The sequence below is a fragment of the Papaver somniferum genome, chromosome 7, assembly GCF_003573695.1.
Source record: "Papaver somniferum cultivar HN1 chromosome 7, ASM357369v1, whole genome shotgun sequence".
Taxonomy (NCBI): domain Eukaryota; kingdom Viridiplantae; phylum Streptophyta; class Magnoliopsida; order Ranunculales; family Papaveraceae; genus Papaver; species Papaver somniferum.
Window position 1 is genome coordinate 8,996,952 of NC_039364.1, and position 60,948 is coordinate 9,057,899.

A 60,948-nucleotide genomic window follows, 5' to 3' on the forward strand; every position below is an offset into this window, starting at 1 on the left:
AAGTAAGGCTAGTTGCAAAAGGATATTCCCAGCAACCAGGAATTGACTACAACGAGACATTCGCCCCAGTCGCTCGCATGGAAACAATTCGGATGGTGTTAGCTTTGGCAGCTCAACTCAAAATGAAAGTCTACCAATTAGACGTAAAGTCGGCGTTCCTAAACGGAGAACTAGAAGAAGAGGTGTACGTTGAACAACCTCAAGGATATATCCGAAAAGGAAAAGAAAAAATGGTATATCGTCTCCGCAAAGCACTATACGGTCTTAAGCAAGCACCGCGTGCATGGAACAGCAAAATCGACAAGTATTTCCGAGATAATGGATTTGAGAAAAGTCCAAGTGAGCCATCCCTCTACATAAGAAAACAAGGTACGGATTTCCTAATCGTCTGTCTCTACGTTGATGATTTAATTTACGCCAGCACAAAACAAGACATGGCAGAAAAATTTAAGAAGGAGATGATGAAAGAATATGAGATGACAGACTTAGGACTTATGCGATATTTTCTTGGGATTCAAGTAAAACAATCTCCAGAAGAAATATTCATTTCTCAAGAAAAATATGCGGAAGACTTACTGAAAAGGTTCAACATGATGGATTGCAAACCAATTGCAACTCCAATGGGTACCAATGAGAAATTGGTAAGAAATGATGGAGCGACAAAAGTTGATCCAACCTTATTCAGAAGTCTAGTCGGCTCACTGATCTACTTAACAAATACAAGACCAGACATCGTCAATGCAACCAGTATTGTTTCTCGGTTTATGAGCGAGCCAAGCAAGTTACACTATGCAGCCGCAAAGAGAATTCTTCGGTATATAAAGGGAACGAAGGATTTTGGCATCAAGTATACAAGAGAAAAAGATAATGATTTAATTGGCTTCACAGATAGCGATTGGGCAGGTTCTATTGAAGACCGAAAGAGCACATCAGGCTATGTTTTCTGTATGGGAACAAAAGTTATCTCTTGGAGTTCTAAAAAGCAAAGCACGGTGGCATTATCGTCAGCCGAAGCAGAGTACATAGCATCAACAAGTGCAACATGTGAAGCGGTATGGTTAAGAAGAATAATGACCGACCTACAACAAAAGCAAAAAGAACCAACAACTATCTACTGTGACAATATGTCTACAATTGCAATGACAAAAAATCCAGTGTTCCACGGACGGACGAAGCATATAGAGCTACGACATCACTTCATCAGAGAGTTAGTAGAGAACAAGGAAATCGAGGTCCAATTCTGTCCGACGCAAGAACAAAATGCAGACATTTTCACAAAAGCAGTCACGGTGGATAAATTCAATCATTTTAGAGATAAGCTCAACATCACAATTAAGAGGGGGTGTTAAAAACATTTGATAATTGTGATGGGTAAATCTAGAATTATCTAGATAGCTAACTATAACTCCCATGGGCTTATCTCAATGCATAGGCCCAGTCTAGAGATATCTAGACTCTTCTAAGATAAAAAGAGTGCAAGCCCATTCCAGAGTCTTCTAAGACATTTTCCATCATGTGTATCTAGAGAATTCTTTCTCTAGAATGATCTAGGTCAATTAGCTCTAGAGATTTCCAAGTCTAGAGTATTCTTAGTAGTTGGTCATGAAATAGTATAAATAGAAGCAAATGTTGGCCTTTGTGGTCATCCACAACTCAAGTGAGTGAGTAAGTAGTAAGAGTGAGAGCTAGAGTTTAGAGTAAGAGCCAAAGTGCCTCTTTGTAAACAACTAGTGTAAGCCAAAGTTGCTACACAAGCCTCTTGTAATATTTTCATTTTCATATTAATATAAGCCTCACCTTTCAATTAACCAACCTCTCTTCCTAAATTCATTTCCATAAACCCATCACATTTCCGCATTGCGCCAACAAAAAGATCATTCAAAAACACAAAATTGGTTAAAAAGACCAAAATCAACAATTCCTGGATGTAAAAGACAGTTAGGTTTTGATACTGTTTAAATGGACAAAAATATAAAAATAGCGAGGATGTAAACAGATTCATCCTACCCATTTTCAAATATTTTTTCTTATTTTTAATTTACATCAAGATGCATCCAGTTTCATCCTTGCTATTTTTTAAGTTTAAGTCAGGATGAATCCAACTTCATCCTTGCTATTTTTTTTGTGTCCATTTCACCCAAACTATTTTGTACTCGTCTATTTAAACCGTGTTTTAAAAATATTTGGACAAATGACCCATTTTCCGATTCAAAAACACGTTGTCCATGAATTTTTCTCCTCAGTGCTCAAGTCTAATAATGTTTTGGAGTTTTTTTCTTGTTTTCTTAATCGAAGGAGCATAGCATCATCAGGAGGAATCGTCAATGGTCTGCCCGTCCATGTTGACAAATTTTGTACTCTGACCCAAAACTCTAATTTCTGCAAGAGTGTTCTAGGAAGAATTCCCGATATATCGCATGCAAATATTACTGTGGACTGTGGTTGCAGATGCTATAAGTGATGGTGCAAAAAGAAATGCCACAGCTATATATGATCTTACAACTGATTTGATTTCAAAATCAACTGATGTCGCCGAGGAGTATCACCTTCAGCAGTGTCATAAACTTTATTGGTCTTGCCTCGGTGATTTTAATGATTTCTATAGTTATTATAAGGCGTATAATCTCGATGCAATGACTGAATTAGCAGGTAGAACTCAAAGGTATGCAACGGCTTGTGAAAAATCCTTCGATACATATAGGCCGACTCCATCTCTCTTAACAAAGGAAAATAGTGAATTCTTTAATCATGCAAATATTCTCAAAGCAGTTTGTTATGCTCTTAATCATCCGCAATGATGGTATGTTCTTAATTGAGATTTGTATTTTTTGATGTTCAATGTATGAGAAACTATTCGAGAAAAGTTAGTAAATTATTATTTTGTTTATGCAACATATTCATCCAAAGAACACGTTTTTGGATCGAGGCATGTTGGCAAAATAAATTTGGGGTTGAAAATGGTCTTGCTCAAGGATACATCTGGTCTGCCTATGCGGGGCGTCAGTTCAGTGTTTCATTGTGCAGCACAATGCGAGTGAGATTTAGGCATGCTAATGAACATTCGACGTTAACTTGTAGTGCCTAGTTAGCTTAGAATTTCCGTCAAGCAGACAAGTGCAACAATTCACAGGAAGTAATCCATGGCAAGAAACGAATCCAAATTACATTACCTTGTTAAAGAATGTGCCGAAAGGAAAACAATAAAGGACTACGAAAAATACCCAAGTTTGGTAACATGATAAGACTTCTGCTTACTGATTATTAACGGAAGAAAAGCATGCTGCGAAGAAATAAGTTCGGTAAAATCACCTTTTTACCGATCAAAAAAATAAAATAAAAAACAAGCTCGTAAGACTCAAATTTGCTTGATTTTCTTCTTTGCATTCCCGGTACCCTCTACTTCTTCTTCTTCATTTTCTTCACCATTTCCTTCCTGAAAGTGGTAGTTAGAGTTGTGGGCACGTTCTTCATCTGGGTTTTCCATCATTATGTCCCTTAGATAAGTGCCTTTGTCAAGTGATACTTCGCACTCCACATAGATAGAAGCATGGTGAGGGTAGAAGCCTTTCAAACCCTCATCCACGTCGATAAGAATTCTAATGGTGTCGTGCTTTGGGTCATATACAGCTATTTGAGAACCAGTCTCGATATCAAATCCGAACAAAATCTCACCATTCTTCAAAGACAGTAACGGCATCAAATCTGTAAGCAACCCACCAAAATGTTTTTGCAAGTCTATGGTAAAAAGCTTGGTCCATGATTTTTTCACTCCATTGAGCTTCCACTCCCACACAGCTGCAGAACCAATGTCAGTATTGAAGCCAAGTAAGCAAAGAGATCCTCCTAAAACACACAAATTCGTGTCATAACTTTCATCGAACAAGTCAGGGAACGGCATTTCATCAAACTGCTCTGTCTCAATATTAAAATAAATAATTACTTCATAGTCTTTGGATGGCGAAGTCTTAGTTTCAGTTTCTGCTATCCAGTAAATAGCTCCATCAACAGGCAGTCGAGACATATCCGGTGTGCCTCTATTAATAAGTTGATCAACACAATACAACAAGTTCGAATTCTCAACCCGCCTCCATGAATTGGATTTCAATGTATAGACCTGAACCTCAATGTGATCTTCATCAGCAGACGCAATACTTACCACTTTATAATCCTCAAGCCGGTTATCATAACCAAATCCATACTCGATGTAATCATTTCGGTCCTCAAATTCATATGTCGGATGCGGTAAATTCCTATATTCGTCAGTAGCTGGATTCCAAAGGGTAATGATGTGCGAGCGATCCCTATCAACAAGCCTTAGCAGTACCAGGCCATGACAACATCCAAAAAAATCAATTCCATCCTGGTAAAATTTACCTTGATCTTTCACCATGCAAATAGATGATGATGGATCATAACTTAAAATACAAATTTCATTGTAATGATGAAGCATGAGACCAACTTCCCCATTCATTTCTATAGCATGTTTCTGATGCATTTTAAGAAAATTAGGACATCTTAGTAATTTGCACCATGCTTTGTCCACGCACCTGAATCGTGAAACCGACTTGATTGGAAGCCGAACAAGGATGTCTGATGTGATTTCCTTTGGTAAGTTCACCATCCTGTTGTAGAACAACAAAATTAAACAAATAAATTTAGCAATCAGATAAAAACAAACTTCACACAATATATTACTCATTCGAAATGTTAGCTTGAAAAAGATATAATGAATACCTGCAAGAATGATGAAGTGATATGAATGAATCTTTGGAGACAATATGTGAAATATGAAAAAGAAGTGGAAGGGTTTCTGAGGCTTGATGTTCAGCTGATCGTGTCTATTTAGTAAAAGATTGTAGTATGGAAATGAATGTCAGATTTGGTCAGTTATTAATGTAGCTGAGAAAATGACGGGTTTTACTTTTAGTGGCCATGAAATGAGCTGTATTTTGATTTAATTCGTCATTATCACCATCCCATGCAAGTTGCGGAGTACAGACTGCAACCGTGCAGATATACCAAGGGCATGAGCAGGCAAAACGTTTTAGGAAACATATTTACTTGCGCAATCTTGAGATTTTCTTAAAACAAAACTTTTTAGACAAGGTGAGGTTCAATGTTGGTGGCAAAATCTTTGAAACGATCGCAACAACATTGGAAACGCGTGCGAAATTCCATGTTTGGAGCTATTTCTGATGATCAATGGAACCTTCTACCACGAGATATTAGGGAAGAGATTTTCATTTTTCGAGACCCTGATTGCCTGTCTGTTCTTCTTAATCTTTTAAGAACAGGTGAGCTTCATGTTATCGACATCCAAAAAGTATCCTAAACCCTAAGGGGAGCCTTTGCATGTTAAGGCATCTTTGAACCCTATCGACTCGTTTTCTGCTTTTGATAAGCAAAAGGTTGTCCGCCTTGCTCAATTATATCCGAATGACTTTTCTGCTGTTGAAGTTGAAGTTGGGATTCTTGAAGATCAACTTGAAACCTATATAATGGACATGTGACCAAGTAATGAGTTTTTGGGGTTGAAAAGTATTGGTGATCTTGCTAAAAGAATGGTTGAGAAAAAAAAAAAAGATCAAGTGTACCCATTGGTTTATTTGCTTTTGACTCCAGCGTTGCTTTTACCAGTTGCTACTGCTACCGTAGAAAGAGTATTTTCTGGTATGAAAATTGTGAAGACTCGGCTATGCAATCGAATGGCAGATGAGTGGATGAATGATAATTTGCTTTGTTATATTGGAAAAGACATTTTTGATGCTATTGATAACTAGGCTATCATATGACGGTTCCATTATATGAAAAATCGTCATGGACAGTTACCAGATGTATTAATTTAATAATGAAATTATTAAATAAAAGGAAAATAAAATAGTGATTTTTTTATACAGTGTCTCTATCAATATAAAGTTCTGGATCCGCCACTAGACATTACTAAGAATCCAACACGTGATTAGAAACTGTAAAACATCCATACACTGTCTACATTTGAAAAAGCACAAAAAGAAACGATGGACGCAGTGGAAAAACAATTATACAAACAAAAATTTTAAGTATACCAAGCATGATACCTTGACATGTACATGTTCAAAATTTCCTCGAAGTCAAGGATATCAGCAATATCTGACCCTGCCATCCATTTTCCTACAAGAAACTTCATTTGCGACCCTCTTAAAGATAATTTCTTTTATTCCACACTTAAGATCCGTGTCCCAAACTCCGCCAACTTCTTCATCCAACTCTCCATCTCATCTTCTGCTTTTCTCTTCCATCTTTCAAATATCCTGTTCTCAGTCTCTCTTGTATCACTTTCGATTTCCTTATGCTTTTCAATGCCGCCTTCTCCCTTTCAGACATAGCATTTCGTCCATGCGTTAAACCTTATAATTTGCTCTTGCATTCCAGATCCATACACTTCTCTTTTCCTAGACTTCAAACTCCTGAATCTCCTTAATAAGGTTTACACACTTCTCCATCTTTCTGTTCACTCCTCTAGATTTTTAGTCGTCTCTCAATTTAACCTCTAACCCGACTCTCTTGTTAAGCTGCGCCGACAAATGATGATGATAGTGGTTCCTTCTCCACCAGATTCCCGACCAAAAAAAGTAGGACCCCGTTGTTGTTTTTCAATTTCAGAACCTACCGCCAATATATTTTAGTTTAGGGTTTTGAATTTGGGGGAAATCGAAATGAGGCACATTAGAGTGGTTTTAGCATGGTGGATATTTAAAAACCGAGAAGGGTATTTCTGTAATCTAAGCAAGAGATGAGATATTTTTGCCAATCTACTCTGAATTGAAGGTTTGACTCATATTCAGCCAGGGAAGCGACATCTTCTGTCTGGAGTGACAATTCTCGTCTAACATAGCTGCGACTAAGACCAACACTAAGCAATCCTATACAGGCAAGATGGGTGCTGCAGTTAAATCATAAATGTATATGTAACCCGTGAGACTTGAAGAGTGCGATGAAGAGTGTTTGATCATTTTGTGCGAACACATTTCTTGAAATATAGCCATATTATATTGTCATTAATTGTGAATTACTTTGGGTTTGTGTGAGGGTGAAATATTGCACAATATGATAAACTGAGATAGAATCCCTCAGTCAAAGATCTTGCACGTGAATACACTTGTCTTCTACTGATATATTTGCCTAGAGAGAAACAAGTATTATTATCTACTTTCATCTTGTATCTAGGGCTGCACAACGGGTAGGGTGGGTAGGATATGGCCTATACCCGCCACCCTACCCGTTTACTGGCGGGTAAGAAAATTTTTACCCGCCACCCTACCCGCCATTAAACGGGTAAGATCCAACCCAACCCATTCTCTGGCGGGTCGGGTAGGGTAGGGTGGCGGGTATAACCGTCTATATCACCTGCAATACAAAATTTCAGCTCCTTTTGTAACCACCATCTTCTGCTTCTTCTTTACAGTGCCCATTTCAGATCCATCTAAGATGCTTCCATAATTCCTTACCTGTAACCAATGGCAGAAACCACTTCAAGGACCAACATTACCATTGCAGCAGCTCAAGCCTGCTCCTGCCATCTCAACAGAGCCTCAACCACAAGTATAAACATGTCTAACAATGGACATGCGAAACACAACAATGATGGTCCATGGTACTGCTAATAGACCAACGATGAATTTAGAAACAAAAGCATAACCATAAAAAATGTACAAACAAAAGTATTCTCAAGAAAATAGTTGTATTCTTTTTGAAATAGATGATGAATCCCATCCCAATTCCATGTTCTTCACGTGACCTTGTTCTTCATATAACAGTATCATCACCAAAAGCTCTTCATATTGACCTTCTTCTTCAATCATCATCTACGATGATGGAATAAGTACTAAGATCACCAAATAAATCTGCATACAAGTTATCTCTTGTTAGATTCAGTCATAATAGTGAATGATTTGATTCAAAGTTCAGTCATAATACCAACATCAAGTAATATCACAACAAGTTCTGTATCTGTTAGAAGAGAGATATCACAACATCCTACTATGGAATACAATATCACAACAAGTTCAGACTTTTGGTTCAGTCACAATATCAAGTAATATCACAACATAACTCAGTCATAATACCAACATCAAGTAATAATACCAACATCCTACTATGGAATACAATATGGGTAAAGAAAAATTGTATTCCATAGTTCTATCACAATATCTCCAAAATGCAATATGGGTAAAGAAAGAAGAGAGAGGGAAGAGGAGCACTCAGGTTTCATACTTTTGGTTGGTTCACTATTTCAACATGCAATCGCAACAGTGGACAGTCTCATTAGAATTAATTATACTGGCATAAAGAAAAGCTAACATAATGCTTAAGATATTTTAAATCTTCAGAACAAGAGTTTTAGATAACAAAGTTGCATTGCTTAAATGAGGAAAATGTAATTCCCTGTTAAGTTTTTTCTGAATAGAGTACAAAACCTTGTTTAGAAAAAAAATAAAAAATAAAATAAACACGCAAGGTGTTACAAGAAGATAATGCTATCTGACTAGTGATTGCGGAAAATTCCACAAATTACTCTCATTTAAAGATTCTTCAGCTTGCTGAGTAGCTACAACCATTTAACAAGTTCTTTGGCTAAGAATGGATAGAGTTCTAAACAGCATTCGTGCTTTCAGTTTGCTAAGTAGCTACAACCGTTTAACATGCAAGTTCCTTGACTAGAAATGGAAAGTTCTAAACAACATTCAAACTTCCACCAGTACTTCCCATAAAGAAGCACAAATGGATACAGAAAGATAAATAAAATGCCAACTAAGTCGTTTCGCAAACATAGTGAAGACAGATTAAAAAAAGCAAACAAAAGAGTAAGGAAACCCAAATGTAGGAAAGTTGTATACCTGACTCTAAGACGTCATCCTCCTTCTCTTCAGATCCAAATGTAGATGGATCCATATCAATCGGTGTCCTTAACCAGTTTTGTAGGAGAATCAATGCTTCCACAGTTCGGGGTTTTAAAGAACTTCGGAAATGACCAAGTATTCGCTTTCTAGTACTGGAAGCAGATTCACTTGCAACTGAAGAGACGGGAATAACAAGTATATCTCTTGCTATAAGTGATAGAATATCAAATCTTGCAGCATTGCTTTTCCACCAAGTGAGTATATCAAACTTCGAACCATTTTTGTTGTCTTTTGTTGGTGAGTAAATCTGTTCCGATAAGTATCTTTCCACCTCTGATTTGTCAACATCCTCCGTTATAGATAACTGGGTTTTACGTTCTTCTCTATGGGCCTTATGTCTTCTCTTTCTATGTGACGTAGAACTAGAACTACAACTCTCTTGACTAGGACTACCACCAGTATCACCTACGGGCTCCGACGAGGCTAACACACTTCCTACACCTATATATTCTGCCTTATAAGCTGTGAATAATTCATTAAAATCCTTTTTCACTTCATCTAACCAATTGTTTACCAATCTTTGTTTCATCCAAGGAATATCATGCACAATCAGGTCTTCTAGTATTACTTGCAGTCCACGTTATTTTTCTCTTGGGTCAAGAAGCACAACAATAAACAATAAAGGATTCATGTTCTTATGCTCACCCCAATACTTGTTGTATTTAAGTAACATCTTCTCACCCATATGTCTTAAGTGAGGATCATGATGAGCATTTTTCCATTCTTTTAACTCTCCACGTACATCACAAATTTCCCCCAAAAATGTATGCGAAGTGACATACGTAGAACCAGAAAACTCAACAGTGGCTTCAAAACATACCTGTAGAAACAGTTTTAATTGTTATAGAAACTTCATATACAGATCATATTAACTCGTAAGCAAAGACCAAAACATCTAGACACCTCAACAGTGGCTTCAAAAATGTTTACAGATGGCTAAATATTATGAACTAAGAAATATAAAAATGTTTACAGATGGCTAAATATTAACGAGTGCAAAATTTTGATCTTTGGCTTCATTTTGCCAAACGTGCTTAACGAGTGCTAAACATGAATCAATCTGGACACTTAAAGGTAACCTGGATTTGAATCCATTCATAATTGATCAGTTGAAAATATTATACCCCAGTATCATTTTTCTTTCCCAAGCGCAAAACGGTATACATGTAACAGTAGCAAATAGAAAGCGATGTTAAAATACTGAACTGTTAACAAATTATAGGGATCAAAGCCTACAACAGAAGGATTACTTCAACAACTTACTGGAGTTTTAAGTTGACAGGGGTAACTGAAAGTCAGTTCCATAACCACAAATAACAAGAAGATATGTACTACAGCATTACATGTATGAAAAGAGTAATCGAAGAACTCATGCTGATAATTAAAATAAGGAATATAATTAAAGTAATAATGTTTAGGGATTACTAAAGTAATAATGTTTTAAGATTACTAAAACTAATCAGTGGTGAAATGTGTTAGGCAATATCAAGTTTAGGGATATTAGATCAAATGGATATAATCATGCTGATAATTAAAGAGAATGAAATTTAAAATACCTGTAGAAACTGAACTACGACTCGAGCATTAGCCCAGTCATACTTTTCAGGAGCATGCACGCGAGGCTTTTTCTTCTTGGCTTTTCTTCGACCAGATAAGGGAACTTCATCAGCATCAGAATCAGAAGAACTGGATTACATTTCATCAAGAAAATCAGTATTGTCAATATCATCAACATTAACACCCATTACTGATTCATCGGGAATATCGAAGATAAACCTCTCACGAAATGATTTATCAGATCGTCCTAGCCTTATAAAGACTTTTTCGTATTTTTCTGCTGCATCCAACATCAAGTAAATGGAGTTCCATCTTGTTTTCACGTCTAACACTAATCCCTTTTTGTATTCCATTCTTTCAAGAAATAAGGCATCTAAGAATTTCTTCATTCTAGCAGGAGAGGCCGTGACGTATTTAACCACCGACCTGATTCTGCTCACTGAAGTATGATATTTCTTCAACCCATCCTTAACAACTAAAGCTAATACGTGGGCAGCACACCTTACATGTAAATGTTTACCTCCTACAATTGACGATCCCCAACTTACAACTTTCTCTTGGACATATTCAATTGCTTTTTTATTTGCAGATGCATTATCGAGCATGATGGTGAACACTCTCTCAAGACCCCACTCTATCAAACATTTCTCCAATGCTCTTCCAATATGCTCACCTCCATGACTAGTAATTTGACAGAAACATATTATTCTTTTGTGTAACTTCCAGTGGTCATCGATGAAGTGGGCAGTAACCACCATGAAGTTGTAGTTCTGAATGGATGTCCATGTATCGGTTGTGAGACAAACTCTAACCTTGTTCGACTTGAAATAGTTCACCAAATTATCTTTTTCACTCAAAAACAGTCCACAGATATCACGATAGACGGTCATCCGCGATGTAAGTTTGAACCTCGGCTCAAGATATCTACAAAATGCTATAAATCCTTCTCCTTCAACCATTCGGAAAGATTGTTCATCTGTGATAATGAACTTTATCAAGGCTCTCCTACATCCATCTTGACAGAACGTAACCCCAACTGTTTGCTGCTGATCTCCCAGATTGCTAGGCTGACCGAGAGAGTCCAACTGCGCAGCTTCTAGTGACTCCATATACTTCCGACACTTGGTCAAATGCCAGTTCAAATTTGATGTGCCATACTTCTTACCACCAACCCTATTTTTACCACCTTCACAGTAGTTACATTTCCCCCATTTAATACCTGCTTCATCAACACTCTTTTGGAAATGCTCCCACACCGAAGATGTTCTGTTCCGCTTCATACTTTCCCTGACCTCAGGTTGAGAAGATGGTGGAGGTGGAGGTGGCGGAGATATAACAACACTGACCCTTTGTTGCACAGATTGATATGAATCTTGAGAGGGAATATGAGGTCTCGTTGACATCAATTCTGTAATATCAACCATGCTTCCTCACTAGTCACTTCTGCAACCAGTAAAGAATACTGCAACCAGTAATGCTACTGCAACAGTTACTAAGCCTGAGAACAAAGTAGAACTTCTACTGTAGAAGAATACTGCATCTAGAGAAAAGGTTCCCAATACAAATAGAGGTTATAAGGCAAAGAACAAGTGATATGAATAGAAAGCAGAGGCTAAGTGTGAGAATTAATGTGAAACATTTCCCTGATGGGACATGTTGTTGCCTAGCATAAGTTATAACACCTACTACATGCAACATGTTCTTACAATATGATGTTAACAGATTATGAAAAGAGACGATCAATAAAGCATGTTATTTATCATGCTGCATAGGAAGTTGAAAAATAAGAAGCATGTTATTTGTCATGCTTCATTGTTTTGGCAATTCTTGCGTTGGTTGTGTTTTCAACTGCACTGGCACTGACAACCCATAAGAGTCTTATGATAAGACCATAAATAAAACTCAGGGAATGGTTTCAAGTATTAAGTAAATAAAATTTAGCAAGAGGCCTGTAGGAGGAATCAAACCAAGAGGCCTTTAGATACAATTACAGGAACTAAAGGTTGATGATATAGCACAAACTTGTAGCAGCATTTTGCGCAAAAATTTAAGATAAAATAAGCCTTCCGTCATTCAACTAATTGATGTTATAATCTTTATTTCTGTCTAACATGAGACACTCCTTCTTACTGTTTTCTTTGACAAACACAATCATCTAAAATTTGTAATTGTTTCATAGATCTGGGTGGACTGCACATTCATCTAACAAACTAAACCTCTAAATTAGAAGTTCTGAACAGCAATCTACCTAAATCTCATTCTATTCTATAAAACTCTATTAACAGCCACAAAGGATATCATTTAGTTTTACTACAGAATCCAAATTGTCTCAAACAAACTAAAACATCGAATCAAAAATCTACATATCTCGTCTATCACCTTAATTTTTTCTTCTAAGTGAATCAGTGAACGATTAACAATACAAGAAACACAATCATTAAAAAGAATTCTAAAAAAAACAACTAATTAATCATAAAATTTCCCCAAATTGACCAATCAGTTAACATGCATTTCCCCATCCCACGTTTGAGTGAATTTCTATGAGAAATTCATCAATCAGTTAACATGCATGTTAATTTCTCAGCTAAATTCCTAGATCTTATTACTCAACTGATTACTCATATGAATACGGAGATGATTACTCAGATCGAAACCCAAATCAAAACACAAATTGAAATCTATAAACACTTACATCTTCATATCGAAACCCTCAAAACCTCAAACTGCACTTGCATCTCGAAATCCTAAATTTTCTTCTGCAGAGATAAAGAAAGTGGATTGAGATGAGCAAAAAATAGATACAAACACATAAGACACAAATCGAACACATAAATCGCTTACATCTTCAGCTTCAGATCGAAACCCAGACTTCACTTCTTCTGCAGAAAATCACCACCACTTCGCTACTCCGAATGAAAACAGAGAAAAATGGTTCAAATGAAAAGCGATGAAATGGTTCCATAGAGAAAATCCATTTACTTTGTAATTTACCCCTATTATGTTTTAAAATAACAAAAAAATAGGCAGGAGGAGAAAACAATACAAGGGTTACTTTGTCTTTTCAGTATTAGACGGGTAGGCGGGTAGGGTAGGATAATTTCGAGCTTTATCCGTCACCCTACCCATCTAACGGCGGTTAAGAAAATATTTACCCGTTACCCTACCCGCCAAATAGTGGGTAGGATAGGATACGGTTAAAACACGGGCGGGTAGGGTAGGGTTGGCGGATATGGGTAGGGTATGTGCACCCCTACTTGTATCTCTCCAATGTTGTATGAAAACTCACCTTGATTCTCTTGTAAGAACATCATACATTCAATAGAAAGTGTTTGTGAAGATCATATTAATGTCAAAGTGGTGAATAATGTTATTAACGTTTGAGTTGATCCAAATGACTCAGGCTTTATGTTATTATCATTACAACGGGTGTAGTTATGGGATTTCTACAGTTTCATTTCAAAGTCAAAATTTAAATTCACCAAAAAATTGCAGCATTTGGGATTGTTTTACGAGCCTTTTAATGAAGCTAAATAGAGAGAGCCTCAAGGTGATAGAAATACTGTACATGAAGTTGAGACATATTTTGCAACGAGGCATATATAATTGACTTGATTTTGATGTCTAAATTATTTGTAAATAAAATCCCAAAGCAATGAGATTACCTCTACTAATTTAACGAAACTGTAAATTTTACACATTTATGTGGCAAGTGCCTGGCACACCTAGCCTCCTAAAAAGTTTCATTACCACTACCACCTTAATGCAAAAAAAACGCCTTCCTCTATAATAGATACATGATTAATTCCTCAACATACAAGGATCAACAAAAACTAGGTGGCCGGAAAATCTAACAAACCCGATACAATTCGATAATGTTGTCTCCTACAAGGACAGAGACTACAATTGTAGTCTGTAGAAGCGTCCGATAAATGCAGCGCAAAGCTGGTAGTAATCTTTCTTAACTTATGTAGCATACAAAAAGCTATATGCACAAAATATCTGAGGTGGCGCCTGTATCACTATCTGCGATAACAGTGATAGAAGGTCCCATGCAATACAAATACCAAGATATTCACAACTTTAATAGCTCAGCGAAAATAGAACATATCAGAATGTGAATATTGAATATATCAAACACGCGTTTGCCTTTCCTTTCATTGATTTGATAAAAATTGAACAACAGAAACCTATAAAAACGTATCAAGTTTCTGGCGAAGTCTGCTTCCAAACAGACAAAAGGTGCTCGAACGAAGTCTGCTTCCAAACAGGCAAAAGGTGCTCGAATGAAGTCTGCTACCGAAGAGGCAAAAGGTGCTCGAAGAAAATTGCAACGCTTGATTCCGAGGTAAAAAATGGAACCGAGGAGGGGATCCCACTGATCTCAATCTCATTGAAGCTCTTTGTTTTCCAATTATATGAGTGATAAGCAGTGTCAAATATTTTCCAATCAGCTGTTTTAACATAAGAGCTTAGGATTATTTGGTTTGTTCCTGGAATTGGATTTATACGAAATTCACTGTGATGTTCATCCAGAGTGTAAGGTAGCTCCATAGTTACTCGAGTCCAAGAACTTGTTGAGTGTTTCTTGTTTCTATCATCATCATCTAATAACCATAACTTAGGGATATCATTAGTATATCTAAGTTTGATTAGTAAACCTATCCAATTCTAAAAATTTAACATTATAAGAGACAAAAGTACTATCATAGTCAGGAGGCTGATCAAAGATGTAACTTGGGACCGTAATTGTTCTGAACTTCTCACTTCCAACATCAAATGCCACAATGATCTTTTGTCTATCCTTATCATTAGCATCACCTTCCGAAAGCAAATAAGTGCTATAATAGACAGTACCATTTATATAAACATTAAATCCATGCATTTGCAAATTATGTGGTGGTACCTCATCAATTTGTCTCCATTCATCGTCTCCCACAGTCAAGACCTCACAAACTGTACCCATATGCCAACCACCTTATGTTCCTTAGTGGCAGGATCATATCCCAATGTACAATTAGCATTTGGGGAACCCATATACCTTTTGTGACTTATGTTAGTTTTAACGCGTAACAATTTTGATTCAATCCATGGTGTAACTTCTCCGGTACTCGGGTTGCATATACAGACACCAGGGTCGTCTCTTGTATTGCTGAAGAAACCTATTAAACCATTTACAGGTTTCAACATCATATCATATTTAGTAAAGTCCATCTCTTGTATGGTGTTTAACGTTAAAGTTGATACACCTCCAACAGTGCCTCCAAGCAATATGTCAAACGTCATTAAATTATACTTCTTCTGATACTCAATTTGATTGGTGACGAAGAGACGAGGTCGTGATTTTGACCGCTCAAAATGCAGATTGATAAATGTTGTATCTTTTTGAATTAAGTGAAACCAATTCTTGCAAACACACTTAAATCTCAGTAGTGACTTCGGTGGGAGCCTGCTCAATATCTCAACAGTGACATGGTTATTCAGATTTAAAACCACACCACTATTCTTACTGCTAACGGTGTTTGATATAGCATTTACTTCATTGTGATCACAACAAACTTTACTTCTTTTCTTCGTCTTCTCCCGAGTCTCTCCCTCCATTTGCTTCCTTTTCTGGCCACGAGGTTTCAGTCCGGAACGAGAACCAAATTTTTTGGGTGTGTGGTTTAATACGTTATTATACTTAATATTAGCTTTCGCAACCCTGCTTTGTTGACGGCGATGATGCCGACCACCAGATAGTCGTGGTCCCTGTATGCCAATTCAGTTCACGATGAGACCAAAAAAAATTAAGAACCAAAATACTTTATTGCAAAAGAAACTTGTCCTGATATCAATTCTAAATACAAACTACTTGCAAAAGAAACTTGTCCTGATATCAATTCTAAATACAAACTACAAGATGTCAAACACACAACATATACGCAAGAAAAAAGAGAAAACAAAAAAAAGGAGATTTGAGAACACTTACGAAACCAAGCAGTGGAGAAAGAAACGCCATTCCAGTAAGGACCCTTATATTAATACCTATTGTCAAATCCGAATTTACGAATGACAAAGGGATGAGAGATCAATCAGTAAGGATCCTGACGTAGATACAGAGGCTAGGGTTTGGTGCACAGAGACGAAATTTACTTCAGCTGTATATGTCCCGGGGTTGTAGCGATGAGGTTTACTAACCGGACCTGTGAGGCTTGGACCGGGTTAGTCTTGAGTTTTGGTGTACCTAAATCGTTTAATCAACAATTTACAGATTTCGCCAATTTGGTGTCAACTATTTGTAGCTAGGGTTACAAGGAAACAAGAAATTATCCAAAGACAAGGTCCATAGAAGCTGCTGCCCACGCCAGAATTAAAGTCTTTGCCTCCAAACCCAAATCACTATGATGCGATTGCTTCTTTCTCTACATAATGTCCAGACTACAGCTGCTGGGATATTACGCATTCTCTTACCAAAATCAGAGTGAACCTCTAATCAATGGCGCAGTAAAACATCTATCTTAAATAGCCTTGTGTAGGTTGCCTTAACCATGCATATAATAGAGTTTCTCCACCGCATTCCATTACAAATTTTTTACAGAGATAGGCTACAAAAAATTCTTTGAGATAATAAAAAGAGCTAGAATACAAATTCTTCTTAGACAGTTCGCCAGAAGATAACAGATTAACACATTAATGAGAAGAAAAAGATTAGACTCATTGAATCATGATAATCTTACAGAAGTTTGGATGTCTATACAAATAAGCAAGAATTACAATCTTACAAAGTGAATACACAACAAAATATAAGATATTGAAATGGAAGAACAAAAATGAATCTTTTGCGATCACAAAACCGAACAACCTAAATGTGATCCATCTTCTCGTTCTCCTCCTCTTCTAAACTCTTAATCTTCCCTCTCCATCTACTTTTAATACATCTATATGTTAGACTTTGTGTTGGTTTAGTAGTAAAACATGCTCTCTGTCTTAATTAATCTGGATTAGCATTGATCCTCATCGGTGACTAATGATGTATTGTTTATCTTGTTTTTAAGATAAGGAATGGCATATTGGTTGATATCTTATACTATAGGACTGTTTTTCAACTTATGAATGGTAGGTTGATTGACACATGTTCTACTTAGCATGAGGTGGACTCCACTCTAGATCTTGTTTAAAAAGAAAACTTATGCCATCATTCAAGAACAAGAAAAGATAGAAGTGGAAGTCTGTCTAACTGCAAAAATAGCTAAGGTTTATAAGCATTCATCTCTACTGTTTTGCTATAATCAAAGGTATGTACTTAAACTTCCTATCTATTGACATGAAGATATAGAATATGTGATCCTAAAGCATCAAAAGAACAGTCTATCAGCAGGAAGTGTTAACTGTGTTTACAAACAGCTTGTTTATTGATACTAAGAAACTAGTAAGCATGATTAAGGAGATGGATTATAACATTGGTATCAGAGTTTAGGTGTAACATATTCTACATAACATGTTTTAGTAATTGAGTATTACGAAATGAAAACAATTCACATATTAGCTTGAACATGAATTTCCTAAGACCCAATCACTTAGTATGTGTGTTTTGTTGTTGTTACGTTAAAAGGCTGATCTGAAGAATTATTTGAAGCCTTGTAATAGTATTGGTGTGACTTTTATCGTTTCCATGTGTCGTCAAAGTGATACTTAGGGAGCTGATAAAAGCTACATATTTTCGTTATGAAAGGACTATGTAAAGTTGCGTTTCAGATGTTGTTCGTATGACGATACCCAAAGGTTAATCATACTTGGAACATCTGTAATGGAGAAAGATATTTTGTTTATACATAGTAAATGATAGATCTTTTCGACCCAAAGGTTCAAAAGTTCCGTTGAAGACTATGCATAGGCTGATTAGTCTTGTTTCTGTGTTCAAGACTTGGTATATTACAAGTTTACCCAAAGGTGAAGTTGTGTATATCAAGTCTGAAATCAGAATATTGTTATCATGAAGTTTCAATAAAAATTGTTAGTTATGATTTGTGCTAAATGAAGTTTCATGTGCTGGTGTTATATCATTCATACATGCATTTTTTCTGTTACAACAATGAATCCTGCACAAATTCAAGGTCTTTTGGATGGTATTGAGCCTCTTAGTGGTACAAATTACCAGAAATGGAAGTCACATCTGGATATAGTTCTCGGTTATTTGGATTATGATATTTCTCTAAGAGAACCTAAACCATACATGCTTGTCGACACTTCCACTAGAAATGAGAAACTAGATTTCCAAAAATGGGAAAAGGAAAACAGAATGAGTATTAGATTATCCGTAGTGCGATTCCAGATGCCATTAGAGGTGTAATTCCATTGAAAGATACGGCTAAAGAGATAATAGAGGTTATTCATCCACAGTTTCAGAGTTCAGCGAAGTCTATGATTGGTACTCATATGGGTCAGTTAACTTCTATGCGGTATAATGGTGAAGGAAGTATCCAGGATCATATACTTCAAATGGCAGATCTGATTTTCAAGCTACGTGGGCTGAATATGAATCTTTCAGATGATTTTCTTGTGCAACATGCGGTTAATTCACTTCTAAAGCAGTTTGATATTTTTAAAGTTAATTACAATACTAGCGACAGGAAATGGGATGTAAATGAGTTAATTGCTCGCTGTGTACAAGAAGAAGAAAGGAAGTGACGTGAAACAAATGAATATGCACATTTTACTACTGTTGGTCCCAACAAGAAGAGTTTCAAGAAAACAGGAAAGGGTAAGAAACCTCAAGAGCAGCAAAAGGAAACTCCGAAAGATGAATCTGAAACTAATAAGGAGAACAAGAAGTTTCCTTTTAAATGCCATTTATGTAAGAAGACATGGCACATGAAGAAGGTTTGCTTTAAGTATAAGAATTGGCTGAAATAGAAACAACAAGGTACTGATTTTCATATGATGTGTTTTGAGATTAATCTTGTTGATACTCCTTTCAATATTTGGTGGTTAGACACCGCAACAACCATTCATGCTGCTAATTCCTTGCAGGCATTCAAAAGCCAGAGGAAACTAAGTAAAGAAGAGCGGTGTTTACATATGACAAATGCTTAAGGAGTGGAAGTTAAAGCCATTGGGAATGTCCGACTAACGCTGGATGCTGGAAATTTTATGGATCTTTTTGATGTATTTTACGTACCTACTATAAGAAGATGTCTAATATCAGTTGGTAGGCTCGACTCTAAGGGCTTTTCTTTTTCTATCGGTGGTGGTTGTTTCAGTATGTTTCATAAATCTCAGCTGGTTGGTTTGGGGCCGAATATGGATAATATTTACAAGTTAATTCAGCGTTGTGTATGAATGTTGATACTTCTAAAGGCACCAAAAGAAACTTAAATTCAAATAATTCTTCCATGTTGTGGCATCAACGTTCGGGACATATATCTAAAGAACGAACGGAAATACTTAGAATGGAAAATATTCTTCCAAAGCTGGATTTTTCTGATTTTAGCACTTGTATCACTTGTATTAAAGGAGAACTTGTGAAAACTAGAAAGAAGACAGCAATACGAATTCAAGATTTACTTGAAATCGTACATACAGACATATGTGGTCCCTTTTCTATTCCTGCTAGAGGTGAGCAGCGATACTTCATTACATTTATAGACGATTATACTCGCTATGGGTACGTCTATCTCATTAAGGAAAGGTCTGATGTTCTTGAATCTTTCAAAACTTACAAGGCAGAAGTTGAAAATCAAACTGACAAGAAGCTTAAAGTGCTCAGATGTGACAGGGGAGGTGAATACTACGGAAAGGCAGACTCTTTTGGAGAATCTCATGGAAAATTACTGGGTTTTCTTCGAGAACATGAAATTGTGCCTCAATTCACCAATTTTGGATCACCGAGGCAAAATGGGGTAGCGGAACGGCGAAACAGAACCTACAAAGACATGGTTCGTACCATGTTATGCAATTCTACTCTATCTGAGTCCTTTTGGGGAGAATCCTTACGGACAGCAGCATACATACTGAATCTTGTTCCTACTAAAGCAGTACCAAAGACTCCTTATGAACTATGGACAGGTAGAAAGCATAGTATAAATCATTTTCATATTTGGGGTTGCGCAACGAAAGCTAGCGTATATAATCCTTATGAAAAATCTCTTGATTCTCGCACTACAAGTTTTTTTCTTTGTTAGTTACCCAAACAGATCAAAAGGATACAGGTTTTATTGTTCGTCCAGACCTTTCGAAATAGCAGAAACTAATAATGCTAAGTTTCTAGAGAATGATGAAATCAGTGGGAATGAAACTCGACAAGTTGTGTTTGAAGAAGAATATTATCTTGCAGATGTTGAAACTTCAGTTCAAAAGGAATCCACTATTGATGTTTCATAATCATCTAAAGCTGCAGAAAAGAATGAAATAGTTCTTCGCAGATCTGCTAGACCAAGAAAAACCGTCGTAAAACCCGAATTTAGTACTTTCATGGTAGAATCAGATGGAATTATTGATGATTTGTAAGAACCATTAACATATGAACAAGCAGTGAATGGAAATAATTCGTACTCGTGGCTTCCTGCCATAGATGAAGAATTAGAATCAATAGACAAGAATGGAGTATGGGATATGGTGGATCTGCCAGAAGGTGCAACAACAGTTGGATGTAAATAGATTTTCAAAATCAAACGTAATGCTGATGGGAGTATCGAAATATTGAAGGCGAGACTTGTTGCGAAGGGGTATACTCAATAACCAGGTGTTGCCTATGAAGAAACCTTTTCTCCCGTTTCCAAGAAAGATTCCTTTAGAGTTATTATGGCAATGGTAGCTCATTTCGATCTGGAATTATTTCAAATGGATGTGAAAACTGTTTTTTTGAATGGTGATCTAGATAATAAAATTTATATGGTACCACCGGAAGGTTTACCATCTAAAGATCACGAGGGAAAAGTCTGTTGCTTGAAGAAATCTATATATGGGCTGAAACAAGCTTCTGGGTAATGGTATATGAGATTTGATCAAGTAATATCCTCATTTGGTTTTGTTGAAAACCTGGCAGATAGACCTGAAAACTAGTGGGAGCAAGTTTATCTTTTTGATTCTCTATGTTGATGATATCTTTCTTGCTACTAATGATCTTCACATGTTGTATGATACAAGGAATTTTCTCTCGACTAACTTTCAGATGAAAGACTTAGGAGAAGCTTCTTATGTATTAGGTATAAAGATAAACCGTGACAGAAACAGGGGTTTGTTAGGTTTATCTCAAGAAGCCTACATCAATAAAATTCTCAAGAGGTTTGAAATGCCGAATTGTGCAGCCAATGAAGCTCCTATTATTAAAGGTGATCTAATTAACAAACTGCAGTGTCCAAAATCAGATTTTGAAAGGATCCTTGTTGATTCTAAACGGTATGCATCAGCAGTTGGTAGATTAATGTTCGCCATGATTTGCACTCGCCCAGATATATGCTTTGTGGTTGGTATGTTAGGACGCTACCAGCACAATCCAGGAGAACCTCATTGGAAGGCAGTAAATAAAGTATTACGATACTTGCAGCTAACAAAGCATTTTAAGCTTGTTTACCGAAGATCAAAAGAATTGGAAGTTGAGTGTTACTCTGATTCTGATTTTCTAGGTTCGGATAGTCTAAAATCCACATCAGGTTATGTTTTTATGTTCGCTCATGGTGTTATATCATGAAGAAGTGTGAAGCAATCAATTCAGGCTCAATCTACTATGGAAGCAGAATATATTGCTTGGTATGAAGCAAATACTCAAGTTGATTGGTTAAGAAACTTCATGAGAGTTCTTCTGGTTATAGATTCAATATCTAGACCTATGAAGTTCTATTATGACAGCCAAGCTGCAATAAGATTTGCTAAAGAAAATCAAGGAACGGGAAGAGTAAGACACAAAGATATGAAGTATTTTCGGGTTCAACGAAAAATCAAGGATCGAGAAATTTTTCTTTCTCACGTTTCATCTGAACGCATGCTTGCAGATCCTCTGACTAAAGGTTTAAGCCCTAAAGTGTTTAAAGAGCATGTTGCATCTATGGGTGTTGTTAATCTCTTTTCATTATAAAAACTGAAGTATGTATGTTTTTTTTGATTGCATATATAATCAAATCAACTTCATTTTACAATAAACTTATCTTATTTCACTGATGTTATTGTGTTTTATTGTTGTAGTTTTCTGATGACATTGGCAGATATCTATTGAGATCAAAAGAATGTTGTAGTCATCTGATTACATTGGCAGATCATAAGCATGATGTAGTCTCTTGAATGAGACATTGGCAAGCCCTTTTGAAATCATAAAGAAGTCTGTTCAATGAGGCATAAAGAGATTTCTTTTGGGATACTAATCTTAATGTACTTAATATGCCAGTAGAGATTAACTCGGGATTGATAGTCCGCCTAGTCTTCTGATAATGGAAATGATCTATGTATCTTTTAAATGGTATGTAGGCCATCATTGTCAAAATCTAGCGTATTATTGGTCTTGAGGATGAGGTTATACATGAAAGTTCACTCATTGTTTAAAACTATTGTTTTCTAAATTTGGTGGCCGCCTACAGTTTTGCAACTTGCTAATCCATGTTTAGTTTTGAAATGATTTTCTTAAGAAAAAAAGCCTAAAAGGTTTTATTGCTAACCAAAGTGGGAGATGTTAGACTTTGTGTTGGTTTAGCAGTAAAACATGCTTTGTGTCTTAATTAATCTGGATTAGCATTGATCCTAATCAGTGAGTAATGTTATGTATTGTTTATCTTTTTTTTGAGATAAGGAATGTCATATTGGTTGATATCTTATATTGTAGGACTGTTTTTCAACTTATGATGGTAGGTTGATTGACACATGTTCTACATAGCATGAGGTGGACTCCACTCTAGATCTTGTTTAAAAAGAAAACTTATGCCATCATTCAAGAACAAGAAAAGATAGAAGTGGAAGTCTGTCTAACTGCAAAAACAACTAAGGTTTATAAGCATTCATCTCTACTGTTTTGCTATAATCAAAAGTATGTACTTAAACTTCCTATATATTGACATGAAGATATAGAATATGTTTGCAGGAAGTGTTAAATATGTTTACAAACAACTTGTTTATAGCTAATAAGAAACTAGTAAGCATGATTAAGGAGCTGATTTCTAACACTATACCCAAAAACCTTTACAATAATTTCAGCGAGTCCGATTTTCTGATCTATTGGACAATATCATGAGAACAAGTCGAAACATAAGTGATTGAGGAGATAGTAAGGTTGAATACTTCCACATAAGCTTTTATGCATCTTGCTTTGATGTGGAACTATATTTTAGCAACTAACATGTACTATATGTAGAGCGTCGATAAGGGATGCATGCAACAAATTGTACTAGCTACTAGTTCAGTAGTCAAATGCAACATAGGAGTCGCAAAAACGAAGTGAAATATTAAGCTTATAGATTCCAGCTGCAGAAGATTCACTAATAAAATATATATTAAGTTTCATTAAGGAACTTTCAGTTTGCCATCAAGCACGCATGCTTTGAATAGTGGCCTGTAATAAAAATACTGATTGTGCATATATATTATTATATATATGTTTTAAAATAATTTTTTTATACATTTATATCAACAATTCGAGCGTGGTCCAATGGTTAAGCATTTTGGGCTTGGAGGGTGAGGTCTCAGGATCGAATCCCTCCCCTACTGATTGTGCATATATATTATTATATATATATAACATTAGTCCGGGAGCGGGGCTTTGGGGGCTTGGGAGGTCTCTCTTGAATTTGGAAAGTATTTTTGTTGTTTTTAAAAGATTTTTTCAAACCGTTTTTTTTGCTGCACTTAATTATGCATTAATTGCGCTAATTATGGCATGATTTATTTGCCCGTTTTTTTACTGTTTCGAATGGAATTTTAATTGCAGCAATTAATCCAATGTATTCTCCATTAATCTGCATCGACTGCCTGGTTATAAAAACAGTTTTGAGAACAGAAAGAAGATACAAGTTTTTAAACTATTGTTTTTCTGAGAATCAAGAGACCAAAAATACTGAGCAAGAATAGAGAGAGTAAAAGTGATTGATTTCTCATTGTGTGCTTGAGAGATCGAAAGAGAGTTTTTCTCGGTTGTTTTATCCTGGGGAGTTGTGACGGAAAAGAACTGCTTGCACAAAATTCAAGGCATAGCCATGAAACGTCCTAAAGAGAGCGACCTGGTCGTGACCCAACCGTCAATTTTTTGTGTCTTAATCTCTGTTTTGCAGGTGTGAAATCGGCAATTGTTCCAAAAATTTTAGGACGTATCTTTTTACCATGGAATCTGAAAAGAAAACAGTTGTTGATATCAACAAGCCGTTCAAGTTTGAAGGACTTCACTTCAGAAGATGGAAGCTAAAGTTGTTTTTCTACCTCAAACTGATGAAGTTGCACATGATGGTGACCTCCATCAAACCAGCTGATCCACAAGATGCAGAAGCTGCAGAAAACGCATCTTCAGCCGCAACAAGTGCAACTCTCAACCAACTGAAGAACCTGTTGTGACCCAAACTGTTAAGAAAAACAAAAGCCTATGAAAAATGGATTGATAATGACTTTGATTGTAAAAACTATATTCTAAATGCTTTGTTTGACGATCTATATGAATATTACTCCACATTTGATACTGCTAAAGATGTGTGGGATGCCTTACAGAAGAAATATGATACTGAGGAAGCCGGATCGAAGAAATATGTTGTAAGCCGCTACCTGAGATATCAAATGGTGGATGAAAAATCAGTCGTTGCTCAGGCTCATGAACTTCAGAATATAGATCATGAAATTATGACGGAAGGTATGAAAACTGATGAAAAATTTCAAGTATCTGTATTGATTGATAAATTACCCCCATCTTGGAAAGGTTTTCGTAATGCTTTGCGTCATAAAACTAAGGAATTTTCTCTTGAAAGTTTGATTGTTAAGCTCATGGTTGAAGAGGAAGCACGGAAACAAGATAGAAAGGAATAGATTCTTATCGTTTCCAATAATAAGAATCAGACTCAACCGAGTTTGAAACCTAAGAAAAAACCGAAGAAACCTGACCAGAACCAAAGGAAAGGAAAACCTATTCAAAACAAGAACCCACACCCATCAAGGAAATTTCAGAATTCTGATTCTGAGTATCTTTGTTATACCTGCGGTAAACCAAACCACATGGCTAGGGATTGCAGGAATAACAAAGGAAAGAATAACGCACAAGCTAATGCTGCTGAAAGCGTTATAATTGCCATGATTTCTGATCCAGATATTCACATGGTTGGTGGAACCGATGGGTGGTGGATAGACAGTGGTGCTTCGCGCCATTGTTGTTTTGATAGGTCCTTATTTAAGAGCTATGCAGAAATCAAGGATAAGAAAGTGTTGTTGGGAGACTCCCATACCACTATTGTGAAAGGTTCTGGTATGGTAGAACTGAAGTTTACCTCTGGGAAGACAATTATGCTGAAAGATGTCCTCCACACTCCATTAATGAGAAAGAATATTGTTTCCGGCTATCTTCTTAACAAGGATGGGCTGTATCAAACTATTGGATCTGATGTTTACACAATTACTAAAAACAGAGTGTTTGTAGGAAAAGGTTATGGTGCTGATGGAATGTTTAAGCTTAATATTGAAATGAATAAAATTGCATCTTCTTCTTATATGGTGTGTACTTTTAATGTTTGGCATGCTAGACTTTGTCATGTGAACAGTAGATCAGTAGATACCATGAGCAAGCAAGGTCTTATTCCAAAACTATCCATGCATGATTTTTAAAAATGTGAATCTTGTAGTCAAGCTAAGATAACCAAGAGTTCCCATAAATCTGTTATTAGAGAATCTGAACCATTGGAGTTAGTGCATTCTGATTTCTGTGAATATGAAGGTATATTCACTAGAAATGGAAAGAGATATGTCATGACTTTTATTGATGATTATTCTAATTATACATATGTCTACTTGCTAAGTCATAAGAATGAAGCTATTGAAAAATTTAAGGTTTTTATTGATGAAGTTGAAAATCAATTTGGTACGAACATTAAGAGATTTCATAGTGATAGAGGAACTGAATATGATTCTGAACCATTCACTGAAATTTATGAATCTTCTGGAATTATACATGAAAACACTGCTCTGTATAACCCTGAAATGAATGGAAAAGATGAAAGAAAGAATCGTACATTTACTACTCTTGTGACTGCATGTTTGTTGAGTTCTGGTGTTGCCCCTCATTGGTCGGGAGAAATTTTGTTGACTGTTTGCTATGTTTTGAATCGTGTGACAAATTCAAAAACTAAAATTTCACTCTATGAACTTTGGAAAAACAGAAAACCAAATGTATCTTATTTTAAAGTATGGGGTTGTTTGGCTTATGTTCGTATTCCTGATCCTAAAATATCAAAGCTAGCTAGTAAAGCTTACGAATGTGTTTTTGTTAGGTATGCTCAAAACAGTAAAGCTTATAGATTTTTTGATCTAAATAATAAAGTTATTATTGAATCTATTGATGCTGATGTCTTTGAAGATAAATTTCCTTTTAAATCTAGAAATAGTGGGGGTTCTCTACCTAGTAAAAGTTCTGAACTTAGAATAGAAGAAGCTAGAACTGCAGAGGCTGAAGTTGAACCCAAACGTATTAAAGGGCTAGGATTGTGACAGACTAAGGTTCTGACTTTGAAATTTATACCCTAGAGGAAGACCCTTCTAGTCTTCAAGAGGCACTTAATTCTCCTGAATCCGGTTTTTGTCAAGAAGCCATAGATAATGAAATGGACTCCTATAACCTTAATGGAACTTGGCACCTAGCATATTTACCCCTTGGTTGCAAAGCAATAGGTTGTAAATGGGTACTTAAAAGGAAGTTGAATCCTGATGATTCAGTAGACAAACACAAAGCTAGGTTGGTAGCTAAAGGATTTAGACAAAGAGAAGATGTAGATTTTTTTGATACTTACTCTCCCGTTACAAGATTGACTTCTATTCATGTTTTGATTGATGTTGTTGTTGTGCATAATCTTGTTGTTCATCAAATGGATGTTAAAACAACTTTTTTAAATGGTGAATTAGAAGAAGAAAATTACATGGAACAACCTGAAGGTTTTGTTGTTCCTGGCCAAGAACATAAAGGGTGTAAGTTAGATAAGTCATTGTATGGTTTGAAACAAGTTCCTAAGCAATGGCATGAAAAATTTGATAATTTGATGATTTCATATGGTTTCAGAATTAATGAAAGTGACAAATGCATATATTATAAGTTTGAAAACAATACATGCATCATGATTTGTTTATATGTGGATGATTTGATGATTTTTGGTTCAAACTTGTCTGTGGTTGAAGAAACTAAGTATATGCTTAAGTATAACTTTGAAATGAAAGATTTGGTTGAAGCTAGTGTAATTCTGGGAATTAAGATTACTAGAACTAATGATAGTATTTCTTTGGATCAGTCTCATTATATTGAAAAGATTTTAAAGAAGTACAACTATTTTGATTGTAAACCTGTGAGTACTCTTTTTGATGTTAGTTTTAAACTGTTTAAGAATACTGGTGATATCATTAGACAATCTTAATATGCTAGTATAATTGGTAGTCTTCGTTATGCAATTGATTGTAACAGACCAGACATTGCATATGCAGTGGGGGTTTTATGCAGGTTTACCAGTTGTCCTGGTTTGGAACACTGGAATGCAGTTGAGAGGGTTATGCGGTATCTTAAAAAGACCGTTAAACTAGGATTACACTATAAGAGATTTCCTGCAGTCCTTGAAGGATACAGCGATGCTGATTGGAACTCTCTTTCAGATGACTCCAAGGCCACTAGTGGATATTTGTTTAATATTGCTGGTGGCGTTATGTCTTGGAAGTCAAAGAAACAGACAATTCTGGCTCAATCTACGATGGAGTCTGAATTGATAGCACTAGCAGCAGCTAGTGAAGAAGCAGGATGGTTGAGAAACTTGCTTTCTCAAATTCATGTATGGGATAGACCGATACCAGCTATTATGATCCATTGTGATAGTACCACGGCTATTGCAAAAGTACATAACTGTTTTTATAATGGTAAGAATCGATAAATGCGTCGAAAGCACATCACAGCTAGAGAGTTTCTCACAACTAGTTCTGTACGTGTGGATCATGTTAGGTCGGAAGAGAACTTAGCTGATTCTTTGACGAAAGGATTAACTAGGGAAAAGGTATTATATACCTCTAAAGGCATGGGACTTTTTCCCACTAGAAGTTGAGTCATTTTGTGATGGATACCCACCTAGAAATAGGTTCAAAGGGAATAACGATTCACAAATGATATGGAGATAGAATCATGCACCTTTCCCATGGCATGATATCCTGAAGAGGGTTAAGGTTGAGTTTTTTAACTCTTAATGAAGTCTATAGCTCTGTGTAGAGTGGGTTACCAAGGTACAGTAGTACCTTTGATAGACTCACCTATGTGAATGAGAAAGTGTGGCCGCTTTCTATGAGAACATGGGCAGTTCTCTAGAACATTCATTGAAACTGGGATAAGCACATGGCCGTGATGTGCTGGCATTTAAGAATTTACTCTTAGTATAGTTGTGTGTGTGTGTTATGTAATTTGCTCTCTCCATAGATTTCAAAGACATGTGTTCACTCTGTGACAGAGTTCAGAGAATTTAATACTATGTAAAGGTTCAAAATCGAAAGATACCTTTGCTTATGCACATAACTATACGAATCTTGCTCAATGATTTTAAAAATATAAATGGGGGATTGTTGAGATATATGTGTAAGAATAATTCTTTTATACATTTATATCAACAATTCGAGCTTGGCCCAGTGGTTAAGAATTTTGGGCCTGGAGGGTTAGGTCTCAGGATTGAATCCCCCCCTCAACTGATTTTCCATATATATTATTATATGTATATAACATTAGTCCGGGAGAGGGGTCTTCGGAGGTCTCTTGAATTTGGAAAGTATTTTTTCTTTTTATAAAAGATTTTTTCAAACCGTTTTTTTTTACTACACTTAATTATGTTTTAATTGCGCTAATTATGGCATGATTTATTTGCCCGTTTTTTTACTGTTTCGAATGGAATTTTAATTGCAGCAAATAATCCAATGTATTCTCCATTAATCTGCATTGACTGCCTGGTTATAAAAACAGTTTTGAGAACAGAAAGAAGATACAAGTTTTTACACTATTGTTTTTCTGAGAATCAAGAGACCAAAAATACTGAGCAAGAATAGAGAGAGTAAAAGTAATCGATTTCTCATTGTGTGCTTGAGAGATCGAAAGAGATTTTTTCTCGGCTGTTTTATCCTGGGGCATTGTGACGGAAAAGAACTGCTTGCACAAAATTCAAGGTAGAGCCACGAAACGTCTTAAAGAGAGCGAACTGGTCGTGACTCAGCCGTCACTTTGTTTTGTGTCTTAATCTCTGTTTTGCAGGTGTGAAATCGGCAATTGTTCCAACAAGTTTAGGACGTATCTTTTTGCCATGGAATCTTAAAAGAAAACAGTTGCTGATATCAACAAGGCGTTCAAGTTTGAAGGACTTTACTTCAGAAGATGGAAGCTAAAGTTGTTTTTCTACCTCAAACTGATGAAGTTGCACATGATGGTGACCTCCATCAAACCAGCTGATCCACAAGATGCAGAAGCTGCAGAAAAAGCATCTCCAGCCGCAACAAGTGCAACTCTCAACCAACTCTTAATCAAGTGTTTTGTAATGACTTATATGAGGTATGTTTTGAAAACCCAGTTACGATTTGGTTTATTTTGTTCGATTTAAGTTTAATTTCTATCAAAAATTAGGGCTTTAGATGAAAATTGAAATTGAAATTTCTGGGTTTTTGTGAGTTACGGTTGATTTTAACTTAATTACGAACCGTAACTGGATATTTTTGATGTTGTTACGGTTGGTAATAGTTCAATTACCAACCGTATGTTCTTATATCTGATAATTTTCTTCAATTACGGTTGCTAACCATTTTAGTTTACGAACCGTAACTCAGTTACGGTTGGTATCGAGCATTTGGCTACGGACCGTAACTCAGTTATGGTTGGTATCGAGCATTTGGTTACCAGCCGTAACTGAGTTACGGTTGGTATCGAGCATTTAGTTACCAACCGTAACTAATTTTACGATTGGGTTTTCTTCAAATTTAACCAGTTACGGTTGGTAGTTCATCTTTTACGAACCGTAACTTCGATTTACGGTTGGTTATGAGCAAAATTACAACCGTAATTAGCTCTGAAAATGTAAAAGAATTGAATTTTTTACGTACTTTAGATAACTTTGAGGGACAAAAAGCTAGTTGGGACTAATTTAGAAGTATACCCGTTCATTTTCAGGTCATGGTTCTTCATTTTTTTGGTTAATTTCTTCAATTGATTGAGATTGACCTTCTCCTCTAAACTTTTTTTTTAACTCTAAAAATCTGATTTTGGTTTTGATTTTGAGTTAATATAAGTGAAATTAATCATTAACACTAAACTTGATTATCATCACTAAACTAGGTTATCAATTATGAGGATTAATTTATCATTTCCAGTATTTTTTTATAAGGGACACCTTGAATGATCATGTAATGACCCTTTTTGTTCTATTAGAATGCCGCCCCTCTAATAAATCATGCCGTCACTATAACGGGTTACTTTTATTTTTACTGCACAACTGAAGTTTTTCTCAGCTCAAACAAATTTAATGAGTGACTAAAACAAAACAAAAAAACTTATCCTGATTTCAATTTTTAAATACAAATTAAAAAGAAACAAAAAAGAAAAAGAATATTGAAAAAACTTACTGAACCAATTGGCGACAGAACGCCGTATTCTTGTTCTTCTACCACTTGCTCTATTGAGACGTAGAGCCAAAGGCCGCTAGGGTTTGGCCAAGAGAGACAAATCTGCAACCAAATTTACTTCAACTGATTGTATTTGTGAGCCGGCAGCATATATATGTCGTGCGGTTGTTGGGCTTACATGTACCGTGTGGGAACCTCGGAGGCTTGGGCCGGGTTACTCTTGATATGGGGGTACTTAAATCTTCCAAATCCACCAACTCAAGCCTACTGTTTCGTATGTGTATATTAATGCAGGGAAAATTAGGCTAAGGCCCCAAAAAAAAATTTATTCTTATTGTTAGGCCCAAGAATAATTTAAGTTCTATGACATCAATAATATACGAAATTTTGAAAAATGTCTGCATAAAGAGTTAAACATCCTAATTTTTCAGGGGTATAACTAGCAAACAAACTAGAATATAACATATCTAAAAAACCGTGCCTAAAATTTTACAAATTTTATATCGTTGGAAATCTTTTTAAGAGAGCTCCACAACGAGTACAAACAACAATATCAAAAAAAAATCATTAAAAAATAGGAGGTTATCATCATTTTAAGCAAAATTTTCGAAAACTTAATACATAACCATTATGCAGCCAGCAAAAAAAGATGCATAACACATTATGCAGACACAACAAAAAGATGCATAAAACGTTATGCAACCATATTTTGGTTCACGCATTTACTAATTTAGTTATGCAACCACTAAAACAATATATACGCCTACAAAAATAACATCTCAAAAACAAAAGATGCATAACGAATTATGCAATAATTTTCTCGACTACATAACAAGTTATGCATCTATTGTTTTGGTTAGTTTCAGTGCTTACAAAAAAAAGTCGATGCATAATGCGTTATGCAGCCGTAATTTTTGATGCATATCAAGTTATGCATCAATTTTTTTATTTCAGTGCTTACAAAAAAGTAGTTGTAGAATGCTTTATGCATCCATTTTCATGACTGCGTAACATGTTATGCAGATATTATTGCAGGAACATGATAAGTTATGCAGTCTTTTTTCTTTTTTTTTTCAATACTAAAAAAAAGTAGCTGCATAACGTGTTATGCAACCATTTTCTAGACTGCATCACATGTTATGCAACAACTTTTCTAAATGCATAACATGTTATGCAACCATTTTCTCGGTGCATAATAGGTTATGTAGTCACTTTTGTATCTGCATAACGGATTATGCAACAATTTCTTTAGACGCATAGAAGAATTATGATCTCTTGTATAAACCCCTAATATGATCGGTTATCACTACACTGACAATCGCAAAAAAATAAAATAATCATTATGCTAAAGAACTGCACACTTTTGTTCATGTTCTAGCATTAATCTGGAAGCCACACTTGATTTATATACTAAACAAACAAAACAAGTCGACTAAGTCATTACAGAACATGTTTCATGGGATTCCATATACTTCAATGCTGAATTACAATCATTCAATAGCGTACACATGCAGTCTCCTAAAGCTATAAAATATTCTTGTTAGGCATTGTTACGCATGCACAATACAATGCACAAACAAACCATTCAAAACAACTCTAGCCTATATCGTGATCCTAAGGTGCCGAGCGTAATAGCACCAGCCTTCAAGTAAAAACATTGCTTCTCCATAACAAAAATAAAATAGTATAAAGAGAAGAGATGCTTCACTGCCCCTTCCATCCCAGTAAGAATCACTCCCTCACAATTATATTCAATCCATTACCACCGACTCTGAAAAAAATTAAAAATTATTAGTCCAACATTAATAATAATTCACTGAATAAGACAGGAGGAATCAAAATCATTCGTAAGCTATGTTTTTTGTTCTCCACAAAATGATGTTTGTGGAAAACACTGCAGAAAGATAGACACAAAGGAACGAAAATGGAACAGTTCCAGGTTTAGTTTGACGAAAATTGTCGGTTTCTCCAATACTAATAATATTTTGGAAATGTGGATTACTAAGTTGTAACCACCATATTGTAAGCTTTGAATTTCATCCAAGACTCTTTGTAAATAGATTCTCTTTAAAACTTTATATAGATATGTGTGCAGTCTGTGTTGCAAGCAGTATGAAGTGAACTGGTTGTAAAATATAGGTGTACGTATATAGAGACTTAACAAGAACTGCTGAAAAAGGTCTACGCAGCATCAACTTAAATAGAATCCTAAAGAATCATTTATGTAGTCTCTTCAGTCATGTATTGATATTTGAACCGTACTTGCATTGCATATTGCATATCTAAAAAATGAAAAAACAAATATGTAAGCTACCGAAAATTTCAGATTTCCCGCCACTCAAGGTAAATTTTCTTTTTCGCTGACTATCACAGACAAAAGATAATCAAACGAAAAGTTAGATTGAAAATCTCAATATCTAAGTTTTTATGAGATTAAATATACAGGTTTGTAAATCTGGTTTGGCTAATAACAAATCTTTAATTGAAATTTGTTTTGATAGAAAATCAATTTTCGATGTAGAACAAGGTTTTTTTCTAAAATTAGTCTTCCAAATCACTAGGATCTCACTACTTCAAAAGCAAAATCAAGGAAAGAGAAGGGGATTCATCCTTTTAATGTCGATTGTTGATGTAACTTAATTTTGAGGCGTAAATCATATAAAAACCTCAACCCCAATTCGATACATCCATAAATCTAAAATTTACTTTTTTATCAAGAGCTCTAGATAAGAAACTTTACTAAATTCACATCTCTCCTCATTAATCCCTAATTACATCATCACTGATGAAGATTTTCATCTGATCTCTCCGATATATAGAAGTCTTCAATAATACGCTTGCGAATTCTTTCTGTATTTCACTACAGGTGAGAGGGAAGAAGAAGAATTGAATAGTAGTTCGGTTAAAACAAGGTGGCCAAAACATAATTTTATGTGGGCTTGAGGGAAATCTTTTGATAGAAAATGGGTGCGCCCATGAACTTTTGGGACGGTGGGTTTGACAATGAAAATAATTTGAAAAATGGTGTGGTCGTAGTTTTCACATTAATGTATTGGGAAAATCAGAGTTGACCACGTATCAATTTTTTTTAGAAGAACCCTTTTTTTTTGCGTAACTTATTTGTTCAGTTGTTTTGATCCCAAAATTTAAAGTGAAACAAAAAACACATAAACGCTAGCATTGAAAGGAATTTAGACAGTTCATACCACCTTACTCTGATCAGCAGTTTTCAGGTTCAATGTATGCATCATTCCCTCATACTCATATAAAATGAATTCTAGAGAACATGATAAAAACATTCCCGCAGGAAAACAATACATGCATGAATTTGGTTACGTTTATATAATATAACTCTTCAATTAGTGCTGATAGTGTCATGCACACCAATATTATACACACATATAAATAGTAACTTACACTTTCATCAATGATTATAGTTTGGGTTTTTAAACTGTGTACCATTTAGACATTATTATGTTCTTGTTTAGCTGTTCATATATACGATCGAGACATTGGTGAATACTTATAGGTTTGGAACAACCTTGAAGGCCATCATGTTGAGGAACCGAGTTTCAATGAAGTCTTATCATTAAAATTGCTTGGATAGTAAATCTCTAACTAGCATTTGAGATTTCTAACATTCTTTTATTTTCCCTTTCTATAATAAATACACAGTTTGATGCTACATTTAACAATATTTCCCACTGGTGAAAAATAAAAGGCCACAATTAAAAAAGCCGGAGAATTGTTTTTCTTAAGTTTCCTCCAAATCAACAAATAATTTTTCTTCGGTACCCGCTTACTTCAGCGTGTTAGATTTTTATTTAAATTACTCCAACAAACACTGCAAGCTTCATTTCATTCCAGGAACTATATATCTTCACCTGAATTACGTACGTGATTAAAAGATTTCTATCACTTATGCTTTTACGTCCCAGCTACTTTGAGGCGTATCACTTGAAGCAAAGTACAGTCGTTTTCGAATAAACTCTGAAACCTTTTAACAAACTATTTTCGTTAATGGATAATTTACTCTTGACCAATTAGTAAAAATTTGGTTGATTAATTGATGTTTTGTCTTGACAACCTAGAAACCAACTAATGATAATTGATCATGGAAACATGAAATCATTTTAATTTTTTTTTTGGTAAAAACTACAACCAAGAATAAGCGGATGTTCATGTACTTGTAGGCCAATTCTGGATTGATGTTCCTCATTTACGAAAAATACCTATAATTGGTGACCATTACTTACTAAATAAACTGTTTGTTAGAATCGATTATAACAGAAACGATGTATATATTAGTAGATTATAGGTTATAAAACCCACAAAAAAATTGGGCTTTTCCTTTAACCAGAATTGGTCTATACGAATGTCCACATTGGAAAATTCGGGGTTGTTGTTCTTCAACCATGAAGAACAATCGGCCGACGTATATGTGCCTATCCACTATTTGTGGATAAATATAGAGGATAAATATTCTAAAAAATTTCAGTTTTGAATATACATGCGAGAAAAATTAGAATCCTAATAAAGAGAAATTGGTTGAAAAAAAATGAGAAGGTAAAACTTAATATATTTGATTTAACTTTTAAGTTTTACTAATGAGGGTGAACTAGTACTTTCTTCTTTTTTAGACAACCCTTATCCTCTTATCTAAATGGGTGAAGAAAATTATAGGCCTCAAAGAACTGGGATCAACGTCAAACTACCCATATTTTATAGCATGGGACAAATAACATGGGTAAAATTTAGGACAATCAAATCCAACCTTTTGATCATTGTCATCTTCACACACTACCAATCCCAATACTAGAGCCACTCCCCTCTTCACCGTTTGAATACACGTCTAGTCACAAATGTGGGCCATTATCTGAGAAGTTACTTTCACTCAATTGTCGTGAACCTTTTTCCTATTGCTCACTAGTCATGTCATTTAATATTCACAACTTCCTGTCATGTTATTGTCGATTGTGCTAGTCATCAAGAGTTACATGATCCTTGACAGAGATCATCTACCAATTAACTAAGACATGAATGATAGATCAGGTAGGTGTAAAATGGTTTATGTGCATTTACAACACATATAAAAGAAAATATTATAATATCAAGTATTATTTTAAAAATGTTATAAGTTAACAATAATGTGTGTAACTTAGTGAAGGAAATAACTCGTGCAATCATGAGAAATATACATCATTGGGTCATCATTTTAACTTTTAAGGGTTGAAACTTGAGGAAAAGTCTAGCATAAATTCCCTGATTTGAGTTGTTTTCCTAGTTGTCATCGGTTCTGGAAATCAAAAAAAATTAGAAAAATATTTTCGATTTGGAAAATCAAGTCGAAACATGTACTTTCAGCTAGGAATCTAATAACTCCCGGCTGTAAATACCTTCAGAAGCTAATATTTTTTTACTCGAAATTCATCGAATCAGATTTCCTAACCATTCAAAGGAAAAAAATAGATGATGGGTTTCTTAGTTTTTTCTTTTTATGATGATCATTTTTATCATGATGAAACTATGATCATCATATTTATCATGATCTATGAATGAGAAGCAGAATGAGAAGATAATAGTTTTGAGTTTTTTTATGATCATCATCCTCATAATGATGAAATTATGATCATCATCTTCATCATGATTTATAAATGAGAAGAAAAGGATGAGGAAAATATTTTTTTTTTATCTTCATCTTCTTGATGATGAAATCGTGATCATCTTGATTTGTCAGTGAGAAGAGAAAAAAAAAGGAGAAGAGAAAATTATAAGATTTATGATTTTTTTTCTTTTTTGATGAATAGTGAAATTCAGGTGAGGGTACTTTTGACTTTTTCATATACCTTGAGTACCTTATCCATCTCTTGCCTATACATAACATTTTAAGTCCCAAAATCCTATTGGGTTGAAGCCCTAGGATTCTTTAATTAATATCAAATTAATATCTTAAGGTGACATATATTTGAATCAGTTCTTATCCAACATTATTCCAAGCCCATTTTTCACAGTTTCTTCAAGGTAAGCAACTCTTTCGTGTGCCATGCCATCATCAGTTAAACCTATACTATGTTCTCGCACTCCATTATATAGTTTTGTAGTTCTCAAGCTCATTATTATCTTGTTGAACTTTGGGTAACATCTTGTTCCTTGATTGTTTCCACAATTTGACTCCTTCATGCTTAGCCCTCTGGTGTGCTAATTTAACATTTAAATTGGCAGCTAATTCTTATGGGCGAGATTTGGCAATTCTAATATTGAATACAAATACGCTGAATGGAACGACGAAAGGTAGATGCGGTTAATGGAACAACGAAACGCAGAATTAAGTTACACTAAATGAAACAGTGCGCTCCGTTGAATGGAACAAGATCTTACCATCTCAGCCATTAGAGATGCTTAACCATCTCAGCCATTAGATTAAAAATTAAATCAATCTGCGTTGAACCATTCCACGAAAAGATGATTTTGGTTGCACTAAACCATTCAGCAAAACTACCTCGTTACTAGTTAGAATGCCACACATATATACATATAGAAAGAGATCGTGTTAACAAATAGACAACGCATTCCTTTTAATTTGCAACACTTTTCGAGTAATCTAGAAGTTAATCTCCCCTCGGTACATTTCCACATTTTTGTCCTTGTCCTTCCAATTCCTAATCTCTCTAAATTTGCCTTCGTATATTAAAATTGAACCATCAACAACGAAGACAAGATTGAAGAGGTTGCAATAACTCCTTTCGAGATTAAAAAAAAAAAAAAACTACAAAATGAATAATTCTTCAGCAAATTCGCCAGCAGGCAACAGATGATCGACTACTGGAAAAACGAAAATATATTTTATTTCTTTAGAAGTCTACTTGGCTTTAAAAGATATTCATCAATCATTTTCCCTGTATAAACTGTTGTGATAACGGACACGATAGATACTACTTTCTTTAGAATTGTCACATAATTCGTTTTATAAACCTATAATTTAGAATTTGAAACGCTTATATGCATTCTAGTGTTAACAATTAAATGTTACCACTCGGCACTCTGCTTACTTGATATATGAACCCAAGTTCCCACACTAGGAATACCTTGATGAACAACATACAGTATGTAGTACCCGGACGGGGCAAGAATGCTAGATTTAGGAGTTCTAACTTCGGTAGTGTACGTGGATGTTCCAACCTTGAGGGAGTTTCCACCTCCCAAATACAGCAACCTTTGATTCATGGAATAAGAATGAGTCGCGAACGAAGGGGATACCATTGTCACATTCACGTCGCATGGGCTATGTGTACCTGAAATCGTATATTGAACCCTTAAAATTTCTCCATAATTTAGACTTGTTTGTGCTGTAGGAAAAACAATGGTAGGTCTGATGGTGTCGAACTCTGTATGCAAATATGCCGGTGAGAAAGCTTCTAAACTTAAGTCTGTCGGGAAATCAACTCCAGTGAATACGTAACCATCATTTGGATTACTACCTCCTATTAAAACCCTGCCATCCCTCAGTAAAACTGATGATGAGTGGTACATTCTTGGTGTTTTTGATGGATTTTGGACTTGAAATCTTGAACCGACTGGCTTATCTGGGAAATAAATTACTGGACTCAGAACCGGGTTTGTAGCTTGTTCATAGCCGGACGTTCCACTTGAAGCACCATTGACGATCAAAACGTTGCCATCAGGAAGCAAAGTCATATCATTCATGACCCTAGGTGTGGGCATATTTTCCATGACCCATTGCGGTGAAGCATCGGTGATCTTAATTCTCCCACATGTCCTCAAAGCTGTAACGAAAACTCCTTTTTTGGCCTGAGGATATGAACCTCTGGGTGCACCGCCGCAAATCAATACCTCAGCTTCAGTTCCAGATGGACTCAATGGAAGTAGTACTGATGAACCCGAACTTGGGTAATTCCTTGGGTCACCACCGGGTATTTGCGGGTATGTTCTTACGATGGAATTCTTGTTGTAGTCCAATAAGATTGATTGGTTATTGGCAAAAATGAATAAGTTTCCGTCTACGTTTAGATGAACAAAAGGGTATAAATTGTTTTCTTCACCCGGATCATTTGTTTGAGTTAGAAACGGAAAATCGATAAGTGTTTTTGATGTCGGGTAAAATTCGTAATTGAATGACCGTCGACCACCGATGACAATAATTCTTCCATCGGGCAATATATGGTTTGTGGCGTACCATCTCGGTGCATTCAGTCCATCAAATTCCTGCCAGTCACAGTCGGTACAGGGTCGAAAGACTCGATATTTCTTTTCTCCATCATTGAACCCTCCGGTTTGCACTAGACGCCCATCCGCCAAAACGGAACCCGATGAACAAAATGGATCAGTTTGAACCATCAGTGGTCGAAACGAGTTATCATTAACGTTGTATTCAAGCGAATGAGCTGTGCAATCAACTTTAAGAACCAAATCATCAGGATTATACCGACATACACCATCAGGTAACCATAAATTAGACGGACCGAAATCAGTTCTATCAAATATGATAACACGATCATTGTTAAGTAATTGCATGTGCATTGCTGAAACACCAATGTTTTCCTGTAATAGTTTCCATTCTCCTAAAGTAGCCGCACGGGCAAGATTCGGATGACTTTTTCCGGCCATGCATAAAAGTTGCCAAACAAGCAAAGAAAGAATGACATTCATAGCTCTAGCAGTAATCATGTTTCAAAGAATGAATGAAAATCAAGAGAGAAGAATTCTAGTGTTTTTTGTTAATGAGAAGAAGAAGATTTCTCTGATGAGACAGTCTCTACTATATGGTTATCTATGTGCTTATATATGCTAGTTTAGTGGTTAGAAAGTCGTAAAAGAAAAAAAGACTGAAAATGTAGCACATAAACAACAATTAGGTAAAATTTGTGGATCATCTTGATATTCTTTTCTTGGTAAAGTTCTTTTCAAACTTGCAAGTTCATTGTATGGGGTTTTGTTTATTATTAAACATTTGGTTAATGAGTTCAATCAAGTTTTCTTTCTCAGAACATATTAAAAGTCCAACAAGTCCTGTTACGTTTCTGCTTAAATATAGATATTGTTTGGTTTTGATAAAGATAGCAGCCAATTTTATAGCAGCAACTCCTGCAAGAAGCTGGTCTAGTCTTAGACGAATGGATAACTCGGATGCATTGCTGAGGAGAATCAATTTAGCAGATAAAATCAATTTCACCAAACAATGTAGTGTAACCATAAGAAACTTAAAAACTAAAAAAAAAAAAAAAAAAAAAAAAGAAGTCAGAAACACCCATCCCTAACTAGGCCTTAACCTTTAGAGAGTCACCTAACGCATAAAAAATTCTCCTCTTGTCATTTCTAAGCGTGAACAACACCCATAGCTGTAATAGTCATTCTCCTAGCATGTTCAGTATAAGTAACAGCATAACGAATATCATTCTCTAAAAAGATCTTAAGAACACCACGACTCTCTTCCCATTGGCATGTTCCACTTCACCTGTTCTTGTTAGTCTTCTAATATTATATCTCTAAACCATCCTCTGTTGCCGTCTCTCAGGTATCTTTTTATTTTTGGCTGCTTCAAAGCAATATTCAAGCATGAGCAAGTGTTTCGATATACTGAAATCCTTCTAATTCATAGATATACTGATCAATATCATACATTTCCTTAAAACTCTTGTTTTTAAGGTCAAAGGATATCACCTTGTCCCTCCTTATCCTTAATATCAACCTTGACGAATCTTTGCCTTCTTCAATAAGAAGCACATCCAAATCAAAACGATTGAATATAGAAACTCTATTTTGTTAATGGACTAAGATCAACGTAATACCTGACATTCCATCTCGTATAATCCGTACGCATCTCCCAAATGTTAACACGGGGCATGTCGCCTTTACACATCTCCATAAGATGAATATGTCCCCTACTCTCCTTAAAGTATAAAATATCTCCTTTGGAATGCGGCTGCGTTGACATTGCAACTGTCTTCATTAATTCACAACCAATATCAAAATAGTGAAGAGTTGCCGTTCGATGTTCGTTCCAGTGCACTGAACCATTCCAGTACACACCAGACTCCGATAATCTACCAGGCGGAGACAAGGGAAAAGGGAAGTGTAGTTGCAGGAAATCCTATGACCACACAAATATAAGAATCTATGAATTATTAAGTGATCATGGTAGAAATTATCTTTTTATTATATCAAGATCTCAAGATATATTACAAGAAGATATGAAACCCTAGGTTTCTTTTACACGGATTTTCTCTCTCCTAACTTCTTGACCAAAAATTCTAAAAAGAACTCTCTTTCTCACAAGGCCAATCTACCCTTTATACAGGGTGTTACATAGTGGATGACAGCTAAGATAACCCCTTATTTCGGAATGACCGTCCGTTATTATCGCACACTTATACCTGCGTACATCGCAGACCTTTCATACTTCGCACAGATCCTCACATTTTACTCGTGATTATGCTGACTTCATCTGATACGTCATCTTGACTTAACTGTGTACGATCATATTCGCTCTCATTATATCTTCTTTTCTTCGCATAACTTGTATGTGCGATACTTTATTCCTACATTTTGTCTCTTCTCATATCGTTCTTTCCGTGAAATGAGCGAAATGAGAACCTTTTAATCTTTGTTATCGCACATGTTCAACTTTTCAAATTTTATCCCACCGACACATCTCCGGATTTTAAGATTTCTTTTTTAATACGTATCTTTTTAACCATACATTTCTTGACACATCTTTTTAACCGCCTCTTTATATCCGTTTATTTCTCGCATTAATGAAATAAAGCCTCGGGAACGGTGAATAACTTCCCCTTTTAAGTGTTTCTTCTTATTTCTCTCTGCTACTACATCCTTTATGTACTATTATTTACAGTTCAGTTTCTCTTTCTTACTGTTCTTCACGTCCTGATTTAATCTTATTGCTTTCATCATTCCCATTCTGAAAATGGTTATATCAATTGCTAAGAAAAATGAATTGGCCTTCACATCTTTAAAACAAGAACTCGGCACCAGAGGTTATTCACTCACTCTTCCCCCTGGATGTAATTATTCATCCAAACTCACTCTTGATTTGATCAACTCAAAACGATGGACAAATCAAAGAATCATTGTCTCCTTAGAGCAACTTCAGAATGGTCTTCTTATTCCGTTGTATAATCCTAACATCCCTTTATTCTATGAAATCCTTGCTGACAAGCGATTTGCTCGAGTCGTTTTTCAATTGAATGGTGACGCAATTAGAATAGTTCTTGAATATGCTCGTCGCCCAGCTGGATTGGGAACTTCTTATGAATATGCAGTGCAAAACAAACTGTATCTTGATAGTGTTATTGACCCCCGTAAGTATATACTATTGATAACTTATTTCAGAATTACTACGTGGCACTTATGAAAAATGAATCTATAAAATAGGTCATTCACATAAGAAGAAATGAAAATATCGATGAGAATAAAAGAATAATGCGAGATGTTGATTGGAATAGTAACTCCCACAAGACTTGTCATAGATCCAATGATTTGGGTTGGGTGAATTGTCCTGTTAGTGTAACGGGTCCTTATGTAGCTGGCAGAGCTATCGATAACTCGGATCTTCCTATTCCTGAGAAATTTTCTCATTATCATCCTTGGGAATTCATCTTGTCCGAAGAAGAGAAAAAGGTATGTAATATATTTGCATTGCTATTTTTACCTTCGCATATTTATTATTTTCGCACTAACATTTAAATTCTCCCATATTAGACTATAAAGGGGAAAGATAAAATCAAGCAAGATAAGAAATCCGTTGAAGACTCTCCTTCGCGGAATAATAAGGTAAGGAACATTCCACCTTTCATTTTAACAATTTTGTTTCCTCTGTTACTTATCATTATTATTCGCGTAGGTGAGTTTTTCTTGTGTCAAGACTAAGAAGAGGATCAAAATCAAATCTAAAAGAACCCGATCTGCTTCTTCTCCCTCAAATCTTGAAAAGAAGCGTAAGAGGGTATATGATTCCGCTTCAAATACTGAATCCAGCGACGATGACACCCTCGCATCTGAAGAATCATCAATTGATTCTTCAATGAAAGTCTTATCTGGCGTGTTTTTGGATTCCATGACTTCTATGGGTAATGATAAGTTAACTCGTACCCTTGAAATGGTATCAAAAATTTATGATGCTCCACGCTTAGATGATTCTTCACTTCGCAGAGCTTCATCTTTATTAAGTCCCAGCTGTCAATTTTCTTTTGGTCTTCTGGTAATTTCTATCTTTTTTTAGTTTCTTAGCAAGTTTTAATCTTCGCATCATCGTATCATTTCCTCATTCTATATCATTAATTCTTTATCTTCGCAGATGTCTCGCATGTTATATGCAGTATCCTTAGATTATGAAAGAAGACTTCAATCTCTTTCAACTAAGAATTCCAAACTTGAAGTTGAAGTTTCTACTTCTGCGAATAAGATATCAGAGCTTCATAAAAGGAATTATCAACTGAATGGTATTTTATTCTATAACAACTTCAAACGTCGTTTTTGGGAATCCAAAGGTAGAATTAAAATTTTAGAAACAAAAAATAACTCCCTTATTGATGAGAAAGATAAAGCTATTCTTAAGGGTGCGAAGGGATTATAAAATTTTCAAAGACTTTTACTTGAAGTCTAAGTCGAGCGAGATTTAGCTTTACGCGATAAGGAAGCACTATGTAGGAAAGAAATATTATCCGATCTCAGCTCCTTATAGAAAGTGAAGATGAGTTAAATGGGTTGCTAGAGTTCTGAATGATGCTAGAACTGATTTAGCTATAAAAGTGAGCCTTGAATCCGAACACACTTCTTTAGTTAAAGACATTATTTCCAATAATGAAGTTCATTTACTGCTCTTTTATATTTGCTATTTCTTCTGAAAGAGAAAATATATTCTTTCCAATTCTAACCCCACTTTATATTTCGCAGAGAAAGAGAAGACTTATGTTGAAGAAATTAAAGAATTGAAGAAATAACTCGAAGAATCCAAAGGGATATCAGAAGATTCGGGTGCGAAGTATACTGCCCGTGTTTCCAAATATCGCAAGCTCAAGATGAATTATGTTGTTATTGTCTCAAATAATAACAAAGATGCCATTCATGGTCGTAACGCAGCAGTTAAGATAGTGTGCGAAGAAAATAATATTCCCCTTTCCAATTAACCTATTGAAGTGTTTCTCCCAACGAATATATTGCTTTTATTTCTGATAGTGAGGCTGAGTATGAAGAATACGAAGAGGGTGAAGAAGAAATTCACGATTCTGACGTTGAGCGAAACAATAATGATAATTCTAATGATAATCAGAATAATGAAGATAATCCACACGAAGACTGATTGCTTTTTGTCGTTGTAGATTCTTCTTTCTGCATCTTGTATATCCTTGTGTCTTTTTAAATCTTTCCCTTTTAATGCTCTTCTTGAATATACATTAGACTTCTTAAATATAATGATCATTTTCTTTCCTTTATTTTTATATTTGTATTTGTCAAATACCAACTTTTCTCATGTGATCATGAGTTTATTATATGGGGAAAGTAACATCTTTTTTGGTGCTTGCATTCCCATTCTTTCCTCTGTTAGTTGATGCAGAATGATATACTCATGATCTTGTATGTTTCGCATACCTCAGTCATGTACTTGTACGAGTTTTTTCACAACGTATGATAATAGATCATAATTCTTATGCTTCACAACATGTATCTCTAGAGGTCTTATTGTGCCTTCCTAAGTAAAGGTCTTATTTTGTCTGTCTCCATTTTTCTGTGCGATGAAATCGCAGTTGTATTGTTACTTCTTCAGGTTTCTTGTACGAAGAAATCGCAGGACGTTTTTACATTTTACTGTATCGACCCATTGATCTCGTCTTAACTTATTCTTGTATTATTACCTCTTCAGGTTTTCTCGTGCGTAAATGCAATAAGCTTTAATACTCCCGTGAGTAAAAAGCCGGATTGAAGAAATATGTTGTAAGCCGCTACCTGAGATATCAAATGGTGGATGAAAAATCAGTCGTTGCTCAGGCTCATGAACTTCAGAATATAGCTCATGAAATTATGACGGAAGGTATGAAAACTGATGAAAAATTTCAAGTATCTGTATTGATTGATAAATTACCCCCATCTTGGAAAGGTTTTCGTAATGCTTTGCGTCATAAAACTAAGGAATTTTCTCTTGAAAGTTTGATTGTTAAGCTCAGGGTTGAAGAGGAAGCACGGAAACAAGACATAAAACTAAGGAAGAGATTCTTATCGTTTCCAATAATAAGAATCAGACTCAACCGAGTTTGAAACCTAAGAAAAAACCGATGAAACCTGACCAGAACCAAAGGAAAGGAAAACCTATTCAAAACAAGAACCCACACCCATCAAGGAAATTTCAGAATTCTGATTCTGAGTTCCTTTGTTATACCTGCGGTAAACAAAACCACATGGCTTGGGATTGCAGGAATAACAAAGGAAAGAATAACGCACAAGCTAATGCTGCTGAAAGCGTTATAATTGCCATGATTTCTGATCCAGATATTCACATGGTTGGTGGAACCGATGGGTGGTGGATAGACAGTGGTGCTTCGCGCCATTGTTGTTTTGATAGGTCCTTATTTAAGAGCTATGCAGAAATCAAGGATAAGAAAGTGTTGTTGGGAGACTCCCATACCACTATTGTGAAAGGTTCTGGTACGGTAGAACTGAAGTTTACCTCTGGGAAGACAATTATGCTGAAAGATGTCCTCCACACTCCATTAATGAGAAAGAATCTTGTTTCCGGCTATCTTCTTAACAAGGATGGGCTGTATCAAACTATTGGATCTGATGTTCACACAATTACTAAAAGCAGAGTGTTTGTAGGAAAAGGTTATGGTGATGATGGAATGTTTAAGCTTAATATTGAACTGAATAAAATTGCTTCTTCTTCTTATATGGTGTGTACTTTTAATGTTTGGCATGCTAGACTTTGTCATGTGAACAGTAGATCAGTAGATACCATGAGCAAGCAAGGTCTTATTCCAAAACTATCCATGCATGATTTTTAAAAATGTGAATCTTTTAGTCCAGCTAAGATAACCAAGAGTTCCCATAAATCTGTTATTAGAGAATCTAAACCATTGGAGTTAGTGCATTCTGATTTCTGTGAATATGAAGGTATATTCACTATAAATGGAAAGAGATATGTCATGACTTTTATTGACGATTATTCTAATTATACCTATGTTTACTTGCTAAGTCATAAGAATGAATCTATTGAAAAATTTAAGGTTTTTATTGATGAAGTTGAAAATCAATTTGGTACGAACATTAAGAGATTTCATAGTGATAGAGGAACTGAATATGATTCTGAACCATTTACTGAAATTTATGAATCTTCTGGAATTATACATGAAAACACTGCTCCGTATAACCCTGAAATGAATGGAAAATCTGAAAGAAAGAATCGTACATTTACTAATCTTGTGACTGCATGTTTTCTGAGTTCTGGTGCTGCCCCTCATTGGTCGGGAGAAATTTTGTTGACTGTTTGCTATGTTTTGAATCGTGTGACAAATTCAAAAACTAAAATTTCACTCTATGAACTTTGGAAAAACAGAAAACCAAATGTATCTTATTTTAAAGTATGGGGTTGTTTGGCTTATGTTCGTATTCCTGATCCTAAAAGATCAAAGCTAGCTAGTAAAGCTTACGAATGTGTTTTTGTTAGGTATGCTCAAAACAGTAAAGCTTATATATTTTTTGATCTAAATAATAAAGTTATTATTGAATCTATTGATGTTGATTTCTTTGAAGATAAATTTCCTTTTAAATGTAGAAATAGTGGGGGTTCTTTACCTAGTACAAGTTTTGAACTTAGAATAGAAGAACCTAGAACTGCAGAGACTAAAGAGGCTGAAGTTGAACCCAAACGTATTAAAAGGGCTAGGATTGTGACAGACTAAGGTTCTGACTTTGAAATTTATACCTTAGAGGAAGACCCTTCTAGTCTTCAAGAGGCACTTAATTCTCCTGAATCCGGTTTTTGTCAAGAAGCCATAGATAATGAAATGGACTCCTATAACCTTAATGGAACTTGGCACCTAGCATATTTACCCCTTGGTTGCAAAGCAATAGGTTGTAAATGGGTACTTAAAAGGAAGTTGAATCCTGATGATTCAGTAGACAAACACAAAGCTAGGTTGGTAGCTAAAGGATTTAGACAAAGAGAAGATGTAGATTTTTTTGATACTTACTCTCCCGTTACAAGATTGACTTCTATTCATGTTTTGATTGATGTTGTTGTTGTGCATAATCTTGTTGTTCATCAAATGGATGTTAAAACAACTTTTTTAAATGGTGAATTAGAAGAAGAAAATTACATGGAACAACCTGAAGGTTTTGTTGTTCCTGACCAAGAACATAAAGTGTGTAAGTTAGATAAGTCATTGTATGGGTTTGAAACAACTTCCTAAGCAATGGCATGAAAAATTTGATAATTTGATGATTTCATATGGTTTCAGAATTAATGAAAGTGACAAATGCATATATTATAAGTTTGAAAACAATACATGCATCATGATTTGTTTATATGTGGATGATTTGCCGATTTTTGGTCCAAACTTGTCTGTGGTTGAAGAAACTAAGTATATGCTTAAGTATAACTTTGAAATGAGAGATTTGGGTGAAGCTAGTGTAATTCTGGGAATTAAGATTACTAGAACTAATGATAATATTTCTTTGGATCAGTCTCATTATATTGAAAAGATTTTAAAGAAGTACAACTATTTTGATTGTAAACCTGTGAGTACTCTTTTTGATGTTAGTGTTAAACTGTTTAAGAATACTGGTGATAGCATTAGACAATCTTAATATGCTAGTATAATTGGTAGTCTTCGTTATGCAACTGATTGTAACAGACCAGACATTGCATATGCAGTGGGGTTTTTATGCAGGTTTACCAGTTGTCCTGGTTTGGAACACTGGAATGCAGTTGAGAGGGTTATGCGGTATCTTAAAAAGACCGTTAACCTAGGATTACACTATAAGAGATTTCCTGCAGTCCTTGAAGTATACAACGATGTTGATTGGAACTCTCTTTCAGATGACTCCAAGGCCACTAGTGGATATTTGTTTAATATTGCTGGTGGCGTTATGTCTTGGAAGTCAAAGAAACATACAATTCTGGCTCAATCTACGATGGAGTCTGAATTGATAGCACTAGCAGCAGCTAGTGAAGAAGCAGGATGGTTGAGAAACTTGCTTTCTCAAATTCCTGTATGGGATAGACCGATACCAGCTATTATGATCCATTGTGATAGTACCGCGGCTATTGCAAAAGTACATAACTGTTTTTATAATGGTAAGAATCGATAAATACGTCGAAAGCACATCACAGTTAGAGAGTTTCTCACAACTAGTTTTGTACGTGTGGATCATGTTACGTCGGAAGAGAACTTAGCTGATTCTTTGACGAAAGGATTAACTAGGCAAAAGGTATTATATACCTCTAAAGGCATGGGACTTTTTCCCACTAGAAGTTGAGTCATTTTGTGATGGATACCCACCTAGAAATAGGTTCAAAGGGAATAACGATTCACAAATGATATGGAGATAGAATCATGCACCTTTCCCATGGCATGATATCCTGAAGCGGGTTAAGGTTGAGTTTTTTAACTCTTAATGAAGTCTATAGCTCTGTATAAAGTGGGGTACCAAGCTACAGTAGTACCTTTGATAGACTCTCCTATGTGAATGAGAAAGTGTGGCCGCTTTCTATGAGAACATGGGCAGTTCTCTAGAACATTCATTGAAACTGGGATAAGCACAGGGCCGTAATGTGCTGGCATTTAAGAATTTACTCTTAGTATAGTTGTGTGTGTGTGTGTTATGTAATTTGATCTCTCCATAGATTTCAAAGACATGTGTTCAATCTGTGACAGAGTTCAGAGAATTTAATACTATGTAAAGGTTCAAAATCGAAAGATACCTTTGCTTATGCACATAACTATACGAATCCTTCTCAATGATTTTAAAAATATAAACAGGGGATTGTTGAGATATATGTTTAAAAATAATTCTTTTATACATTTATATCAACAATTCGAGCTTGGCCCAGTGGTTAAGAATTTTGGGCCTGGAGGGTTAGGTCTCAGGATTGAATCCCCCCTCAACTGATTTTCCATATATATTATTATATGTATATAACATTAGTCTGGGAGAGGGGTCTCCGGAGGTCTCTTGAATTTGGAAAGTATTTTTGCTTTTTATAAAAGATTTTTTCAAACCGTTTTTTTTACTGCACTTAATTATGTTTTAATTGCGCTAATTATGGCATGATTTATTTGCCCGTTTTTTTACTGTTTCGAATGGAATTTTAATTGCAGCAAATAATCCAATGTATTCTCCATTAATCTGCATTGACTGCCTGGTTATAAAAACAGTTTTGAGAACAGAAAGAAGATACAAGTTTTTACACTATTGTTTTTCTGAGAATCAAGAGACCAAAAATACTGAGCAAGAATAGAGAGAGTAAAAGTAATCGATTTCTCATTGTGTGCTTGAGAGATCGAAAGAGAGTTTTTCTCGGCTGTTTTATCCTGGGGGCATTGTGGCGGAAAAGAACTGCTTGCAAAAAATCAAGGTAGAGCCACGAAACGTCCTAAAGAGAGCGACCTGGTCGTGACTCAGCCGTCACTTTGTTTTGTGTCTTAATCTCTGTTTTGCAGGTGTGAAATCGGCAATTGTTCCAACAAGTTTAGGACGTATCTTTTGCCATGGAATCTTAAAAGAAAACAGTTGCTGATATCAACAAGGCGTTCAAGTTTGAAGGACTTTACTTCAGAAGATGGAAGCTAAAGTTGTTTTTCTACCTCAAACTGATGAAGTTGCACATGATGGTGACCTCCATCAAACCAGCTGATCCACAAGATGCAGAAGCTGCAGAAAAAGCATCTCCAGCCGCAACAAGTGCAACTCTCAACCAACTCTTAATCAAGTGTTTTGTAATGACTTATATGAGGTATGTTTTGAAAACCCAGTTACAATTTGGTTTATTTTGTTCGATTTAAGTTTAATTTCTATCAAAAATTAGGGCTTTAGATGAAAATTGAAATTGAAATTTCTGGGTTTTCGTGAGTTACGGTTGATTTTAACTCAATTACGAACAGTAACTGGATATTTTTGATGTTGTTCCGGTTGGTAATAGTTCAATTACCAACCGTATGTTCTTATATCTGAGAATTTTCTTCAGTTACGGTTGGTAACCATTTTAGTTTACGAACCGTAACTCAGTTACGGTTGGTATCGAGCATTTGGCTACGAACCGTAACTCAGTTATGGTTGATATCGAGCATTTGGTTACCAACCGTAACTGAGTTACGGTTGGTATCGAGCATTTAGTTACCAACCGTAACTGGTTTTACGATTGGGTTTTCTTCAAATTTAACCAGTTACGGTTGGTAGTTCATCTTTTACGAACCGTAACTTCGATTTACGGTTGGTTATGAGCAAAATTACAACCGTAATTAGCTCTGAAAATGTAAAAGAATTGAATTTTTTACGTACTTTAGATAACTTTGAGGGACAAAAAGCTAGTTGGGACTAATTTAGAAGTATACCCGTTCATTTTCAGGTCATGGTTCTTCATTTTGTTGGTTAATTTCTCCAATTGATTGAGATTGATCTTCTCCTCTAAACTTTTATTTTAACTTTAAAAATCTGATTTTGGTTTTGATTTTGAGTTAATATAAGTGAAATTAGTCATTAACACTAAACTTGATTATCATCACTAAATTAGGTTATCAATTATGAGGATTAATTTATCATTTCCAGTATTTTTTTATAAAAGACACCTTGAATGATCATGTAATGACCCTTTTTGTCCTATTAGAATGCCGCCCCTCTAATAAATCATGCCGTCCCTATAACGGGTTACTTTTATTTTTACTGCACAACTGAAGTTTTTCTCAGCTCAAACAAATTTATTGAGTGACTAAAACAAAACAAAAAAACTTATGCTGATTTCAATTTTTAAATACAAATTAAAAAGAAACTAAAAAGAAAAAGAATATTGAAAAAACTTACTGAACCAATTGGCGACAGAACGCCGTATTCTTGTTCTTTTACCACTTGCTCTATTGAGACGTAGAGCCAAAGGCCGCTAGGGTTTGGCCAAGAGAGACAAAATCTGCAACCAAATTTACTTCAACTGATTGTATTTGTGAGCCGGCAGCATATATATGTCGTGCGGTTGTTGGGCTTACATGTACCGTGTGGGAACCTCCGAGGCTTGGGCCGGGTTACTAATGATATGGGGGTACTTAAATCTTCCAAATCCACCAACTCAAGCCTACTGTTTCGTATGTGTATATTAATGCAGGGAAAATTAGGCTAAGGACCCAAAAAAAAATTTATTCTTATTGTTAGGCCCAAGAATAATTTAAGTTCTATGACATCAATAATATACGAAATTTTGAAAAATGTCTGCATAAAGAGTTAAGCATCCTAATTTTTTAGGGGTATAACTAGCAAACAAACTAGAATATAACATATCTAAAACACCGTGCCTAAAATTTTACAAGTTTTATATCGTTGGAAATCTTTTTAAGAGAGCTCCACAACGAGTACAAACAACAATATAAAAAAAAATCATTAAAAAATAGGAGGTTATCATCATTTTAAGCAAAATTTTCGAAAACTTAATACATAACCATTATGCAGCCACCCAAAAAAGATGCATAACACATTATGCAGACACAACAAAAAGATGCATAAAACGTTTTGCAACCATATTTTGGTTCACGCATTTACTAATTTAGTTATGCAACCACTAAAACAATATATACGCCTACAAAAATAACATCTCAAAAACAAAAGATGCATAACGAATTATGCAATAATTTTCTCGACTACATAACAAGTTATGCATCTATTGTTTTGGTTAGTTTCAGTGCTTACAAAAAAAAGTCGATGCATAATGCGTTATGCAGCCGTAATTTTTGATGCATATCAAGTTATGCATCAATTTTTTTATTTCAGTGCTTACAAAAAAGTAGTTGTAGAATGCTTTATGCATCCATTTTCATGACTGTGTAACATGTTATGCAGATATTGTTGCACGAACATGATATGTTATGCAGTCTTTTTTCTTTTTTTTCAATACTAAAAAAAAGTAGCTGCATAACGTGTTATGCAACCATTTTCTAGACTGCATCACATGTTATGCAACAACTTTTCTAAATGCATAACATGTTATGCAACCATTTTCTCGGTGCATAATAGGTTATGTAGTCACTTTTGTATCTGCATAACGGATTATGCAACAATTTCTTTAGACGCATAGAAGAATTATGATCTCTTGTATAAAACCCTAATATGATCGGTTATCACTACACTGACAATCGCAAAAAAATAAAATAATCATTATGCTAAAGAACTGCACACTTTTGTTCATGTTCTAGCATTAATCTGGAAGCCACACTTGATTTATATACTAAACAAACAAAACAAGTCGAGTAAGTCATTACAGAACATGTTTCATGGGATTCCATATACTTCAATGCTGAATTACAATCATTCAATAGCGTACACATGCAGTCTCCTAAACCTATAAAATATTCTTCTTAGGCATTGTTACACATGCACAATACAATGCACAAACAAACCATTCAAAACAACGCTTAGCCTATATCGTAATCCTAAGGTGCCGAGCGTAATAGCACCAGCCTTCAAGTAAAAACATTGCTTCTCCATAACAAAAATAAAATAGTATAAAGAGAAGAGATGCTTCACTGCTCCTTCCATCCCAGTAAGAATCACTCCCTCAAAATTATATTCAGTCCATTACCACCAACTCTGAAAAAAATTAAAAATTATTAGTTCAACATTAATAATAATTCACTGAATAAGACAGGAGGAATCAAAATCATTCGTAAGCTATGTTTTTTGTTTCTCCACAGAATGATGTTTGTGGAAAACACTGCAGAAAGATAGACATAGAGGAACGAAAATGGAACAGTTCCAGGTTTAGTTTGACGAAAATTGTCGGTTTCTCCAATACTAATAATATTTTGGAAATGTGGCTTACTAAGTTGTAACCACCATATTGTAAGCTTTGAATTTCATCCAACACTCTTTGTAAATAGATTCTCTTTAAAACTTTATATAGATATGTGTGCAGTCTGTGTTGCAAGCAGTATGAAGTGAACTGGTTGTAAAATATAGGTGTACGTACAGAGAGACTTAACAAGAACTGCTGAAAAAGGTCTACGCAGCATCAACTTAAATAGAATCCTAAAGAATCATTTATGTAGTCTCTTCAGTCATGTATTGATATTTGAACCGTACTTGCATTGCATATTGCATATCTAAAAAATGAAAAAACAAATATGTAAGCTACCGAAAATTTCATATTTCCCGTCACTCAGGGTAAATTTTCTTTTTCGCTGACTATCACAGACAAAAGATAATCAAACGAAAAGTTAGATTGAAAATCTCAATATCTAAGCTTTTATGAGATTAAATATACAGGTTTGTAAATCTGGTTTGGTTAATAACAAATCTTTAATTGAAATTTGTTTTGATAGAAAATCAATTTTCGATGTAGAACAAGGTTTTTTTCTAAAATTAGTCTTCCAAATCACTAGGATCTCACTACTTCAAAAGCAAAATCAAGGAAAGAGAAGGGGATTCATCCTTTTAATGTCGATTGTTGATGTAACTTAATTTTGAGGCGGAAATCATATAGAAACCTCAACCCCAATTCGATCCATCCATAAATCTAAATTTTACTTTTTTATCAAGAACTCTAGATAAGAAATCTTACTAAATTCACATCTCTCCTTGTTAATCCCTAATTACACCATCACTGATGAAGATTTTCATCTGATCTCTCCGATATATAGAAGTCTTCAATAATACGCTTGCGAATTCTTTCTGTATTTCATTATAGGTGAGAGGGAAGAAGAAGAATTGAGTAGTAGTTCGGTTAAAACAAGGTGGCCAAAACATAATTTTATGTGGGCTTGAGTGAATTTTTTTGATAGATAATGGGTGCGCCGATGAACTTTTGGGACGGTGGGTTTGACAATGAAAATAATTTGAAAAATGGTGTGGTCGTAGTTTTCACATTAATGTATTGGGAAAATCAGAGTTGACCACGTATCAATTTTTTTTAGAAGAATCCTTTTTTTTTGTTGCGTAACTCATTTGTTCAGTTGTTCTGATCCCAAAATTTAAAGTGAAACAAAAAACACATAAACGCTAGCATTGAAAGGAATTTAGACAGTTCATACCACCTTACTCTGATCAGCATTTTTCCCGTTCAATGTATGCATCATTCCCTCATACTCATATAAAATGAATTCTAGAGAACATGATAAAAACATTCCCGCAGGAAAACAATACATGCATGAATTTGGTTACGTTTATATAATATAACTCTTCAATTAGTGCTGATAGTGTCATGCACACCAATATTATACACACATATAAATAGTAACTTACACTTTCATCAATGATTATAGTTTCGGTTTTTAAACTGTGTACCATTTAGACATTATTATGTTCTTGTTTAGCTGTTCATATATACCATCGAGACATTGGTGAATACTAATAAGAAAAAATTGAAGAACATGAAACCAACTTACTTTCTGTCGGCTCTCCCTCACACAATATACTTATAGGTTTGGAACAACCTTGAAGGCCATCATGTTGAGGAACCGAGTTTCAATGAAGTCTTATCATTAAAATTGCTTGGATTGTAAATCTCTAACTAGCATTTGAGATTTCTAACATTCTTTTATTTTCCCTTTCTATAATAAATACATAATTTGATGCTTCATTTAACAATATTTCCCACTAGTGAAAAATAAAAGGCCACAATTAAAACAGTCGGAGAATTGTTTTTCTTAAGTTTCCTCCATATCAACAAATAATTTTTCTTCGGTCCCCGTTTACTTCAGCGTGTTAGATTTTTATTTAAATTACTCCAACAAACACTGCAAGCTTCATTTCATTCCAGGAACTATATATCTTCACCTGAATTACGTACGTGATTAAAAGATTTCTATCACTTGTGCTTTTACGTCCCAGCTACTTTGAGGCGTATCAATTGAAGCAAAGTATAGTCGTTTTCGACTAAACTATGAAACCTTTTAACAAACTATTTTCGTTAATAGATAATTTATTCTTGACTAATTAGTAAAAATTTGGTTGATTAATTGATGTTTTGTCTTGACAACCTAGAAACCAACTAATGATAATTGATCACGGAAACATGAAATCATTTTGATTTTTTTTTTTTTGGTAAAAACTACAACCAAGAATAAGCTGATGTTCATGTACTTGTAGGGCACTTCTGGGTTGATATTCCTCATTTACGAAAAATACCTAGAATTAGTGACCATTACTTACTAAATAAACTGTTTGTTAGAATCGATTATAGCAGAAACGATGTATATATTAGTAGATTAAAAAAATTGGGCTTTTCCTTTAATCAGAATTGGTCTATAGGAATGTCCACATTGGAAAATTCTGGGTTGTTGTTCTTCAACCATGAAGAACAATCGGTTGACGTATATGTGCCTATCCATCATTTGTGGATAAATATAGAAGAAAAATATTCTAAAAATTTACAGTTTTAAATATACATGCGAGAAAAAATAGAATCCTAATAAAGAGAAATTAGTTGGAAAAAAATAGATGATGGGTTTCTTAGTTTTTTCTTTTTATGATGATCATTTTTATCATGATGAAACTATGATCATCATATTTATCATGATCTATGAATGAGAAGCAGAATGAGAAGATAATAGTTTTGAGTTTTTTTATGATCATCATCCTCATAATGATGAAATTATGATCATCATCTTCATCATGATTTATAAATGAGAAGAAAAGGATGAGGAAAATATTTTTTTTTTATCTTCATCTTCTTGATGATGAAATCGTGATCATCTTGATTTGTCAGTGAGAAGAGAAAAAAAAAGGAGAAGAGAAAATTATAAGATTTATGATTTTTTTTCTTTTTTGATGAATAGTGAAATTCAGGTGAGGGTACTTTTGACTTTTTCATATACCTTGAGTACCTTATCCATCTCTTGCCTATACATAACATTTTAAGTCCCAAAATCCTATTGGGTCGAAGCCCTAGGATTCTTTAATTAATATCAAATTAATATCTTAAGGTGACATATATTTGAATCAGTTCTTATCCAACATTATTCCAAGCCCATTTTTCACAGTTTCTTCAAGGTAAGCAACTCTTTCGTGTGCCATGCCATCATCAGTTAAACCTATACTATGTTCTCGCACTCCATTATATAGTTTTGTAGTTCTCAAGCTCATTATTATCTTGTTGAACTTTGGGTAACATCTTGTTCCTTGATTGTTTCCACAATTTGACTCCTTCATGCTTAGCCCTCTGGTGTGCTAATTTAACATTTAAATTGGCAGCTAAATCTTATGGGCGAGATTTGGCAATTCTAATATTGAATACAAATACGCTGAATGGAACGACGAAAGGTAGATGCGGTTAATGGAACAACGAAACGCAGAATTAAGTTACACTAAATGAAACAGTGCGCTCCGTTGAATGGAACAAGATCTTACCATCTCAGCCATTAGAGATGCTTAACCATCTCAGCCATTAGATTAAAAATTAAATCAATCTGCGTTGAACCATTCCACGAAAAGATGATTTTGGTTGCACTAAACCATTCAGCAAAACTACCTCGTTACTAGTTAGAATGCCACACATATATACATATAGAAAGAGATCGTGTTAACAAATAGACAACGCATTCCTTTTAATTTGCAACACTTTTCGAGTAATCTAGAAGTTAATCTCCCCTCGGTACATTTCCACATTTTTGTCCTTGTCCTTCCAATTCCTAATCTCTCTAAATTTGCCTTCGTATATTAAAATTGAACCATCAACAACGAAGACAAGATTGAAGAGGTTGCAATAACTCCTTTCGAGATTAAAAAAAAAAAAAAACTACAAAATGAATAATTCTTCAGCAAATTCGCCAGCAGGCAACAGATGATCGACTACTGGAAAAACGAAAATATATTTTATTTCTTTAGAAGTCTACTTGGCTTTAAAAGATATTCATCAATCATTTTCCCTGTATAAACTGTTGTGATAACGGACACGATAGATACTACTTTCTTTAGAATTGTCACATAATTCGTTTTATAAACCTATAATTTAGAATTTGAAACGCTTATATGCATTCTAGTGTTAACAATTAAATGTTACCACTCGGCACTCTGCTTACTTGATATATGAACCCAAGTTCCCACACTAGGAATACCTTGATGAACAACATACAGTATGTAGTACCCGGACGGGGCAAGAATGCTAGATTTAGGAGTTCTAACTTCGGTAGTGTACGTGGATGTTCCAACCTTGAGGGAGTTTCCACCTCCCAAATACAGCAACCTTTGATTCATGGAATAAGAATGAGTCGCGAACGAAGGGGATACCATTGTCACATTCACGTCGCATGGGCTATGTGTACCTGAAATCGTATATTGAACCCTTAAAATTTCTCCATAATTTAGACTTGTTTGTGCTGTAGGAAAAACAATGGTAGGTCTGATGGTGTCGAACTCTGTATGCAAATATGCCGGTGAGAAAGCTTCTAAACTTAAGTCTGTCGGGAAATCAACTCCAGTGAATACGTAACCATCATTTGGATTACTACCTCCTATTAAAACCCTGCCATCCCTCAGTAAAACTGATGATGAGTGGTACATTCTTGGTGTTTTTGATGGATTTTGGACTTGAAATCTTGAACCGACTGGCTTATCTGGGAAATAAATTACTGGACTCAGAACCGGGTTTGTAGCTTGTTCATAGCCGGACGTTCCACTTGAAGCACCATTGACGATCAAAACGTTGCCATCAGGAAGCAAAGTCATATCATTCATGACCCTAGGTGTGGGCATATTTTCCATGACCCATTGCGGTGAAGCATCGGTGATCTTAATTCTCCCACATGTCCTCAAAGCTGTAACGAAAACTCCTTTTTTGGCCTGAGGATATGAACCTCTGGGTGCACCGCCGCAAATCAATACCTCAGCTTCAGTTCCAGATGGACTCAATGGAAGTAGTACTGATGAACCCGAACTTGGGTAATTCCTTGGGTCACCACCGGGTATTTGCGGGTATGTTCTTACGATGGAATTCTTGTTGTAGTCCAATAAGATTGATTGGTTATTGGCAAAAATGAATAAGTTTCCGTCTACGTTTAGATGAACAAAAGGGTATAAATTGTTTTCTTCACCCGGATCATTTGTTTGAGTTAGAAACGGAAAATCGATAAGTGTTTTTGATGTCGGGTAAAATTCGTAATTGAATGACCGTCGACCACCGATGACAATAATTCTTCCATCGGGCAATATATGGTTTGTGGCGTACCATCTCGGTGCATTCAGTCCATCAAATTCCTGCCAGTCACAGTCGGTACAGGGTCGAAAGACTCGATATTTCTTTTCTCCATCATTGAACCCTCCGGTTTGCACTAGACGCCCATCCGCCAAAACGGAACCCGATGAACAAAATGGATCAGTTTGAACCATCAGTGGTCGAAACGAGTTATCATTAACGTTGTATTCAAGCGAATGAGCTGTGCAATCAACTTTAAGAACCAAATCATCAGGATTATACCGACATACACCATCAGGTAACGATAAATTAGACGGACCGAAATCAGTTCTATCAAATATGATAACACGATCATTGTTAAGTAATTGCATGTGCATTGCTGAAACACCAATGTTTTCCTGTAATAGTTTCCATTCTCCTAAAGTAGCCGCACGGGCAAGATTCGGATGACTTTTTCCGGCCATGCATAAAAGTTGCCAAACAAGCAAAGAAAGAATGACATTCATAGCTCTAGCAGTAATCATGTTTCAAAGAATGAATGAAAATCAAGAGAGAAGAATTCTAGTGTTTTTTGTTAATGAGAAGAAGAAGATTTCTCTGATGAGACAGTCTCTACTATATGGTTATCTATGTGCTTATATATGCTAGTTTAGTGGTTAGAAAGTCGTAAAAGAAAAAAAGACTGAAAATGTAGCACATAAACAACAATTAGGTAAAATTTGTGGATCATCTTGATATTCTTTTCTTGGTAAAGTTCTTTTCAAACTTGCAAGTTCATTGTATGGGGTTTTGTTTATTATTAAACATTTGGTTAATGAGTTCAATCAAGTTTTCTTTCTCAGAACATATTAAAAGTCCAACAAGTCCTGTTACGTTTCTGCTTAAATATAGATATTGTTTGGTTTTGATAAAGATAGCAGCCAATTTTATAGCAGCAACTCCTGCAAGAAGCTGGTCTAGTCTTAGACGAATGGATAACTCGGATGCATTGCTGAGGAGAATCAATTTAGCAGATAAAATCAATTTCACCAAACAATGTAGTGTAACCATAAGAAACTTAAAAACTAAAAAAAAAAAAAAAAAAAAAAAAGAAGTCAGAAACACCCATCCCTAACTAGGCCTTAACCTTTAGAGAGTCACCTAACGCATAAAAAATTCTCCTCTTGTCATTTCTAAGCGTGAACAACACCCATAGCTGTAATAGTCATTCTCCTAGCATGTTCAGTATAAGTAACAGCATAACGAATATCATTCTCTAAAAAGATCTTAAGAACACCACGACTCTCTTCCCATTGGCATGTTCCACTTCACCTGTTCTTGTTAGTCTTCTAATATTATATCTCTAAACCATCCTCTGTTGCCGTCTCTCAGGTATCTTTTTATTTTTGGCTGCTTCAAAGCAATATTCAAGCATGAGCAAGTGTTTCGATATACTGAAATCCTTCTAATTCATAGATATACTGATCAATATCATACATTTCCTTAAAACTCTTGTTTTTAAGGTCAAAGGATATCACCTTGTCCCTCCTTATCCTTAATATCAACCTTGACGAATCTTTGCCTTCTTCAATAAGAAGCACATCCAAATCAAAACGATTGAATATAGAAACTCTATTTTGTTAATGGACTAAGATCAACGTAATACCTGACATTCCATCTCGTATAATCCGTACGCATCTCCCAAATGTTAACACGGGGCATGTCGCCTTTACACATCTCCATAAGATGAATATGTCCCCTACTCTCCTTAAAGTATAAAATATCTCCTTTGGAATGCGGCTGCGTTGACATTGCAACTGTCTTCATTAATTCACAACCAATATCAAAATAGTGAAGAGTTGCCGTTCGATGTTCGTTCCAGTGCACTGAACCATTCCAGTACACACCAGACTCCGATAATCTACCAGGCGGAGACAAGGGAAAAGGGAAGTGTAGTTGCAGGAAATCCTATGACCACACAAATATAAGAATCTATGAATTATTAAGTGATCATGGTAGAAATTATCTTTTTATTATATCAAGATCTCAAGATATATTACAAGAAGATATGAAACCCTAGGTTTCTTTTACACAGAATTTCTCTCTCCTAACTTCTTGACCAAAAATTCTAAAAAGAACTCTCTTTCTCACAAGGCCAATCTACCCTTTATACAGGGTGTTATATAGTGGATGACAGCTAAGATAACCCCTTATTTCGGAATGACCGTCCGTTATTATCGCACACTTATACCTGCGTACATCGCAGACCTTTCATACTTCGCACAGATCCTCACATTTTACTCGTGATTATGCTGACTTCATCTGATACGCCATCTTGACTTAACTGTGTAC

The 60,948-nt window shown here is 35.3% G+C and overlaps 4 protein-coding genes across 4 annotated transcripts; all 4 read right to left on the bottom strand.

Annotated features, from left to right (window-relative positions):
- Positions 1 to 3,355: 3,355 nt before the first annotated feature.
- LOC113294026 (F-box/kelch-repeat protein At3g06240-like) lies at positions 3,356 to 4,471 on the bottom strand. Its single transcript, XM_026542454.1, has one exon. It carries the CDS (start codon positions 4,469 to 4,471, stop codon positions 3,356 to 3,358), a length of 1,116 nt encoding a protein of 371 aa, XP_026398239.1.
- Positions 4,472 to 14,789: 10,318 nt separating this feature from the next.
- On the bottom strand, positions 14,790 to 16,494 carry LOC113294027 (putative F-box protein At3g47150). Its single transcript, XM_026542455.1, has 4 exons — positions 16,465 to 16,494; positions 15,442 to 16,244; positions 15,198 to 15,334; positions 14,790 to 15,100 (listed from the first exon to the last, which is right to left on the bottom strand). Exons 1-4 carry the CDS (start codon positions 16,492 to 16,494, stop codon positions 14,790 to 14,792), a joined length of 1,281 nt encoding a protein of 426 aa, XP_026398240.1.
- A 21,549-nt stretch (positions 16,495 to 38,043) lies between these two features.
- LOC113295278 (aldehyde oxidase GLOX-like) lies at positions 38,044 to 40,043 on the bottom strand. Its single transcript, XM_026543627.1, has one exon. It carries the CDS (start codon positions 39,942 to 39,944, stop codon positions 38,286 to 38,288), a length of 1,659 nt encoding a protein of 552 aa, XP_026399412.1. The 5' UTR covers positions 39,945 to 40,043; the 3' UTR covers positions 38,044 to 38,285.
- A 17,197-nt stretch (positions 40,044 to 57,240) lies between these two features.
- On the bottom strand, positions 57,241 to 59,244 carry LOC113295280 (aldehyde oxidase GLOX-like). The gene has a single exon (XM_026543628.1). The coding sequence runs from the start codon at positions 59,139 to 59,141 to the stop codon at positions 57,483 to 57,485; it is 1,659 nt and encodes a 552-aa protein (XP_026399413.1). The 5' UTR covers positions 59,142 to 59,244; the 3' UTR covers positions 57,241 to 57,482.
- Positions 59,245 to 60,948: the final 1,704 nt, after the last annotated feature.

What these genes read in the sequence shown, in the direction of transcription:
- LOC113294026 (XM_026542454.1), bottom strand. Translation starts at nt 4,471, where the DNA reads ATGAATGGGGAAGTTGGTCTCATGCTTCATCATTACAATGAAATTTGT.
- LOC113294027 (XM_026542455.1), bottom strand. Translation starts at nt 16,494, where the DNA reads ATGGCGTTTCTTTCTCCACTGCTTGGTTTC. An exon ending in TTTCTCCACTGCTTGGTTTC is followed by an intron (nt 16,245 to 16,464) that starts GTAAGTGTTCTC and finishes ATTGGCATACAG; the next exon opens with GGACCACGACTATCTGGTGG. An exon ending in ATATGGGTACAGTTTGTGAG is followed by an intron (nt 15,335 to 15,441) that starts GTCTTGACTGTG and finishes TGTCTATTATAG; the next exon opens with CACTTATTTGCTTTCGGAAG.
- LOC113295278 (XM_026543627.1), bottom strand. Translation starts at nt 39,944, where the DNA reads ATGATTACTGCTAGAGCTATGAATGTCATTCTTTCTTTGCTTGTTTGG.
- LOC113295280 (XM_026543628.1), bottom strand. Translation starts at nt 59,141, where the DNA reads ATGATTACTGCTAGAGCTATGAATGTCATTCTTTCTTTGCTTGTTTGG.